Genomic DNA, 72,089 nt, shown 5'->3' with positions numbered 1-72,089 from the left:
GCAGCACATGGAAATTGGTAAAAATTACTCCAAATTACATAATTAAGGAGGCACAGGAATAAACCAAATGTTCTGGGAAGGTTCCATGCACTTTTTGTAGAAGGAAGTCACATTGCTATGCTGATGGAGCTCCTGGAAGGATTCCACAAGTGTGGAACAGAGATCAAATGGATCTGGTAATTTTGGATGCCCAAAAAGTGTCTCACCAAAGGCACAATGGAAAATGAAGTTCAGTGCAAATAAATGTTTATGCACTAAACAAATCATAACTTAAACTTCACTATTGCCCCTTAAAGACAAGATTTTAGGCTCACACTAGGCAATTCCATTTACCCGACTGCCTCATAACTATTAAAAAAGCAAATCAAATGCCAGAATTTGTCAGGTAAGGAGTAAACATCAAAACAATTGCATAACCTATGTGCACCTACCTTCTGAATACTGAATATGGTTTTCATCCCACCATCACAAAATGGATATACCATAGCTGGAAAAGGCACACAAAAAAATAAGGATGAGAAAAATCATGAAACAACTTCTGTAAAAAAATTATCTGAAAAACTAGGACTCTTCACTTAGTGAATGAGAAGGAGGATATGAGCAAAGACTTCGATATACCAAATGATACAGGAAATAAAAGCTTCAAAAGAAGTTTCCAGGTGGTAATATCAAAGTAAATAAAGGAAAGCTATATTTCAAAGAATTGTATGCTTAACGTGGGGGAGAATCATTGTCAGACAGCATTGTGGATGTCAAAATTCACATTGTTAAAAGACATAATTTGGCCAATTCATAGAAAGAAAGTCTTTCATGAGCTGTCAGATGTCAAGACACCCATTGCTAGCTCAGGAAACCACTGAACTACATCTCACTGAAGCCTGAAGAGTGCACCAGGGAAGTGTCACCACAGCTGTCCCATGGGGAGCAGAAGCCACACCACTGACCTGTGTGTATGTGAGGAATGGCTGTGCCCCTCCTGCACATGGGGAGACTCCCATGGGTCTGCATCCACAGTCAGTCCATAAATGTCAGATTGCTTCATTCCTCCATACATGACATCAAGGAATGACGAGGTCTGGGACCTTGTTCTGTCACCAGGCAGGCTGAAATTTGCAATGCAAACATCTTCTTCAGTGGGAACAGCATGGCTTTTTTGCTGCCTTTGGTAGGGCACAGCTCTCCCACCTTTGACTATTTTGTGTTATTGTTCTGTGCATCTCTGCACAGACTTTTTTCCATGGGACTGTGCTGACAGAAACAAAAATGCATTGATTTCACTGACACTTCCCAAGGGAAAGCATGTCCTGAACATCATCATTTTTAGCAGCTTTCTATGTGAAGGGGTGATAAGATGGCTCCCCAGAGAACGTATGCGTGTGTCCCCTCAGTAGCTGTTTTCCCTCCTGCCGAGCAGAACTTGTTGGAATTGCACACACAAACCCAAGGACTTTTTTTACTCCACCCACGCGCTGCCAGGAGGTTTTTCAGACTTTCAACATGCTGTTTCCAGGGTGACCATTGGTCTCAGATTTCAAACACTGCCAGAGCTGCATATCCTCTTGCTATTCTCTCCTCCCTTTGGAAACAGACATCTGCAAGCCCAATTTTGCCATAAGGAGACTCCACACTACAGATACTAGTGGGGCTCTAACAAGCCCATTACCTAATGCCTGGGGGGGTCTCTCTTGGTCTCATATTTTATACACTATGTGCATACCAAGGAGCTAAAAAACACTACCAATACAATGTGCCTTGGGGTAATTGAGTCCTCGGGGTTTCATTTCTTCTCGTCCTCAAAAAACCTTACAAGGGGTTAGATCTCATTCAGGGCATCTGGGTTTTGTGGGGAGGGTCCTTCCAGCGTTAGCAAATGTGTAGTGGTTGCAGCCCTCTTTTGGCTGCTTCCCACACCATTACTATTCAGGGAAGCTAAAGAGACTGCAAAGAGCCTGCAAGGGAAAACTGGCATTCAGTGCGGTTCGGGACCCAACAAATTTTAACCCAAAAAATTTACGGGGGGTCAAGAGGAGAGAAGGGAAACATTCAGGACAAATGAACACAATCATACCACGTGCACTGATGTCCCACTGCCCCTCCAAATGGGGAGCCTGCAGCCCAGGCACAGCATTTCCAGGAAGAGCAAGTCCACAGTGAGTCAGTGCTTCGACCTCCTGCCAAGCACCCCAGAGACTGTACAGCCTCCAGTTCCTGCTGCCCACTGAGAGAGGGGCAGGATCAGCTGTTTGAGCAATCTGTGTCTGTGAAAATGGGACACAATCAAGACCCAAATGGAGCTCTTTTATGAGGTCAGTAAACACAAATCCCCGGTAGCTCATATAACCCTAAACATCAGTGTCCTCAAAAGGTCTACTTCAACCACTTAGTTAAGGACACAAACTCAAGAAGTCCTGCTAATACAAAATACTGTGCTGAATCCCATCCTACAGACTTTGGAGAGAAGAGATAAAAAGCAGCCTTCTTTATGATTCCCTTTTGAACTCACTGCATTATTTCTGGCCTGTACATTAAAACAGATGTCTCATTGATTTCCCAGTCACAAAGAAATCATTCTTTTCTTGTCTTGTGATGGATGTTTCTTCAGATGAACAGCTTCCACTTCAAACAGGATCTTTACCTCATGGAATAACTTTTCCTAAACCGATTTTAAAATATCTATTAGCAAACTAAAACCAGCCTCATTGTATTTCTTAAGCAAAGGGTGAGCAGAAATGTTCTTTTCAAAATTGTACAAAATGTCACTGCCACTTGGCATTCTTGTCCCTTAAAGCACTGATCACGATGGAACATAACAGGTGCCTAATTAAGGAGCATTTACTTGCCCTTATTTTAAATTTCATTATCAACCCTGAAAGAGTAAACCCCAAAAACCTCTATGCTTCACTTCAATCACCTCTCCTTCATAAATGAGGGGAAGTTTAATGCACTTTAAACTTTCTCAAACTACTTTTGTAGAGTTTGCTTATTCTGTAATCTCTGGAAAAACATTAAAGGGAAGGGAAGGAAAGCACAAGAGTATATAAATAACATTTTCTACTTTACAAGTAAAATGCCCTGTGCTGAGGTAAAGGAAAACTGGGGAAATAACTTTGTGATTTACTGGAATTCAAGAAGGGAAATATTTTATATACCATTTGGGGTTTTGGTTTAGAGAGGGGCACAATAAAAGAAAGACTAGCTTGGCCTTTTCCACTTAGTCCTTGGCCACACAAATCCTTTGTCTCACTTGAACTCACTATAAAAGGGGAATAAACCTCTCCCCTGAGCTATTTAGTTAAACAGAGTCTGGTGGTGGGGAAACACTTGATTACAATTTTAACATGGCTCTTTATTTAGCCAGGAGATTAATAATGCCAGCAGATCTTTTTTTTTCTCAAGAGACTACATCAACAATAAAAAAAAGAGAAAAAGAGAAAGTAGTATATCTTACAATGAATGTGGCACGAATAACTCCGTGCACCAATTGATTTCACTGTTTCTACCTGACCAGAGCACACCTGAGCATCTGCTTCTTGAGAATATGGTTGCAGCAGCTGTTTGCCTGTCATGCAGTACTTGAAAGGCCTCATACAAAGGACCGAAAATACACTCACAAAGTCACTACTTTAAATCAGCAACAAGCTTGCAAAAAACTTTCTCATTAGAAGTTTAATTTAGTAGAAGATCCAGGTTTATGATTTAAGAAAAAGGCAAATAAGAGCATTGGAAATGCTAAAACTTAATTTCCAAAAGGCACTCTCTCATGAATTGTTCATCTTCATCATTGTTCATTATTCATTTTTCATTGTTCATCACAGCTATATCTAATGCCTGCTTCTGTGTTTTGGGTAACACTGTGTAATATAAAATAAAGAGTGGTCTTGGGGCCTGGGATTTCACATGGTAAACTCTGGAGTTCCTGCTCCTCTGTGCTATTCTACATTGTACTGGTGACCACTCTCTTTAAATACCTGTATATACAGACCTGCAAAATAGGAACATTACCAAACAGAACAAAAGCATAATTCAAAAGTCAGAACCACAAGTTCTTCGGCCCTGGAAATTTGAAACATCAGAACACATCTCGAAAATTTTCCTAATGAAAAAATTATTCACCTCAAGCATTTTTAAAACTTACAATTTTTTGCAAAGATTCTTTTCAAACAGAAACCATTTTCAAAAAGAAAATGTCAGCCACATAGAGAAAAGAGACGTTTTGTTCCATGACAAATCCTTTAGTAGCAAGGGCAGCACATACCTCTTTCTGTTTTGCTCTGTCTTATCAAAAGGCTTCATGGGTTCTGGTGAAGTAACATAGCCTGTGCCTGCTCTTTATGTAGAATCATAAAATATTCTGAGCTGGAGGGGTCCCACAAGGACCATCAAGTCAGAGTATGGCACTCCAGCTCACGTGTGGATGTAACTAAGGGATACCTACAGCCACAGATCATGATAACAGGGCCACAGGTTGGTATGGCACGTAACACACACAAATGTCCGTGACTGCTTAGGTGCAGAGGCAAGCATGAAAATACCAGGAGACCTGGAGTTCCAGCAACACAGGCTATGTTATCCTTCAAACAACCCCAGCAAACCACCTATTTTAGGCGCTGCAGGAGCATGGGTTATGCTCTCATACAAAAACAAACACATGGGGTGACATCCTCTCCACATGAAAAGAGGAGACTGTAATCTCTGTGGGTGTCAATTTAGCATAATCCCCACAGAAAGGGTTAGCTTGCTTTAGAATACACAGATGTCTTATTTAAGAAGGGCCCATTCATTTCAGACCCAAAATACATAAACATGCCTTGAGTAATAAGGCAAAAAAGGTATTTTTGCTGATGTGTTGTGGTTTAGGATTTCTGAGGAGGTGAAGTATGGAGCTCAGTTGTTGTTTTCGTTTTCTGAGGAGGTTTTATTATTATTAAGTTTTAATTTAGTTTGGCTCAATCTTTATTTTGCAGGTATGTAAATAGAGGGAACCCAGTGCCAATAGCTAGAGCAATAATTCTGGTCAAAATGAAAAACAGAGCTTTAGGCTATAAATGTAAGACAAAAATCAAAGGATTTGAATGAAATCTGACATGGCAACTCATTAAATTCAAGAGTATCCACGACATTTCATTAAATACCAGTTAAGTGCATCTTTAAACAAGATGAATGCAAGTTCAGGAAATGAAACAGTCATTGCCTAAATATTTAATATGCTAGAGACAAAGGAAATGCACCACTGTGTCAGAGGAATCACCCCAGCTAGTCCACAGCCTTATCTTCAAGACTGGCCATTTCAGCATCTCCAGAGGCATTTACCTCCTTTCTAGAACAAACTCTAAAACTGGTCTTAAGATTGACTGACTAAACTGAGAACAGTGTTTCTGAGGAGGCCACATCACTGTGAAGGTATCAGAGCATTTAATTGTTTGTTATCCGATTTCTTAGGCATTTGACTAATAAGTTTGATTCTAAGGGGTTTTTTTATATGCTGAATGCAAAGCTTCCACAACACCACCCAAATACCAATTTTCAGAATCTGAAAAGTGCCATACTGGGTCAGTCAAACTCTCAGGATGCAGTTCCATTTCCAACCACATCTAGGTGATCCAGCGGGAGACACACAAGACCTACAGCAAGTAATTAAGATGATCTTCTCCCATCGCAGAGATCTCCCTTATCTCTGCTTGTTGGCTTTTGTTTGAGATCTCTTTCTGTGGTGATAAGGTAAACCAGAGTTCCAGATGTTTCTTCCAAAACCATGTTACTTTCTAACTTTCTTTGAATTTTATCTGACATTCACTCAAGAAAGTTGAGTCCATCTGACTTTCTTCGCAGTCACACTCATTGAAACAATTTTGTGCTATTACATGGTGCTTTTTTTGTCTGTTATATCATATCTTTTGTCTCTAGATCATATCTTTTGCTTATATCATTAGCAAATAAAGTAACTTCTATCACAAGATATGAATTCAGCTCCCTTTTAGGAAATATTTTGCTACAATATTCTTGGAGTTTGCCAAGGCAGGAAGGGGTATTACTCAAAACACTATGTTTCTCACACCATAACTGTCTAAAGATTTTGTGCAAGCTTTTTACCAAGATGAGAATTAAATTAAATGTATCAACCAACATTCCTTTATCTATTATTTTATTTTATTATGACCCAATTGAAGTTTATTAATGGGCTGCAAAAGCTATGCCGGTTACATTCAAGTATATCGTGGTAGTCTTAATCTTTTATTTCACTTTCAGCGTTCTTTATTAAGCAGTAAGAATCATTCAGTGCAGACGTTGCTATTCTGTAATTACTCATATTGCCTTTTGTCCTTTCAAATTATATGGATCCAACACAGTAAATAAATTAAAGGAGATTAATTAAAGCAATGAGTGTGTTAAAGTAACGAGATCTTTAGATAGTTATCTACTTCCTTAAGTGTATAAAGCTAAGAATCTGTTTCCCTGTGTATGTGTAAATAATTAGAACTTAGAGGAGGGTATAGCTGAGATTCCTCAAAAACAAATGGTCCCATTCCTGGCATTTTGAGAGCTAATATAATGAATGTTGATCTGCACCCCAAGTAGCCCCACTGTTCATCTCACTGCTCAGACATACACTGAATGGCACTTCCAAACAGATTTGCCCAGCACACCGAATTGGGACCCCAGCCTCCAGAGAATGAAAAGTGGCTACTAAGAGGGAAACTTAAGTAGCTGCAACAGCAGTCTGAGTGTGACCATGCTCCCCAGCCCCTCCTGGTTGAACAGGCTACAGGAAATACTTGTTTTACCACAGTTCTCAGGCCATGGCCACACTTTCCTACTGTCAGAGCTTGGTAAGCTGTCTGAGATGTGCATGCAGTCTGCTTCTCAGAGGACTCCAGACTGCTACAGAGATTATTTTTATCAGTGTTATCACAGGCAGTGTATTAAAATCATCAAGTTTCCTCAGCAACGCTTCAAAGTAAAAGAAGGAAGAAAAAGAATTTAAGAATGCTTACCAGCCTGAGAGGAAGATCAAATCTCAAAATTATTATGTTAGAACCAAAGATGTTTTGCTCTGCCAAATTTAAAGGATTAGTTTCCAAAATGTATTGCCTGGGAGCAGTATGACAGCCATTACTCATAGATGAAAAAATATGCCTTATTTCATGAGAAAAATCCATAGTGACCATTAACGAGACATGAGAAGACTGATTTTGTCTGGCTTCTCTGCATTATTCTGCATTATTCTGCATCTGGTTGTGAACTCTAAGTTGTCCACAGATATAAAGCAGCCACAGAGCTCACAGTCAGCACTGAAAAGCCAGTATCTTGGTTGCTCACTTGCCTTGGACCATCATTAGTATTCTCAGCTGACACTTGTCTGCCCCTCCATGCAGCATGTTCTCCGCTTTTTGTGTCTTGACATACCACACACATAACCCAACATGACACATAACCCTGCATGCTCTGCCCTGCTTTAAAAATATTGCAACAGGTGTTAGTCTCCCATGTGTGATAATACCATGGTACCATTTCTAATCTACTACACAAGAGCTGGACCCCTGGGCCATGGCATGGTTCAAAAAGAGAGCCTAATCCTTCCTGGCTTTATCCAGAGGTATGAATAGCACCAACATTTCCCTAAAGCCTCACACTTTGGGGTGAAAAATTCCTCCATCTTCAGATGTTTCTGACAGTCTACTATTCATACTGCTGCCCAACACTCTCCTAGGGGCAACAGGAGATCTCAGCACCATCCAGGAAAAGTAAAACTCCTGGCTAATCGAGAGGGGAAGCTCTGAACAGCCACAGCATAAGTGATATGAAACATAATCCAGGGGACAGGAGAGGGAGTCAGAGCAAAGGGAACTTCTGAGCCTGAGGACTTTTTCAGAGGCCAGTGGAAAAACAATCACATGACTGTGGGAGTTTCTTCCAAAGGGCACGCCATGATGAAATGAGTCCAGTATCCACGAGCTCTTTGATCTGAGCTGTAAAAATAAATTATTTATGTGGTTAGATGGTATCTTTGGGAGTTCTGGTAGTATTGTCTTTAAATTTCCTTTAGCTGTGCATAACAGATGGGCAACATGTTAGTTTTATTTGCAGACAGCCCTCATTCACAGAACAACAGAGGTGGAAAGGGAACTGCCTGTTCAGCTTTGACGTGAAGGACTTCTCTTGGAAAAAGCTCTGCTGAGAGGTTTAGGGGGACTTTTTATTTTTAATTGTTTTTCATTATCAGTTGAACACGGCTCTATTGTTCTCCCCTGGAAAAATCTTAATCAAAGTTTAAACATTAATCAAAAAGGAAATAAAACTAAAATTACCTTTAACTACAGTGAGTTATGCCTTGGCAACCCTACCCTTTTGACCCAGATATCACTTTGATGAACTCAGCCTATTGTTTTGTGTAGTAAAGTGCTGGCTTGCACGAGCTACAGCAGTCTGCAAAGAACTACGATAACTGGTTCATAGATGCCCCTACTTCCAAAGCCTCTGACAGTGCGTAGACAATGTCATATGTTGGTTTAAACCAAAGTACCAAACAAAAACAACACCTAGACAATAACTCCCATTCATTAGACAGAAGTTTAGGAGCGATCTTGGGCCTCATACCATCTTAAGAAGATCAGGAGCCTCAAATTCTCCCAGATTAATGGGAGAAATGTTGCAGGGGTAGTATTTTTTCTTAAAAATAATTGGTTGGTATCTACAATTAGTAGATCTGCCATTAGTTGGTCATAATCAATTAATACCAATAAACCGCTGTTTATACTAACAGTCCTCTCATGTCACTTGTCCTGGCAAGGCAAGTAATAGGTCAAAAGGTCTTCTTCTGGCCTGTGCAAGGAATCAAAAATCCATCCAACAGGCTTTGTGTCAGGTTGTCACACACAGGTCTGTATCAACATCTTCAACTGTGCTCACAAGCAAAGAGCTTACACTCAAAAAATTTCCAATCTGTTTTCCTGTGGCAAACCACTGGACCTGTATGCTTATATCGGGTTTGTACAGCAAGGTTTTGGTGGCCAGGGCTGAGTCCATCAGCAGCAGTGGTAGAGCCTCTGGGATAACGTAGTTAAAAGGGGGGAAGCTGCTACACCTTTAAGCAGCAAATTGCTCCCAGAGAGAGGAGCAAGGATTTATATGTCAGAGCAACAGCTGCTGACACCAAGGTTTGTGAAGAAAGAGGAGCAGGAGGTGCTCCAGGCACTGGTTCCTCTGCAGCCCACAGTGAAGACCACAGTGAAATGGGTTTTCTCCTGGCAGACACTGAGCTCCATGACTGAGCAGACATCCACCTGCAGACCCTGGAGGACCACACACTGGAACAGATAGATGCCTGAAGGAGGCTGTGACTGGTGCTGGAGGAGGTTTCTGTCACCACACTAGTTTTTGTGACCCAACAAGGTTTTGCGACCCCACACTAGAGCAATCTGCTCCTGAAGGATTGCACCCTGTGAGAGACCCACACTTGAGCAGTTTGTGAAGAACTGCAGTCTGTGCAAGAACCTATGAGAATTTGGTGGAGGACTGTCTCCCTTGGAAGGGACCCCACACTGGAGCACGGCAAGATCATAAGGGGTCCTCCACTTGAGCAGGAAAGAGCAGCAGAGACGTGTGATGAACTGACTGCAACCCCCATTCCCCATCTCCCTGTGTTGCTGGGGGAAGAGAGGTAGAGAATTCACAAGTAAAGCTAAGCCTGGATAAAAGGGAGTGGTAGAGGGAAGGTATTTTAGATCTGGGGTTATTTTTTCATCACCTTGCTCTGATTTGTCTATTAATAAATAACTAATTTACCCAAGTCAAGTGTGTTTTGCCCACAGTTTTCATACTGAATGATCACTGAGTGTCTTTATCTTGATCCGTGAGACTTTTGTTACATTTTCTCTCCCCTCTTCATCTGAGGAGGGGAGAGATTGAATGGCTTGGGTGGCATGGAGTGACATCTAGCCGCAGACAACCCACCACAACACTGTAGTCATGGTTTCATGCACAAAGGAGACCTCAGGTTCTGTGAAAACCAGAACAAATTCCCAAATCTGCCATTTTTCTGCACTGGGACTCGACTCATGCCATGTGAATGTTTTGTCATTCTCATCATCTCTGCTTTAGCTTGATATTTTGCACTACACCCACACTGGGTCATGTAGGCAGTAAAATTTTTTAAAAATCTGTCAAAATCTAAATCTACAGCAGTAGGCTGCAATTACTATCAGAAAAGTTACTTTTCTAGTGATATAATTTCAGTGTCATCAGAACTGCCTGAATCAAATATCTCATTGTTTTATTGCATAAACATCCCTCTAGGTCGTATCAGTCTGGATGATCTTGGTCTGTGCCATCAGAGGGTGGAAGGTGGCAGAGGCAGCCAAAGTGCGTCAGCTCTGCAAACCCACTGCTTCCTGCTCCAGGAGCAAACCGAGCTGTGTCCACACGTCACTGCTGGGGAGCCGGCTGCTTCCCAGAAGGAAAAATAGAAAATGTACTGTCTCATTGTGGGGCAGCTCCAGCACACTAAATAGAGCCATATACTATCACTCTATAAGCAAAACCTGCTGCTGAGGGGAAGGAAAGGTTATGTTTGTTTTTGAGGTTTGAAAACTTTTTTTTGCTTTTTTTGCTTTTTTTTTTTTTGTTTTTTTTTTTTCTCTTAACCCAGAGGGATCCAAACCAGAAGTTCCTTCCTGTATGAAAGAGTTAGGCAGAGGACATTTGTGGCCTGATTCTCTTCTCAGCTTAAGTCAGATACATCTCCAGTCAGCTGCCAGAGCTACTTCAGAGTTAAGCCAGGGTGAGGGAGACAAGGATCTGTGCCACATTAATGAAGTCATAGCAGCAGCAGCCGTCCAGAGCAGAGTCAGCATTTTAAAACCAAAATTATGTTGATCTTTCAGCTGGAACACACAAGATTTTGAAGCTCATTCAAGTACTCTGCACCAAAATATTCAATTCCTTTCCAGCATCATTTTATTGCAGTTGATAATATGGGTCTGTAGCCTGTTGAGGCCAAGAAAATTGGTAATGACTTTTCTCTCAGCTTGCCAGTTTTTGACTCAGAGGAAAAAGAATATTAAGTAGAACAATCAACAGCAACAGGTAAGGAGTCCATGTAGGTGCCACAAGGTGTTACATCTTCCAAAGTATCCTGACACTCATTGACAAGAGGGACTGTGGTGATCACAGCCTAGACCACAGCAGTCATTCAGAAATTCCTGCAGTCAGATTTGGGTGACTTGAAAGGTCTAGATTACAAAGGTTTGAACACTGGAAATTATTTTGAATATTTGCCTCAAACAAGAAGAACTACCATCATGTGTCTCAGCTCTTTTTCTTTCAAAAGGCAGTTATCTTCATAGAGCCTAGAAAAGGGAGACTCTTGGAGAATTCTGTCTGTGATAAAAAAACTCCTTTCTTTGAAGGAAGACAAGTGCAACCTCCAAGCTGGATCTGTGTAAGTATTTGAGATACAGCACAAAATCAAAGGTTCTGGTCCCAGTTAATCCAGTACAGGTAGACTCTGATACGGGGTATATGTATGTTTTCAGCGTACAGTGTTCCTTGTCTGCTCAATCTTTGCTTTGGCCTTTGAACCTCATTTGTAATTCCCTACTTAGCTCTTGACCCTTCTTCACAGACTTCTGATTTGACCTTTGTTAATTTTCTTCCTTCTAATCCTGACCTGCTTGTCTTACATTGCTTAAACCTTATCTCATCTGCTATCCCAGAATCTGCTCTGCAGTTTATAGTCCCTAATTTTGTGGTTAAGCTTCTATGGACCTTCTTGACCAGACATTCTGGCATAATGCAGCATATTTCCAAGATTCTGACTGACTGCAATACCTTTATCCCACCTCTAAACCTCATTCCAGTTTGACTTGCACTGGGGTGCCTAATTATCCATACCATTCTGTATGTGCTTTATCTGCCAGGGCAGAGGAACCTGGCAGATTAGCTCTGGAGTCATCCATGAGGACTACCAATATCCAGCCTGCATTCACTGCTAAGCCATCCCATCTCTTCTACATGAGAAATTCCCTCCCTTTTGGGCAGGTTTTTGGCTGAAATCTTTTGCATTTCTTTTTGCATTCCTGTACTTAAGCATGTGAAGGCACTGGATGCCCTGAACTATCAGTAGATATCCTGGATCCACTCTGCACACTCCAAGTTAAATATGTCTTTTTCTGTTTTGTTACAGAAGGCAACAGAGAACATCCTCTGGCAGCAGACAGTGTCAGCCCAAGGCAGTGCTAACCATTCAATATTCAAGCCTCGCGTTACCTACCCTTCCAGTCTTGTCATAACTTCTGTGATACTTTCCTGTGCTACCTTGCCTCTCCTTCCCAGTTCCATCCTGATCTTCATAGACCAACAAGTGTGTTGACCAAGAGAGGATTCCTACAGGTCCCATCCCTTTATTGATCCCATCTTGTGCAGCATATTGTTACTTGTCACACATCTGAATATTCAGCAATATCATGAGGGTATTTCCTTTCATTTTACCTGCACCTCCTGAACAGAAAGTCCTTTTTCTCAGGGTGAACCACTTCTTCTTGAGCAAGAGAAGCCCAGCCCCACTGACAAATGTAGCTCCCCTGTCCACACCCTGGCTGGGTGTGCTGGCTCTTTCCAATGGCATGGGGTGAAGAAGGCAAGATGCTCCTGCCTGCATGCCCAAGCTCTTTGGAAGTGCCCAAGCTGTGGGTGCTACAATGCTCCCAAAGAGCTTAAACTAGAGCTCTGTAAGCTGGGTATGGGACTGGTGGAAAAGTATTGTCCTCTTCCTTACTACCACAACCTGAATTAGCTCAAAGCTACTAAAACAAAATTGGCTATAGTTGCTGTCAGTTAAGTCATGACTTTTCATAATAATTTTCCCACAGCAGGGTATTAAAAACAGGTGAAAAATCATTCTGCCTTATAATAGGAAACCAAATAAGAACAAGACAGCTATTATGCAGAGATTCTTCTCCAGGCTGCACAAAGGCAGATTTTCTTAAAGTCATAGGAAGTTTTACTAAATTATAGATCCTGCACTAGATCCTTTCTTTATTCATCTCCTAAGATTTGTGAAGCAATGTGATCCAGAAAGATGTTGGCTTCTCCAGTAAAGGAAGGTGGGCTGTGTGGATGTTTGTAAATCCAACAGCTAGAATTTTGTCATTTTCCTCCTTACCTACAAAGGATACTCACAGACTGACCTTTTTCTTTCCTTTCTGGAGAAATAATCCCATATGTATGCACAAGTATACTGATGATTTTTTTTTACTTTTTCCTTCTCTTCTGATGGAGTGTCCAAGAAACTAAATAGGTGGAGGTTTAATATTTTAGTACTTCTATAGCCTTATTCTGATATGTTTATTGATCTCTTCCTGGATACCAATGAACTGCCAGCTTCCTCCAGCCAGCTTCTTTGTAACACAAGTAAAGTCTTTCTCATAGGCAGGCTTACTAGCCCTGAAAGAAGGAAAGAAAGAAAAGGGCTTGGATGAGGAGGGTGCCTCAAATCCTTCTCTTGAACTCCTCCTCATATTCACCAGAAACAGGTAGGAACTCAGTATGTGGTGCATATCTCAGGCTATGTTCACTCCTCTCTGTTTTGAGCAAGGACAAGGTGAGCAGTAGGTCAGGGCTTCCACTGAGAAGGGAGGGCTTAGGCAGAACCCTTCTGCACATTGAAATACCCAGAATAAACTGTTCATTGTTCCCAAATACATAAACAAGAGATTCTTCAGCTTTCACCCAAACCCTTACAATTTCAATTCTTCCCTTCACACGTGTATCTGGGAATGCTCTTTGCTAGTATCTAAATGCCCCATTTCTCTGTCCCAGCAGGAAACCTGGGACGTCCATTAAGAGTATCACAGCTTGCCAATACCCTGAAACCCATAACACTGAGTAAAACACCTGGCCTGATGGTTCCTAGGTTAAGTTTTATGCTTTTTCTCACACACACACACATATACCCACACACACGCCATAAACCTGCAGGCAACTACGCACTTTCCTCTGCAAGTGTCTGTCCCCTCTACCTTAAGGGAGGGTTTGATTTCAATGGTTTTCCAAGCTGGGCTGGAATCACAAATCAGGCTTGAACTACTGAGCCACCTCTCTCAAATTCTGGGAGGTAAGTTAGTGAAATTCATGCACAATATCAAATGTCTTAGCCAGGTGGGGATTCGTAATGGCTGGGCCATTACCTTTAGCAGGATTAAGACAGCAAGTCCCTCAAGGCTTGGGCAAAGAAATAGGTACAAAGAACAATAAATACACATCTCTCATGGTGTGATTTTGAGTCCTCGTATATGGGAAATGGTCTGGGGAAAGCCCTTCCTGTACAGTCTGTTGGGTCAGTGGCCAAAGTAGTGCATGGCAGGGGGGTAAATAAAAGCCAGGATCAGTGCAGAAGTTAGAAGGTTAAAATGGATCAAATCCCTAAGAGGCAGAGAAGTGCTTGAACTCTTTCAGGACAAAAGTAGCTAAAGCTTAAAAGAATAAAATAAAATTAAAAGATAATAGGAGATGAAATAAAACAAAACAGAAAAAACAGAGAGACAGCCCAAGGGCACAGAGCTGCCTACACCTTTGCAAGGACTCAGGGAAAGAACCTGTTAAAGTTATTTGACCTGGTGGCTGGCAGTGGTGGGATTTTTGAGTTTTGATACTGGGAAGAGGCAGCTGCAGTAGGAAGGAGGCTGGGCCTCACGACACTGGAGGGAAGAAAGGGCTAATAGGGAAGATCAGGGGGAAAGGGATCTGTCAATCTGAGATTAGGGCACCCATCACAGCTCCAGAAAGTTGCCCCGTGGCAAGTGCCAAAGGACTGGGATGACAATATTTATTGCAGGGTCAAGGGCTGATGGTCTGAGATTGATTTGACAGCAAGATCACATGCTAAAAAGCAGGAGAATTTTACAGTCATGACACTCTCTCACAGGTACAAGACTATTTCAGTTCTCTGGCTTACAACACGCTTTTCCCCAGCATAAGCAGCCCAATGGGTCATCAGTTCACACTGTCAACAGAGAGAATATTTTGTTTGTAGTGCATCCTTGCCCTCCCAGCATCAATCCATAATTTTATTTCATTTTCAGCTTACAGAATTTAATGGCAAAAAGTCAGAGCTGCTGCAGCTACCCTTGCTTCCTGGCAAGAGGAGGAGAGAAGAAAAGATAAAAATACCAGGGAACTGTACAACTGTCAGAAGCAGCCTTTCTGTAGCCAGCAGGAGACAACCATCAGTGAGATGCAATTTGCCACTCCGTGTAGGGAAGCACAGCACATTAAAAATACACATTTTTCCCTGGATTGCTCATCTACTTTGAGTTGTCCTTCTCTCATCATCTTATTGTTCTATTCAAAGATTTAAGGGGATTAGTGACTGCTTTGTGCCGGGTCTGGAATAATGCCAGGAAGACTGAAGGATTCTGAGAACAGCTGTGTCAGATACCCAAATTTCAGGACATTTCTGTGCCCCTGTATGTCCCCAAGACTGTTTTCCAGTCCTAAAAGAGCAGGGTCAAGAAAAAGGTGAACAGATCTGGACCCATCAGCCTAACCTCCCTGGCTTACCAGCACAACAATCGGTTGCTACTTACATTCTTTTAGTACAGGGCACTAAGCGCTAGGTGAACAAAATGCTGTTTACCCAGGGAAAAAAACAGTACAGAAGGTAGTGTATATCACCTCGAGGATGATACCAGGGGCAATATCACCCAGCTGTGACACTTTGATGCAGTTCTGCAGTCTGTGGTTTTCCTTCTAGTCTCACCATTTCAAAATTGCTTCTGTGCACTCCCTTTCCAAGCATCTCATGCAGAGCTGCTCCAAATATGTGACAGTTGCAACATTGCTCACAAAATGAGAGTCAAAAACCATTGGCAAACAATCTTTCTTAGAAAAAAGAAGAAAAAAAGGAAAAAACACTGAAGTACTAATGAACAGGTATTTTAGTTCAAGAAAGCTACTCCTCCAAGAGCAGCAAGCATGGGTAGCTGAGAAAGCACAAGTCAGGCTCAAAACAGCTGTAGTGCCAGCCCAGTTCTCCCCATCTTCCTCCATCCAGCCCATTCCTCTGCCTGCTCTGAACTGAGGCTCTGATGCAGGAGTGCACCGAGCGTATTCATAGCGGCAGGAGTGATGTGGGATTCTGTTCTATGACAAGTGCTGCCTGGTGCCACCAACACACAGAGAGCTGCTTGTCAGACAGAGGCAGGACCCAAGGAGGCAGGAGCTCTTTCCTGACAGGCACACGGGGCCCCCCAGCACAGAGCCACACCTGCCTGGAAGGCTCATCTCTGCCTTTGCTCTCGCTCTCCCGCTGCCAGTGTTTCAGTCCTGCACTTGGGTTTCCTGCAGTGGTCTTGCCCTGACCTTTGACAGGCTCCACACAGTTAATTAAGTTTGTCTGAAGGCGCTTCATTTTTACAGGGGTTTTCATTATGACCATTCCCTTTCTCTCCACCCTGTAGGATACAGCTCCTCAAGGGAAACAAATTCTATCTTCAGCTGAAAGTCCAGAGGGTTTTTTCATTGACCTAAATTAAACTCCAGATTTGCATTGACATCAGAATTTACTCCTAGGACTTTCATGTCCTGCCAAGCTCATAGAAATTGAGAGCAGCATAGTTAAATATCTGCTTCCACTCTTTAATTAAACAATATTTATAGTACAATTGGACATATGTATGTGCATTTTGAGTGAATATTAATGTTTTAAATTATGCAATTAAATTAATCATGAAAATAAATTAGATGCCTGTACTCAGGGAGTCAGCAAAGGCAGGGACAGAAAGGATTTCTCCTCTTTTAGCTGCTTAAGAAAAGAGTGGAAATTATATATGTTAATGCTAGAAGGTGGATCATGAATTAAAATATCACAGGGCCCTCAAAAGAGAATAAAAAGCTAGGTAAGAATGATTAATGTGCTTTTACACAAAGAATGATACTTTTTATATATCTTTGACCTTCTAAGGTCAAAGGGATTATAGGACTGTTTGAAGTTCAGGAGGAGCTGAGCAAGGAAACAAGAGGGCTTTTCATGGGGTGATGAGAAGCTGTGGCTGACATTTCAAGAGCAAAAAGCCTGTTTTTATTAACTCCTTCTTTCTCAGGTCAAAAATGTTTTTGACAGAAGAAAGAAAAACAAGCATGCAAATGTGAAAAAAGTAATCCAATTTCCTCTGCAAGCACACAGACCTCATCTTGAAGTTCAGCAGATCCAGCAGCACCAGCATGACTGACCATGAGGAGGCAGAAAAGAAAGACCCAGGTCACTGAAGACAGGACAGCATGGCATTACTGGAGCTTTAGTTAACCCTGCTCACTGCATTTTTGGAAATTCATTAGGACAGCTGTTCAAATTCTGCAGCAGCCACAGCATATTGTTATCACAGATCTTTCTGTTTAAACTTCCAAAGAGTGTCTTGTACATTTCTGTGCACAGCACAATGGGCAAGTGAACATCAGGGCAGTTATTTGAGCATGCAAATAATGGCAAATAAAACGTGTGCAAACTAGAGAAAGGAGTGCAGCATGAAGTCTCTAGGGTAGATTAGGTTATTTACCCTCAGTGAGTATTTTACATGCTGAAAAACACATTTTGCAAGGGGGCAGTGGAAAGATAGATGAAATTTAATTAGGAATTTTGGCAGTGAGATCTTAGAAAGATGAATAACAGGCCAAAGTGTTTCATTTTATATTTTCAGTATTCTTTCCCTTTTTGATTTTAAAATGGCATTTTTACTTTAATGTTGTCCAATTACTTTGAAAGGGTTTTAAAAAAGAGTTTAAAACCTTACAAAGGAAACTGAATACTCGACTTTCTGTCAAATGAGTTTTTGATCAATCCTAAATTATTTTCGGTGTTATAGTATAATTACAAATTACTTTTTACGTGACTTTTAGCATAAATGTTCATATTTTGTATTCATATGCACTGTATAAAACATAAAGTAAATTATGTGCATCTACTCAGTCAGCCACAGTGGTAAAATGTAGAGTAGATAATTTGCTTTTTTATCTGTTCTGAAATAAACTGAAATTTTGTATTTCAATGCCACAAGAAAGTCTTGATGTTGAGTCCTGGCAAAACAGGACAAGTAGAAATGCAAACAAGTATTGGTAACTTAGGTGTCACCAATAAGAGTCTATTTCAATGTCCTCAATTCAGCCACCCATGTAAAAGTTCAGTGGAGACCTCGTATGGAACACTTGGGTCTGAGCTTGCTTCTCCCTTTCCAATTTTTATCTGCTTTTCCTGACATTTTATAGACAAAATGAAACTTTCTCAGTTTTTCAAAACTACTTTTCTCTTTCTAGCTCTAATAAATAATTGGGAAGAAAAAAGTCTCATTTTTCACTCTCTTTGCTTACCCTCAAGCTATGAACACTAATACTTGACTGCTATTAATGCAGCTTGCTGAATTTAAATAGACTTTGTGAGCGTAAGCTGAGGTTGCCAACAAAAGTTTTTCATCTGCGTAAACAAAGTCACATACACAGATACCATTTTCTACAAAAACAGAGTACATTGGAAAATTACAGCTGGATTGGAAATAGACTGCAAGCTTCCACAATCTTAAGGATGAGTAACTTGATTCAATGCAGAGCAATTGGCTTGGTCTCAGCCTTTTTCCTTGTCTGTATCACGAAAACACAAGAAGGTTCCATGTTCATAAAAATGCTACCACAGAAATGTACAATTCTAGAAAACCTATTCAAGGTTAAACCTGGCCTCTCTCAGCTCATCCTCACATGTAAAATATTTTTAAGTGATTGTTTCCTCTTACTCTTTAATATTCTCTCTGCAGACATCCACATGCTCCAGGCAACTTCAGCAAAGATTATACAGTCAAGGGCTTAGTCCAAGCATACAACTATACCTAGAAGACCCCATAAAATCTACAGTTCAAATTTCTTTGCTGCCTATAGACTACTCTGCTATAACTCTATTTGTGTTGAGAGAAATGCCATGTATAGTCTTGATTTCTAGAGCTTTCTGAAAGGAAAGGTGAATTTCACCTTAAAGGCTTAATTCAGCCCGCTATTTATTCTGGACTTGCGTTGTAAATTCACACATGTTCAAGGACATTTTTTATTTGGTGGGATACCTGCCATGTAATATATGTAGCAAAGGGCAGGCTGGTCAAATTCACCAAATCATTTTGGCTTGAAGAAAAGTTTAAAAAGGCAGACTTGGGAGAGCATTAGTTGTGGTGTGCTTTCAGCTAGTATTATACCAGAGGGAAAACACAGCTGGATGTGAGAAAGCACTGGTTCCCTTCCTCTGCCAGAGGAGATGTAACCAACGGCCCTCACCTCCCAGAAATTCACCCATGATATCAACTCTTCTCATGTTCAGGGCAGGGCATTACCTTGATCTGCCCTGCTATCTTGTTTCACTAGCAATCAATAACTTTAAAAAAACCCTGAACTGCAGGTTTCTCACCTTCCAGCTGAGCATCCTACCCCTTGGGGTAAGGAGCCACATTGACTTCCGCTAGTTGTCTTAGCTCCTAAAAATCTGAAAAACAGGGTAGAAGAGCTTCAGCAGAAGTGACTAAGGGAGCACCACTAAAACCTGATGGTTTGGATGTTTGCTACAGAGATCTGTGTTAAAATTCACTGCTTTGTGCTCCAGGGTCTTGGTAGCATAGGAAAAGTGAGCTGTATATGTCAGGAGTGGTTATAAATGTTATGCCATGCAAAGAAGCTGTGTGTGAACTTGCCCTTTGTCTTTACCACTGCTGCGCTTCAGGAACGGATGGGAGTGAAGATGCCGCCTTCTGGTCTACTTTTTGTTGAATATTTTTTTTAAATCTTCAAGGGAAATAGACACAGGAGGAGGTGTAGGTAGCCTGCAAGTTGGAACAGTCCTCTGGGCTCATTCCTGTTGTCTAATAAATATTTATACAAAGTTGAAAAGTGACAGAACAGTTCTCTGGCACTAAACTAAAGCTGAATGACTCTCCATTTAATTTTCCAGTTTTGTGACTCTATCCCTTCATTTCCTTTGCTTTTCTTGCAAATGCTTGGGAAAATAAATGTTTCATTTGGGGTTGAACAGAAGGTTTCATTCAACACAAAATATAATTTGGGGAATTTTCATTTTTCTTCAGGAAGAAAAAAATATTTAAAAGTCTAGATTTATTTTAATCCAAACCAAAATCTTGGGGTTTGTTTGTTTGTTTGTGTTTTCTGTTTGGTTGGTTTGGTTTGGTTTGGTTTGGTTTGGTTTGGTTTGGGTTTTTTTACCTCACCAATGGAGGAAAACAAAATCAATTCTTCACAGAGCCTCAGTGACACATTCAATCAATTCCATTAGGTCTCATTTCCTTGGCCTCTTTAAGAACTCCAAACTACAAAAGAAATTGCTGCAACTGGAAAAGGTGTACTAAGCATGTTTAAGTAGAAGACAATATGATTATTATAAGATAAGGGAAAAGAACGGGAAGGGAAGGGAAGGGAAGGGAAGGGAAGGGAAGGGAAGGGAAGGGAAGGGAAGGGAAGGGAAGGGAAGGGAAGGGAAGGGAAGGGAAGGGAAGGGAAGGGAAGGGAAGGGAAGGGAAGGGAAGGGAAGGGAAGGGAAGGGAAGGGAAGGGAAGGGAAGGGAAGGGAAGGGAAGGGAAGGGAAGGGAAGGGAAGGGAAGGGAAGGGAAGGGAAGGGAAGGGAAGGGAAGGGAAGGGAAGGAAGGGAAGGGAAGGGAAGGGAGGGGAAGGGAAGGGAAGGGAAGGGAAGGGAAGGGAAGGGAAGGGAAGGGAAGGGAAGGGAAGGGAAGGGAAGGGAAGGGAAGGGAAGGGAAGGGAAGGGAAGGGAAGGGAAGGGAAGGGAAGGGAAGGAAGGGAAGGGAAGGGAAGGGAAGGGAAGGGAAGGGAAGGGAAGGGAAGGGAAGGGAAGGGAAGGGAAGGGAAGGGAAGGGAAGGGAAGGGAAGGGAAGGGAAGGGAAGGGAAGGGAAGGGAAGGGAAGGGAAGGGAAGGGAAGGGAAGGGAAGGGAAGGGAAGGGAAGGGAAGGGAAGGGAAGGGAAGGGAAGGGAAGGGAAGGGAAGGGAAGGGAGAAATGTTTGCATTCTCTTCTGATACTGCTTGCAACAAGGTAAGTCCCATTGACAGCTACAGTTATTCTGACTTTGAGAAATGTGAGAAGCAAGCAGGCAATGGGAAATTTGCATCTGTTGTTTTGTAGCATTTCTGAAAAGAATTTAAAAGAAAAAACAGCCCAAACTCCTACACTTCAAGACTCCTCTGCACGCAAAACCAGGTGAGCCTACGCCAATTCTTTCCAGTGTGTGTGTGTTGAGACTTGGCTGATGCTGCATTCCACAAATAATTCCTCTTCTCTATGCCTGCAAGACATTTTGGTGTAGGAATTAGAACACAATCCAACATTTCAATTAAAATAATTATTCAAAATGAGCAAACCCTGAGATACTTCTATTGTTTCTCACTTAAGAGCTGACATTTAAACTTTCAGAGATATGGAGAGAAACTTTGTTTAAAGATAAATGCAATTCTAAGGAAATCCTGCATCTCACTTGCTTTTCCTAAAGATTACAAAAGCCCCTCTAAGTCCTCCTTGTGAGAGGACATTGTCAATATGTACACATAAGGATCTTACTGCACATTCAGGAAAAAGTTCCTAATAAAATATAAATAACAGCACCACAAATATTGGGCAGGATAGCACATAAAATTATTCTATTGCTTGCACAGAACAACTTGCTATCTCCGTTTCTAATGCTTTAATATTAATTGAGCATGTCACCAGCCTTTTTACATGCTTAACTTTAGTTTCTCTCTTAATACATAGGAAAACAAAGGAAAATATGAGAGGCAATTTTACTTTCTCTTTATTCAGACTAAGAAAAAACAGGGTTCATGAGAACAGCACATATAAACAAATAGCCTTTTTTTTAATTACAAATAGCTCTTAAGTCTCATTTCTTATGCAAGATCACTCTCACACAGAATCTGGTCTGGTGCAAGACTGTGATTTCTAAACTCTACTAGATGTTGTGTGTATATGCATGATAGCTTTGCTGAGGCAAGTTCTATTCTTTGACTCTAAATGTCTCCCCTGTGGCTCAACCCTTTCCTGTTGCTTTCATGAAAATGAGAAATAGTCCTTGATCACAGAGTTCCCAGGTTTTTCCTCACACTGACAAAGGAGATTGTTGTTAGCCTGCTGGCAAGTGTTTTGAACCATACCAAAGAAACAGGATTCAAGTGAATATTCTCATGCATCGGAAAGAGGTTTGTTAATCCTCACTAGAAGCATTCTGGACACAGAGATGGGAACATGCAGGAGAGGCCAAGGACAGCAGTGCACTTAAACACAGATCTTTGGGCACTTACTCAACTTTTCCCTCTCGTGACCTCACTTCCCAGGGCACTTCCAGGCTCCTGACCCCACTTCTGATTGCCATCCCTACTCCTGCAATCAACTTCCCATCAAGCCACCTCTTAAGTACCATGGCCTCTTGTTTGTAACCCGGTGTTCTAAGAGTCTGGTAAAGAGGTAACTCCCTTGTGATTCCCTCAGCACAGATGCTGCCAGCAAACCACAGAGATCTCAGGCTGCCTTTACTCACACCAGGACTAGAGGCATTTACACCCAAGTTTTTGTCTAGGAGAATAATTTTCTTGCCATTATGTACTCCTGTCCTTTAAACTATAGAAATAAGAAGTTTAATGCCTCAAAATACAAGGAGGCCAAGATATCTCACCCTGGCCAGCCTGGGTACCCAGCCTGTGATCTCTCAGGATCAAAGGCACATTTCCACTGACCAGCCAGACCTCCATGGAGGAGTGCAGCCACAAAGATGTGAAACCACACCTTGCCATGACTCTTTCACAATCACTTCACCCACAATTTGCAGTGTTTCTTGTGTTACAAATAGAGGGAAAAGGAAACTAAGCCATCCTGGTAAACCTCCATTTTAATCCTTCCTCATAAAACAGTGCCTCAGCTCCTGGCTGTGTCTGTTCATCTCTGGCTTTCTCCCATTTTACCATTGAAGTCTGAGAGTTTTCAATCACATAAACTTCCCAGAGGTGGTCTTTAAAGGAAAATATGCATCTAATCACAGAAGAAATACAGACCCAGGTCATGATTTAGGACTGAAACTGATGCCTAATCAGCCTCACACATGCTCTCCTCTTCTTGGTATCTCCTCTTCTGAACGGCCCAGAATCCCACTATGTTTCATTTGTCAGACTGCAGATGTCACTGTAGATTGGTAGAATCCCACAAGGATCCACGTTCAGTTCTCCATGGAAGATCCACACGGGCCAGCTTAAGGTACATGCATGCAGGTCCACTAGAGCAACAGAAGGGAAAATCTAGCCTACAAAATGTTTTTCTTTCAATAACAAATATTTTCTTACAGTGTGTTGGTATATTTGCCACACATTAAAAATGCCATCTCTGACTGCAGTAACCATGCAGGGAATCTTGGACTCAACTGAAAATTTCAGATACCTGTTCGTAGTAATGCCACATGGCTCCCTCTCCCTGACCCTGTTTATCTGAACACGGGGTTTTTGTGAACACAGAAGAGATCTTCACACCTATCCACAAAATCACAGGAGCATGGATAGATTTTTTTTTCCCCCTTTAATGAACATGCCTGCCAGAATGCAAGCCAGGAAATACCAGCTTCCATAGGCACTGCCGCTGTGGGTGGCTCGAGGCCGGTGCACCCACCCCTCTGGGGGAACAGATGCTGCCACTGATTCACTTTGCAAGCATGTGAGTCAAAGTCTGCATCTGTGACAACTTACAGTAAAGAATTGTGAGCAGCTGCAGAGCAAAAAGCACACAGTGAAAAGTCAGTCAAGATGTAAGGCAAGATACTGCATCAATGCTGAAGACTGACAAATGGAATCCATTTGATTCAAGCTGCAGCAAATCTACCTGAGAAGAAGAAAGAAAGAGGAGAGGGGCAGCAATTCACTGCATGCCCCGTGTATGATCCACAGTGACTGCTCTCTGGTGCCTTACATACCTCCTTTGACACTAGAAAAAGCTGGAAGGAGTCTGTAAGATACCACAGGACTCCTAACAAACTTCTGATCTGAGTGCTGCCATCCCTCCCTGACCAGTGAACCACTCAGAGGGTCTGGCTGAAGCACCTGGCCATTTGCAGCCACAGAAAGATCTAGGACATTCTTCATTGCAATTAAAATGCTGATTCAAGTCTGCTGGTCAGATTCCACTTCTGCCATTTACTTCCTCTTTGATACAATATTGGTGCAGTATCAAAACTAGGGGAAGTGTCTTCTAATTGGTAAACTGTGTCTACCTCACACCACAGGCTAGTGCAGCTCAGCTCACACCAGTGTGTGTTGAAATTGAAGTTTATGTGTCACTTGTTGTCTGCAAATCAGGTTGAATTGTCTACATGAAAAGTATTGCCTACATAAAGAAAACTACTTCTGTGCCCAGACAGGAAAGTGAATACTGGGGCAAAGGGAAAAAAAAGTGTGCAAATATTTGTTCAACTTTCTAAACAAATGTTTCCCAGCTGCTTTTTCCTCCTTTATGTTTGCTTTTTCTGGATATTTATGATATTGGGTTTTACTAGCTCAAATGGTTGTACAAGGCAGAAATGCACAAAGTTGCATATTGAGAAAAAACAGATTTTAAATGAGTTTTTTCCCCCTAACTTGGTGATCAGCAGGATTATATTACTGCACAGCTCAATCACAAAAGAGAAACAATTCCACAAGTCTTAAGTAAATTAAGGCTGTGATGTGAGAACTTTCTCAAACTTACAGGTAACATTGGTACACCAAAAGATACTTATCTTTATACTCTTCAAACAACTTATAATGATAATTAACCTAATTTAGTCAAAGTCAGGGGTTTCACCAGTCAGAACACTTTTCTAACTAGTTACCAAGACTATAATTATGCAAAGGGAAGCAATATCTTCAAAATTATGTTCTTTATGAAAGTTTTGTCTTCCAAACCCATGTGGTTCAGGGACTTCTTAAATTTAAAAAGAGTGATTTGACTACATGAATAGTTTCTACTTCTTCTTTGGGTAGGATTTTCCCTACTGCATATGCTACTTGTAGCAGCTTAGAGCTACATGCTGAGCAGATATTTTTCAATGTTTTCTTGAGTTGCTGTAACACAGGACTGTCTACAGTGTACAGAGCACTTCTGTACATTTGCACTATATTTTTCCATTGTTTTTATAACTAATACTGCATTTACAAATTGCATTTAGCCATACTGAACTTCATTTGCTATGAGTAGTTAATTTATCTAGATTTCTTAAGCTTCACCAAATTATTCCCAGTTTTTGTCTTCCTATCTACATCTTTCATCTTGACTAGTCTAAATTATTTGGGGGCCATCTGCTGACTTACTGCCTCTGGGCTCACCGTCCTTTCCAAGTTATTATTGTATACATGAAACATTGGCCATAATACAGAAACTTGTCAGACCCTGCTCTTAGGATTTTGTAATAATGAAAACTGATCAGTGATAGAAATTGATTCCTTCCTGCTTTTTCAGCAATAACAACAACAGTGACTACTTAATTTTTTAATAGCTGCTGTCAAAGGTCTTTCAAAGTCTAAATAAATTTTATTAGCTCATTTTAATTTATCCACTGACCACTTCATTGACATTGTCAAAGAAGCCCAAGGATTTTCCCAGCACAACCTCTACTGCAAACACTCATTGTGATCTTCTAGATTAATTTTATTTCAGTAGTTCAAAGCCTTTTGCAAGGCTTGAATGTTAGGTTCCTGGCCTGAAACTTTCTGAATCGTCTCTAAAACACTATAATATTTCTTTGCAAAATAAGGAAAGACAAATAAAGAAAACTTTCAAATAAAACCTTTTGAAAAAAAATGTGAAAGGAAGATTTTGGTGAATTTCCCTAGAAGAGCTTATTTTCATTCTGGATTTTAAAAAAAAAATCATCCTGTCCATCTTGAAATTAACCTTTTTTATTATTTTTTTATTGCTATGGTTTGGCCAGGTTGGTCTAGTCTAGCTCTCCAGACTGATATAAAATTATGATCTCTAAGATAATTATCCCTCTAGAGTACAATCCTTCATGTGGATATTGTCATATATATATAGAGGTTTTGTAGCGATAAGTCATCAGTAAGGAAAATAAAACAGTGGGGTTTTTAAAGAAAATACTGAAAAGTTGTTATTATGCCACTGCATTATTTCTCATGTGACTGCACCTTGAACACTCAGTGCAGTTTTGTTCCTCTGACGCCAAAAAGGATATATTTGAACTGGGGAAGGTTCAGGAAAAGGTCACAAGGATGATCAAAGGTGTGGATCAGCTTCCCCACCAGGAGTAGCTAAACAGAATAGAATGGAAATTAAATGATGGAGTCGGGTAGGACAGAGGTCCATAAATCACACAAGTGTGTCACGGGGAGCAAACTGGGCACAACAGGAGCCCTGCACCCTCAGGGCAGGAACCGGGGCACAGCATGAAGAGAGGAGGTAGCAGGTGGAAAACAAAGGAAAGGCAGAGGCTCTTCACACAACGTGTTATTAAACTCTGCAGCGCTTTGCCTCAGGATGCTGTGGATAACAGCAGTTTCAGAAAACAGGCAGACAAATTCACAGAACAAAGGTTTGCAGGGGGCTGCTGCATTTTACAGATGCAGCTTCCAGCTCAGGGGAATTTGACCCCCAAATTGCTGGCTGGCAAGAGAGTACACCGTGCAAGTACTTCTCACTAAGCCCTTTTCTTATTTTACCTGGCCATCCACAGCTCACCAACGCCAGAGAGAGGACCCTAGGTTAGATGGATGTCTGGTCTGACCAGCACTGCCATTCCTGTTTTCTCCTGTTTTCTACCTCTGATGCTGAAAACCTCTTCTAGTGACAGATTTTTGTTGGCATCTAAACCATCTCATATCCAAGTTACCTGCCAGCCCTCTTCTCATGAGAACAAGAGCTTGCTTTCAGAACCCTGCTTGCAACATTTCAGCCACATTTCTGTGGCTTCTTTGCCACAGAAGAGGACCTTTCTGGAGACAAATCTTCTCTGGAGTCATCTCAGGAACATCCCAGCAACTGACAAGGAAACACAACTGTATTGATGCCAAGGAGAACTGCACAAATTGTGTGACAAACAGACTTTGGCATTTATTTTGCAAAGTACAGAAGGTGTAAAGAAAATGGATAAATTAATCCACAGAGCACCTGATGCCCCATGCTTTGGGCACTTAATCAGCATGACTTGTCAGAGAGGAATGACCAAGAGATAGGTTGGTCTGAACCCAACCTGTAAATTTAAAGCCAAAGCAAAATATTTAATCTTTAAAAACAAAACCAAAATCAAACAAAACAACAAAACCAAACCAAAACCCCAAGTAAACAACACAGAAAACTGAAACAAGCGAGCAAACAAACAGAAAACAACATAAAATAATCCTGCTTTAATGATATACATTATAAATGCCTATATGGTATTTCAGTAGCTACACTGGATTATCTTGTCCCCCAAGACAAGCCATTAAAAAATTTATTTCAGAGAAAGCTTGAGATATTATGGAGGAAACAGGTAAATATATTTGATTGTCAATATGAAGTAGGGTATTTTCAAGCTTGTCCAACTGTGATTAAAAATTCAGGGCTTGTGAACATTTTGTCTTGTTTACTTGCAGGCAACATTCCACTATTTGTTAAAAAAAGATGCTTTTACATTTATTTATACACACTGAAAGCAAAAACACCAATGCTGCACCAACAGAACATCCAACAAAAATCTTGGTTGCTAAATTTGACAGGGTCAAGCTAAAAATCCTCTGGGCTTACTTAATAAATATTCAGCCTTAAAAGGGTCAGTAACACTTATCCTGGACTCATTCCAAATGTCAACTTTTCAGAAGGCTCTCAAAATAGCCCTTTAATACTAGTGAGACATCTTGCACTAAAAATTAGCTCTGCTTGGAAAAGTATGGGGAAACGTGGCCTGCTTGACATGAAGAACTAATTTTTATGTGTTTCATTTCTGCAACTGTCACCAAAGCACTGTATAATTCAATCAACGTGATGCCAGGCATTTTTTCAATTAACAAGGGTTTTCTTAAAAAAAAAAAGTGATTTTTGTAAACATAGAGTTTTGATGTTTGTGCTTTTTAAACAATTCCAACTGATTCTTTTCTTTATTGCTTTTTAAAAGCTTTGACATTTGCTACTTCAAAAGCACAAGAAAAGTCCTGATCTCCTCTTAGTTATCTTTATGTAGGTTTTTCTTTTCACTGAAAAGAAAAAGGTCATTAAAAAAAAAGATAAAAAATACAATCAATATTTTTACCTTTCTATACTCAACTCTGGAAAACTGATGAGACAAAAAAGGCGTCAAACAAAAATTGTGTAAAATGTAACTGACATGATGCACTCTAAGTCCATTTCAGCTGGAACTTGCTGCACTCCAGGACTCAGGGTGTGCAGCATTCCTCTTCTTTCTTCCCAAGGACTATATGTCCCTTGGGATACCACCCAATCCTTGTCCAATCCTTCTTACCACTCCACTGGTGTGGGCATGATCTGCTCACCCTAAAAGTGGCTGGGCTTATTTTTTGGGCAGATCAGCTCCCTGGTCAGGAACACCAGGTAACCAGAGAGCTGCATGTGCTGGCCAGAAGAAACAACTGCACTCCCAGATGAAAACAAGCACCCAAAACCAGAAAATCCTGCTCAGTTCTCTTAGGACCTGTTTGTTAAATTACAGACCCCATCTCCAGAAAGGCTGGACTGAACTTGTCAGCTCCCACCATGAGGGCAGGATAGTCCTGATCCCAGAGGTGCCAGAGGCCACAGAGGAGGAACAGACAGCCCCAGGAAGGTGCCCTGAGGGGACAGCCTGTATCCTACCAAGCAGCACAACTCTGCCCTTTCCATATATGCTGGCCACTCCATAACCCAAAATCCCTACTAACAAAAGCAAATCCATGCTTTCATGAGAGCACAGCTGCTGCTGGCCTTGCTAAATGCTACGTGTGCATGTGCTGCATGCCCAAGTACGTGCTGTGTCAGAAATGGTTATGCAAGAAATTGATGAAATGATGCACAATGTTAGGAGCTTCCAGGAGAGAAACAGCAATGTTTATAAATGTATAAGATGAGATTTCATCAGAAACAAACTATGTGGATATGGGATCTTGCTTCATTCTGCATTAAAAGCACGTGTGCCTCACTGTTGGATCCAATACACTTAACAAAGACAGGCAACAGACCTCACTCAAAATTAATTTAGCTGCCTGGTCTACAGAGTATGTGTATGAAAATTTATGGTGTGCCTCATCTTTTCCTGAATGTACATGATATGGTTTACCTACTCCTTAAGGTTATTACAAGAACACTTTAATCTGATTGAATTTAATTCAGTGCTTCATTGCCACTTACCTACAGCTCTAACGGTGAAATGGATACATCTTTTTATTCCAAGTAGCAGAGTTGTTCACACAGAACCACATCCTCCAGACACAGGTATAGACAATTCATATAAATATTAGATTATTCAGGAACATAACAACAATGCAAGCATGTAGCCTAGACTTTGTATGTGGTGCCTGGTCTGTAGATTAGTATTTGTTGGACAGTAATACTTACTATTCATTGGTTCTATTTTTGAGTTCTTATTCTTTATTAGCCTGACTTATTTTGCACAGTGGCCCACCATTTCATAGAATAATTTGTCTTTTCTGAAAGACAAATTATTCAAACGTGTTGAATTCTTTTTCTTTGTTTCTTTTTAGTATTGTATCGCTATTTTTTTAAATTTCAAATAAAAGCATGACTGGAATAAGACAGTTAAATTACGTGGATACTAATAAGCAGCCTTTAAAGACATAGCCAGTTGCCTAACCAAAACACAAAGCATATGGGAAAGAAGGGGGCCTAAAACTGAAAACCAGCAATTCTGTGCTTTGATTGTTTAGGCTATATGGTTGAGGGAACATGAGAATAGAGATAGGAGGACAAGCATCGGAAGCCTAGTGCAATTATTTGGATGCATAGTGATGTTAAAAGACCCCCACCTGCATGTGTGGACCAATATGGTATGCATTTAGACCTCTGCTCTTCTAAAAGCTTCTATTCGTGTTTATTTCCTCTATATCTGTACATCTAAAAGATCCAGGACCTGGTCCAACATAATTGCATCCACAGTCTTGTGTGAAAGACTGAGCATCCTTACTCCTAGAATCACAGGAGATCACTAAGAGCTCGGAGATGCTTATAAATCATGATCTTTCCAAGGCCCTGAGGTAGCAACAAACCATGCAAAAGGAGCTGTGTGAAGTGGGAATAGCTGCAAGAGCCCCTCCACCTCACTGAGCCTATTAGCAAAAGGGAAATGCACACAGCATTGACACCCAGCCTGCTCCACACTGAAATGCTCACACAACTGGATCACTCCTGCTTCCCAGTTTGTGCATTTTACTGAGGGACAATTATAGCTGGAAAACTGTTACATTTTTCACAACTGCAATTTGCTATTTTTCTGCTTTCATTTCTACTCAGGCAGATAAAGTAAAAATCTTTCCTTTTTGGAGCCCGCATTTCTTTGCTCTGACACAGATTGTGGTATGTTGACGAAAAGACAACAGTTTTCTTTGTCCTTGCCCTGCTCCCAGAGCAAGCATTCAAATCTGATTTATCTTATCTGAGGGGAATACAGAAAGGACTGAGAAATTATGGTGCAATATGAAATGATCTGATTTCCAGAGGAGAAGCAGGCCTCCACCCGCTGTGCTGTTCCATCGCTGCTGAGCAGTACATGAGGCAGCCAATCTGTATCAACAGCAGTAAGAAAGCATGGCAATTACAATGTGTTTTTCCCTGGTAGATCATAAAGGGATTGTCCCAGAAGGGTAAACATATCCTCTCCTTATCAGGAAACAGAACTGAACAGAATCTGGAATCATTTCAGTCTGAGAAGCAAGGATGTCTTGCAGACAAAACACTGCTGAGCATCCCAGAAAGCTAGGTACCAAGACCTGACTATATGACCTGAAACAAATAATGTAGATTTTTTTTTAAATGCTCACTAATTTTAATTCCTCAGATGGGAGTCACATTTTTCTGTAGGCCTAATAAATATTTCTTAAAGATGCTTGATTGTATAAGAAGGGCTATGATCCCCAGGTCCCCTGCTTTATCCCCAGGCCTCTTCAGTAGCTTCACAGGCAGGATTTTGTGGTAAGGCAAAATTTTTCTCTTGCATTTCACAGGCAAGTGAAAAATATGTGGTGAAAAAATATAATTTCTTGTTTAAATAATTGAAAAACATACTTCACCTTAAAGTAGGGAGCTGACTAAAGCAGCTCAGAAAATTAGAAGCCAGTGAAAACAACAGAATACCATAGAGAAAGATACATAGAGAAACTTAACTGCAATTCAGAAGCCTTTGCTTAAGTTCAACAGCTCTTTTAGTTTCAGTTTCTGAATGTATGTGATAGGATTATTTGAGTTGAAAAATTATGAAAACTTATGTGGGTTAATTTTCATTGAATGCAGATCCATCCTGCAAAAAATTTCTTACAATGCCAGGGCCTTTCCAAACAGATGTTTTATTTTACTTTTACAAAACCAAGCTGTTTAATCTTGTGACACAATCTACAGTTCAGACATAAAAGGATTTGGCATAGATACATATATATATATGTGTGTGTGTGTGTTTGTATGTGTATATATATATCTGAGTAGACCTTAAGGTACACCTTAAGTATTTTAACACTAATATTCACATGCAGCAGAGAAATAGTAACAGGAGAATGTACAGTGTAGTTTGTATGATAAACTGTACCCCATTCTACCTAGCGTTTCTTCAGCTGCAGCGATTTATTAAGTGTCCTTTACCAGCAGATAAAAATTTCTTTACAAACACCTTATAAAACTTCTCTTGTTAACAGATCTCTCTAAGTGTTAAATGCCAGCATATCACAGAGGTGCCACTCCCTCTATCATTATAATAAAATATTTTTTTGTCTCTGGATGTTTTGAATTATCTTTGCTGTGTCCAAGTGTCTGAGGCTGTTTAGGCAAGTAGTGGTTCTTTCAACTCCAGCAGCAAGTGACTGCACTATAAAATAAAGCCCTTCTGTTAAGCAAGAGGTCAGGTTAGACCACGGGTCCCTTGGTGCTACCATCACAGAGAGAAAAAGGAGCCTGAGTACCTACAACATAAATTCAAGGTATGAAAAGAGAGGACGTGCAAAAGCAAAGGACTCCATTCTTAAAGTCCATGTTGCACTGATGCAATACAGGAAAATTTCCTTGACACTTGGACTATGGAAATGTGCCTATTCCCACTCTCATTCATACCTTCTTGTAGGCAAGATGCAAAGACTCCAAAACATTAAAACTTCAGATTTTGAAAATGAACGCTTAAAGCCACTTCAGACCCAAAACAGATCTGCCAGCATCAAGGAGGCATAAAAGTGGGTTAAAGAAACCCAGTTGTTCACTTAACATAAAGGATTACAATGTTGGCATTGTTTTCTAAAACTAACATTTGCAGAGAATTTTTTGTTCCATGTCAAATGTGACAAATTTTAAATGCAGCCCATCACAACTCATGCTCAAGCTTGGACTGTTGCCACTTTTTCTGCTACAGAAGTAATGCTTTTAACTCTCATATGCACACATAAGCACCAATACAACAACAGAGAAAGCTGAGGACAGGGCCTCCTTTCTGTTGCAAACAAGCACACCAAGAATATTTCCCTGCTGTTCTACCATATTAGACACCACCAAAAAATTATAGAACAGCCTCAGGAAACATCTCCTCCTTTCCTTTTTGTGGGAATGAATCTCCTTCTCTGCTTGCAAATTATTTTAGAAGCATTTAATTTGTAGATATTTAAATTTTTCATGAGTACACCTTTCAAAGTGAGATTCTGATAAGTTTTGCAAGAAATAAGTATGCCTATGAGATTTACGATTAAGGCACGGCCCACAGAAATAAAATGAGATAACCAGCATAATGCTAGTTCATGGCTGAGCTAGTACTGGAACTTGAGAGTCCTGCTCCTGAGTTCTCTGATGTTAGGTTGTGTGGATTTGAAAAGATAGACATCTTGGACTCCCAGAGGAAAGTGCTCCAGAAAAAATCAATCACTGTCAGAAGTGGGTGAGATTCCACTGAAGTCATGCCAAGGGTGAGTTGAGCAATTCATCTTCAAAGAGGTTCATTGCATCTTATCTCCAGGAAGATATTAATGATATTAATGGCACATTTATGCAATGTAAGTTTCAACATGCAAATTATTAAGAGGTTTCTTCTAGTTGTTTGCACTTGTTTTCAGACAGAACTATGAAGGGTTTGTCACTAGCCCTACAACCTACCCCACTTCTGTTGAAATCAGAGGCAAAACTCCCACTGACTGCAGCAGAAAATTCCTGAACTGTATGAACTTGGACAAAACCCAGAACAACCTGGTACTTGGTGGTAGAGGTTTGCTGCGAAATTGAAAAAAATAACAAGCAAAAGGATAAATATTGTCATCATCAAAGAATCATGGAATCACAGAGTGGGTAAGGTTGAAAGGGAGCACAGTGGGTAATCTGTGTTGGCAAAATGTAGGCTAATTGCCATCCTTTATTTAAGGACTGCCTTGCATCTTTGCTCCTGGGATATGAGCTACCCTGCTTATCACACTAGGAACCATTCCCAGTGCTTATATCTAGGGCTTTTTGCCAGTGAAGAAGGAATGCACAGCTCTTCAGAGCACACTTCTATACTGTTAACATGCCCAAAACCAAGCATAAGCATGTCAAATAAGGCTTGGGAAGTTCATAAATAGCTACAGACTCATGTCAGACAGTAACAAAATGAGTAACAACAGTTTGGTAATAGCTGACCATGAAAGAAAGCGTGTAAGCAAACTCACTTCTTTTGAGGTCTTGGTTTCCCAATCTTAATGTTCAAGTGAGTGAGAGCTTGAGAGTAGTGGAGCACATTGCAGAGGGCCCTTTATATCCAACCATCTGTACTCCTCTTCCCCTCCTCCCATATTCCTTGGAGGTGTTAGCCCATAGGAATGTGGACCCTGTGGCATTGCTAGAAACCAGTAGCCATGTTACTGTCTATATTCATAATGTACAATTATAAAAAAGGCAGTAGCTAGAGCAAGACATGTTGTTTCACACTTTGTAAGTGAACTGTCAGCTCCCATTCACTGCTTTGTGTCTCTCTGTGTCCCCTATGGAAGAATGAAAATCCACAAGACCTATAGGGATATGAACTTCTTCCTTCCAAACAATTCCATTCATCAGAGGCAGCTTGCTCCCATTTCACACACAACAATGCTCAGAAGAAAATTCTACTCCCAGGACATGCATCAATGCAGACTCACCAACCAGCTGCTCACTTTGACCACATCAGCTTCCTCCAGATCTGGGAGAGACCAAAGTGAAAGCAGCAGCAGCAGCTGTCTGCCCCTAGATTCACAATGGAGGTAACCTCTGTAAAAGTCTCCTTTAAAAATATCTCAGGGAGTTTATCACTTGCATGACGAGCAGAGAAGAGGCCTTCATGTCAGACAATTACTACCAAATGTACTTTTTCTTCCCGTAATGCGATGGGAAACAGTTCAGTAATTAAAGAGCGGGCTGAAGGGGATATTTTTAGTAACTTGATAGCTTTACAATCACTGAATTATCTGCCAGGAGTAAGGCACACACACGTGTGGTTATAATTGGAGTAGCTGCGATTATTCCAATGGGAAAAATAGTTCCACAGGTCACCTGCACATGGGGTGTTTATTTGTGCACACATGTGTCCAACACAGAAACAGCAGTGCAAGGGTCAGCACACCTTGGCTATCTACTCCATGGTCCACATCTTCGCTTTCTGTTTCCCTCCTGGAGCATCCCACACACACAGCCCCTTACCACACGAGGCAATGCAGGTGTGAGTATGTCCCTTTTGCCAGGTGTGAGTATGTCCCTTTTGCCAGGTGTGAGTATGTCCCTTTTGCCAAGTGTAACCTCCACAGGTCCATGATTCCTGCTGGTGCAGAAAGCAGTGCAAAGGAAAGGGGCTGAAAGGAGGGTGGGGAAAGGGGTGCTGGACTAGGACCACAAACAGTGGATGGAATAGAGATAAAGGGCTTCTGTCCTGCTGTTATTCCTCCCATTGCAGGAAGAAAAAAGACTTCTGTGTGCTGTTTGCCACAAGGTAATTGCAACTTTGTCCAAACATAAAAGCCAGGAGAGGAGGGAGGAGGTATAACCAGGGCAGTGATTGTCCCCCTGTACTCAGCACTGGTGAGGCTACAGCTCAAGTCCTGAGTCTGGTTCCAGGCCCTTCAATACAAGAAACACATTGAGGTGCTGGTGCACATCCAGAGAAGATGGTGAAGGGTCTGGAGAGCAAGTCCCACAAGAAGCTGCTGAGAGAGCTGGGATTCTTGAGCCAGAAGAAGACAAGGCTCAGGGAAGACCACATCTCTCTCTACAATTATCTGAAAGGAAGATGTAGCCAGGTGAGGATAAGTCTCTCCTCCCAGGCAACCAGTGACAGGGTGAGAAGACATACACAGCCTCATCCTGCACCAGGGAAGCTTCAGGTTGGACATCAGGAAGACCTTTCTCATGGGGAGTTGTTAAGCATTGGAATGGGGGGTGGTGGAGTCATTATCCCTGGAAGTATTCAAGGAACAACTGGACATGACATTCCATGCCATGGTCTAATTGACAAGGTAGTGATGGGTCAAAAGCTGGACTTGATGTTCTCAGAGGTCTTTTCCAACATAATTATTTATGTGATTTTGTGATCCTCTGGACATAGACCATGAAACTTGGCACAGTTGCCTGTAACAGGCAGACACAAAAGGGGACAGAGCAGCCCTCTGCTACTCTGAGCAGTTACTCGCTCGCTGTTTTCTAGACCCTAAATAGCATCAGCCACAGAAAACACAGAACTGTCTTTCAAAACCCTGGCTGTTATCTTCCTACTTCTTGTACCAAGCACAGACACATGAGAGGAAAGAAAGCCAGAATTCATCCCATCCTTTCCTTTCCTTTCCTTTCCTTTCCTTTCCTTTCCTTTCCTTTCCTTTCCTTTCCTTTCCTTTCCTTTCCTTTCCTTTCCTTTCCTTTCCTTTCCTTTCCTTTCCTTTCCTTTCCTTTCCTTTCCTTTCCTTTCCTTTCCTTTCCTTTCCTTTCCTTTCCTTTCCTTTCCTTTCCTTTCCTTTCCTTTCCTTTCCTTTCCTTTCCTTTCCTTTCCTTTCCTTTCCTTTCCTTTCCTTTCCTTTCCTTTCCTTTCCTTTCCTTTCCTTTCCTTTCCTTTCCTTTCCTTTCCTTTCCTTTCCTTTCCTTTCCTTTCCTTTCCTTTCCTTTCCTTTCCTTTCCTTTCCTTTCCTTTCCTTTCCTTTCCTTTCCTTTCCTTTCCTTTCCTTTCCTTTCCTTTCCTTTCCTTTCCTTTCTTTCCTTTCCTTTCCTTTCCTTTCCTTTCCTTTCCTTTCCTTTCCTTTCCTTTCCTTTCCTTTCCTTTCCTTTCCTTTCCTTTCCTTTCCTTTCCTTTCCTTTCCTTTCCTTTCCTTTCCTTTCCTTTCCTTTCCTTTCCTTTCCTTTCCTTTCCTTTCCTTTCCTTTCCGCACCTTTCCTTTCCTTTCCTTTCCTTTCCTTTCCTTTCCTTTCCTTTCCTTTCCTTTCCTTTCCTTTCCTTTCCTTTCCTTTCCTTTCCTTTCCTTTCCTTTCCTTTCCTTTCCTTTCCTTTCCTTTCCTTTCCTTTCCTTTCCTTTCCTTTCCTTTCCTTTCCTTTCCTTTCCTTTCCTTTCCTTTCCTTTCCTTTCCTTTCCTTTCCTTTCCTTTCCTTTCCTTTCCTTTCCTTTCCTTTCCTTTCCTTTCCCTTTCCTTTCCTTTCCTTTCCTTTCCTTTCCTTTCCTTTCCTTTCCTTTCCTTTCCTTTCCTTTCCTTTCCTTTCCTTTCCTTTCCTTTCCTTTCCTTTCCTTTCCTTTCCTTTCCTTTCCTTTCCTTTCCTTTCCTTTCCTTTCCTTTCCTTTCCTTTCCTTTCCTTTCCTTCTTCCCGCACCTTCCCTTCCCGCACCTTCCCTTCCCGCACCTTCCCTTCCCGCACCTTCCCTTCCCTTTTTTTTTTCTTTTTTCCTTTTTTTCCTTTTTCCTTTCTCTTCTTCTCCTTTTATTACCTAAAACTGTAATTTAGCCACTGCTCTGAGGAACTTGGTGAGTCTCTCCAAGAAGATGCTGGTAACATTTTCTTAGCAGATAAAGAGTTTTTTTACAGAATCTGTCAGCTTTTAGGTAACCTATAGAACACCTTACAGCTGCAGACAGAATTGTCTGGGAAGGCTGCAGTTTAATTCAGGCAGTCAGCAAGCTGGCTGGCTGCATATGGACTTGAAGCACATACATATGGATAATGCACTATCCAGATGTTTCAAAGACTTTATGCATATAGAAAATAGCCATATTTTATACATATCTATATATACATATACATACTGTATATGTACATACATCACCCATACAAATATATGTATATAACACATATTTTACATTGCTAAATAGACGGAAATGATGGAAGGAATTCAAAACTTGCTACAGTTGACTGGGAATATCCTGAGACAATGTATATACAGGCTGTCCTCTATAGGTTATGGAGGCTCCCACCTTGGAGATATTCAAAAGCCATCTGGACACAGTCTTGGGCAACTGGCTCAGGGTGTCCCTGGTTGAGCAGAGAAACTGGACTACATGAACAGCAGAGATCCTTTCCATCCTCAACCATTCTGTGATATTTCTTATTGAAAGCCATATCAACACCATTCTCTCTGTGTGTGAGCTCCCACCTTAAGTAAGAGTTCTTACCACAAAGAAGTACAAACATTCCTTTTAGTTCATGATGTTATTCACAGATTACTTTTTCCCACTGTTAGGGAAACTGAGGCCCTGAGGAACCAAGTGGCTTGCATTGGCTTTGCACATCAAACCAGAGGCTTGCCCCTGGTCTCTGTTCCACATCAGCTGCCAAGACTGGAAATCATAAATCTCCAGCACTTCTTGCTGCTTACTTCTTTTCCTCCTCCTTAGTTGCAAACTACTTGGGAAAACAAATGTTTCTACATTTCTTTGGAGTTAACTGTTCCCTTGGTGGTCATGCTGACACCTTCAGTATGTCCTTGCTGAAAGTGACAGCTAGCCCCCTTCAGGAAGGACCTCTGATAAAACACACTTGTGCTTGAATATATGATTGGTTTTGTGAGTCTAAAATTCAGTGAATGCTTTGAACAAAAGTCAGTTTTGTAAGGAACAAAGAAAAAAATGCCTGCAGCATGGGTGTGTTTGAGATATCCGCAGAACACCAAGACTGTCAGACTTGCAATGCAAGATCAAGATTGAAAGTGGCTGCTGTAACATCACACTGAGAAATAACTAACCTTGGCACAAGAATGAGACTGGATACAAGCCGACAAAAGGGCTGCTACAAAAACCCAGGGGCACTGTAAAACAGGGTCATGATTTCAATTTCTGATTGGCCATTTGTGTATCTAAGGCACACTGCAAGAGACCCATCACCAAATACAAACTGAACAAAACCATGAAAGAAAATTTCCCACCTGTTTCCTCAAGGCAACACTCAAGTTCCACCCAGTCCAGCTGGCCACTTGGCTCAGATGTGGTCAGAAGGACAGGAGGGCTTCCTCCTCCCCTTGCTAGGGAACAGCTCTATTTTTAACAGAACTGCCTGGAACAGGTTCCGTTTCCTACTCTTTGTCCATCCCTGCTGCAAAAGTTTGCCAAGTGAAATGAAGACCATGGGCAGTGCTCTGTAAGGGATGAAAATCACATATCCCAAAGGATGTTATTAACCTGGAGAAGCATTGGCCCCAAAAGGGCGACAAGAAGAATAAAAACTAGGAAAGTAGCTCCCAGGTGCATTAGATGCTACTTGAGACTTTTAAATACGAGCCTGTCGGATCATATTACTCCATTTTTCAGTTTGGAAATGAAATCTGTTTCTCTAGATAGTTTATAAATAATTGCCAGAACTTCCATTTTCTCTATGAAATTAATCAAAATCAAAGTTCATTTTCAGTCTGACAAAATATAAGCAGTAATGAACAACACTCTATGTGCATTTAAATTTTTCCAGAAGTTTTCCTTTGTCTTCAGCAATCAAATTCATTATTTCTCTGACCCATTGCATGGCTCTTCAGAGCAATGAAGATATAAGAAGAGCATTTTTTGTCCACATTGCAACAGATTTTCAAACTGCTGGTTTAGCTGTTTGAGGTCGTTTTCTTTTTCTTAAGTCACAACATCACAAAGCCTGTGTAAACAACAGGAGGTTTAAACAACATTTATGAAGATATTTTTACCACACTCATTTTCATGGTATTTGAGTGCCATGAATGGATGGCAATGCTGCAGAGGGTTAGGATGGATACTGGGTGAAGAAATACCTTTGACCCCTGTTTGCTGTGATTCCAGATGCATGTCACTAACATACGAGCACTGGCTCTTCCAGCTGGTGTTTCCAACAGCCTCACCCAAGGCCTGATCCATCCCTCGCTCTGGTCAATGGCAAGACACCAGCCAAGCTCACTGGGAGCTGGACCTGGCCCTCAAGCTCTGGTTGCAGCAACAGCACCATGAAATTCGTGGTTGTAGTAAAGTAATTCTATGCAGAGAAGTTCCTCTTTGCCTCTGAATAGTCAAATCAAAACCACATTTTGAATGCCAGAAGCGAGTGGGGAAACAAGGAGTGAGTGTATTTTATGAAAAGCCATTGGCTATGTGTGAGCTCTTTACATCTTTCTCTGATTTTTTTTTTGTCTTGGATGGCCCAAGCTCTGCAGGATCTACTTTTACATCATTTTATACCTTTATTTCCAACTACTTCTTAAACCATTCTAGAAAACCTAAAAAAAACCCTTATTCAGATAACCAGCCTCATTTTTGTGAAACCATCAAGTCTATTCTAGCAGATGGGCTCTGTGTTTTTATGTGGATGCACATCTCTTTGTGTATCTGAAGAAAAAGAGAAAAGAGCCTATCAACAATGGCCACAATAACTTCATTTTACTATGCTTATATGCATACTATACTTTACTATACTATACTTTCTATGTTTGTTTCCAGGTAACAGAACTTCAACATGTGCATTGTGTCTTAGATGACTAAAATAAATTCATTTCCAAAACACACTTATCAGAGGAGTTATCTACCTAAGCAAGGAAGAGCAATAAAGGATAGACCTCTGTGGTAATCTGCTCCACCTCAGAGCCTTAGTTTCCAGGACAGCCTTACCACAGGTAACATGCTTGACAAAACTAAACCCAGACTCAGCATCCCTTAAAACAATCATAAAATTCCACTGGCTTTAGTAGCTGCACTGAAGATCAAATCTATGGTAAGGGAAGGTCAGTTAGTCTGCACAATTTGGGAGACAAACATTCAGGAAATATTGACAGAGGTTCTTTCAATTACTCTGTTAACAAAGAATAAGAAAAAAAAATCATCAGCTTAAACACTTTATTCTAAATACTTAAAACCAATAGAGGAAGTAATGGATAAACCCCATTTCTGATATACCACATAAACTATGGCATTTTCAGTTCAGATTGAAAGAAGAAACAAACCAATTAGCATTTCTTTTATATCATTAAACAGGTTAATTTCTTTCTCAAGTCGCTGAAGTCAAAATAAGAAGCACATAGTGAATATTTCTCTGTATCAAACAGGTTCCAGGCTCATCTTGTGGATTCTAATTCAAGCTGGACATGTAGAAAAACTTCTCTCTACTTATTTTGATTAATTTGCCAAGGGCGATTCACAGAAATCTGACAGACGCTTGATTCTTTGTGAATTAGTCACTCCCCTCCTTCCTAATAAATCTTTACGTCCCTTCTTTTTAAAAACATAATATAGCCATTAGCTGTGCTGCCCCATCCTATTCTTCTCCACAACATAAAGTGTCCCACACACTCACTGCCTCCATTCTTTCCCATCCTCTCCCTCTTTTAAGTATCTTTCGCCACCAGATTGGCATTGGCAGCCAGCCAGCCAGTCGGCACTTTACCTAGACAAGCGCTATGCTGATATGCCTAGATCTTTGAAGTGTCACACAACAAGTCCAACAAGTCAGTTTTCCTCCTATTTTAATACTTTTTGCAGAGGGCTTCAGCCACAAAGTACATTTCCCATCACGTTTGGGGTTTGGTTTGTTTCAAAACTGCTCCTTTCTGTGCAAACTTCTGCTGACTTCCTTTTTGAAGTGTGCCAAGCTCTATGGTATTTTTGAGAATATGCATGAGACATGCCTTTGTGAATGATATTACATTATACCTAAATTAGGTATACACCCCAGGAACTCCAGTTCAGAAAGTCATGGTTGGATTGGTTAATGCCATTTTTAATGAGTACTGATGTGACATGCTGCCTAGATCAAAGTGCAGAGAACTGCTATTTGTCACTGCTTCCCATTACAGCACATTTTTAAGAGGGACAGGGCAATGAAACAAGTAGGACTAGGTATATTTAAAGAAAAAGAACATGCATCAGGATGATAAAACACACAGCCTTAAAATGACAACAATTTTAGGGAAAAAAAACACAAGAAAAAAAACAAAGTTTGTGGGGTTTTTTGCCAGTTCTGCCATATCTGAACCCACTGGATTTTGATTTCATTTTATTTCATTACCGTATCTGAAGCTGCACTGATAGTAAATCACAAACAGAGTCTAATTTAAAAAGTTGCCCAGTGAAGCAGCAAAGGCACTGCTCTTTCCTCTTATGAAAAGCTTTTTGTGACGCTGCCATGGGGGACTGTCACTTCCCAGAAACCATGACCTTCAGGGATAACTGCCTTTTGTAAGAAATAATTTTTTTCAAGCAATTCTCAGCCTCATCTTTCTGCAAATTATGATGTTGCTTGATCTGGGGATGGAAAAACAGGTGGTGCCTATAAGAAGCCTCTCCTTTTGGATGTTGCTGCTTTTATACAATTATATTCAAAACTCCTAGTCCTTCATCACCACTCACAGTGACAGCGGCCTGCCTTTTATATTCAGGTAAACAGCAGCAGTTACAATAGGAGACTTCCCACATGCCGTATTACCCATGTGCTTGCCAAACACACGAGACTCTTCAGGTTGGCTTCTTCCACCAGGCTGGATGCCTAAGTAATAACCTGGTCAACCAAAAACGGAATTCTTTCTTTCAATCTGCTTTCCCACACACATCACCTTTCCCCTCTCCCTCTAACACCCATTTGCACATCCTGCATGAGGTTACTGATAACCCCAACAGGGACTTCCCTTAGGAGAGGTAACCAGCACATGCAGCAGAAGCACATCACAGGTCCTCAAGATTCAGAAATGAAGATGCTTGTACTGTACTTTGAGTGGATATTGTTGTTCTCCTTGCTCACTGTACCTGACTCACTTACTGAACCTGCAGATAAAGAAAAACTACTTGGGTGTCTCTGCTATTGCAGGATTGTTACAAGTGGCAAAATCAGAATTTTGATCTGGATACACAACACTTTTTCCAAATGCACTGCGCCTACAGCGTGAATCACCTCCCTTCACACGCTTGCCTGACAAACACCTCTGTGGCAACTACAGGAGAAGACAATGAGCAACCAGCGTGGGGTAAAGGCATTTTTACAGCCTTGCCCGGTGTTACGTGATCGTGTTCATAGACACCTGTTTCTTGGAGGACGCTGCTTTTCTCTGTGCATGTCTATCCAGGTCATTGAGAGGATATCTGAGCACTACAGGCTTGTACAGACCACCACCAAGTGCTCCGGAAATCATCTTTTCCGGCTGGAAAGACATTTGTGCGAAGCTGCAGGCGTAACCCTGGGAATCCAAGGCACCGGAGCACTGACTCTGACTCACCACTTACTTGCTTCTGTCTCAGTTTCCTCCCAATATAAGTGAGGAAAATCAAGTTTATTATTCCCTCTCAAGGGACTTGGAAGGAATCAACATTGTTTGTATTTCTCTTTAAGCATGCAGCATGTAAACACTTTAGCTTAGTTAAGCTGTTCATAACACAGTTTTGTTGATTTTCTCAACATTTCCTCCAATTTGTTACACATTCTTTGCCATGAGGCCCTACAGCTGAGCCCACAAGACCAAACATGAACTGGAAAACATGATGTCTCTGTCCAGAGGACATCAGAAATCAAAAATCCCGTGATTAAACTCAGGCACGAGTCACTCACAAGTACGTGAAGTCTACACATGTTTGCATGACCAGCACTTAAGACTAGAGAAAAAAACAAAACGAACCAATAACAGACATGGGGGAATGCGTGCAGGACAGTGCAGCACCAAAGGCATCCTTGACACGCATTTTTAGCTTATAAAATGCCGGATTTACACGGAAAGCAGTAACCACACAGAGGTGTTTTTTTTCAAAGAGAGGCCGCACACCAACTTTCTTTCTCTTCAGCTTACGGTCGCGACGGCAAAGTCCCCCTTCGCTCCCCCAGGGAAGAGATATTCCGGCTCTGGGAGCCGCAGGCCAGCCGGCACCTCCCTGCCCACAGCCGCGGGAGGACGGACCAGCCTCGCAGCCTGTCCCGGGGGATCTCCAGCGCCCCACGTGCACATCCCGGCCGGGGCCCGATGGGCATATGCCCCGAGATGCCCGGTGCCCGCACATTGCGGTGCCCGCTCCATCCCGCTCCCGCCCCGCGGAACCTCCGGGCAGGTCCCGAGCGCCCCTTCCCCCGCCGCGCCAGCGCTGTCCGGCCCTGCCGCCAGCCCAGCGGCGGGGCCGCCCCCTCCCCGCCCCGGGAGGAGCCCCCACCTCCCGACCACTCCTCCTCCTCCTGCTGGAAGGGGAAATATGAAGCGGAGCCGTCTCCGCGCTGTGCGGAGACGAGCGGGGACGCGGCAGCGGCGGCGCGGGCATCCTCGGTCACCGAGCGGCGGCGGCCGAGCCGGAGCCCTGCCGGGTCGGCGGCGTGCGGGGAGGGAGCCTTGAGGAGCGGCGGCGGCGCCGGCCCGGGAGGGTGCCGCTGGTCCCCGGAGGGTGCCGCTGGTCCCCGGAGGGTGCCGCTGGCCCCCGGGCCGCCAGCCGCCTGCCCCCCAGCGCCGGGCCGTGGGCTGCCCGCGGCGGCGCTGAGGCGCGGGCGGCGCGGCGGGAGTGGCGGCGGCCGGAGCGCAGGAGCGGGCAAGGAGCGCTGCGAGCCGGGGAGATGTCCGCCCCGTACGGCAGCCTCATGCGGTACCTGTTCCCAGCCCTGCTGCTGCACGGTGAGTGCGGGGTGCCCCGAGAAGCGGCTGGGGTGCAGGGGGCCCCAGCGGGTCCCTGGCGGGGGCAGAGGGGCGCGGGTGGGTGCGCTCCCCCGTCGTGGCCGCGGGCACTGGGTGCCGCCCGCCCGGGGCAGAGGTCTGGCAGAGAATGGGAAGCGGGCAGCCCCCGCTGGCTCTGCCTGACCCCCGTGTTAGCGGCACCCCTGAGCAGCACGCCGGCTGGGTAAAACCACGCCGAAAGCGCCCCGCTCCCAAGTGCGTGTCGGCGGCTTGTGCTGCAGCCTGGGACTGCTTGGATGGAGCAGTTGGTTCGGGCACCTCACACAAAGTTTCTTTACTCACCTCCGGGCAGGAGCTGGCGCTGCCGAACTCCGGCGCGTTTGGTCGAGACACCCTGCGGGGCCCGCGTTCCTCCTCTTATCGGGAAAAGTTTTTTTGCCGTGGAGGTGTTATCTGGGAAGCCTTCGGTAGCAAAGAGTGCCAGCACCGGATCTTGTGCCCAACTAAAATTGTTTTGCTGCAGAGCACAAAAATTCTGGGTGTTATTACACACAGTCCTGCTTTGACAGCCTCTCAGTTTAACCCTGGACTGACATCCCTCTGAAATGCCACAGTAGGCAAAATTTTAGTGAGAAAAGTTAGCGTACTTAAACTTGAAAGTTCAGCTTGTAAATTCAATTTAGGTCCTTAAACAGATAACCCATCTTTCCAGAAAGCCGGTGTTCTTCAAGAGAAACTTCTGAAAATGAGGCAGTTTAATGAGCTGCTTAGGTATGTCTAACATTTGGCAGCCAGATTTGAAAAATCTGGGTATGATATCCTTCTGAAAGTGTGACTCAAGCTACTCGGTTACAGCATCATTTTGAAGAGTGTTCCTAATTCTCAAGTCCTTTGTAGCATCCTTCAGAAGAGAAATTTAACAAATTTCTTAGGACCCCAAGCTTAGTCGTAAAAAGAGGATTTTTTTTTAACTGTTAAAATGCAAGTGACCTGCATGGATTCAGTGGGAGATCTGTTAGCTGGGGTTAAGGATTTCAAAGCTATTCCTAGGGTTGATTTTGTGGAGCAGGGTTTGTCTCTCTCTGTTTGTACAAGTGCTAAGCACACACTATGGTATTTAATAAATAATAAAGAGAATGGGCTTCTGATAGTATATTTTGTTTAGAGAAAGAAAGAGGCTCTGATCCCCAGGAGGGGGTTTTATAGTCTTCTCACAGCTCAGCTATGAGATCCAGAGAGCATAGAAACATGTTTAGCTGAGCCAGACCTGACAGGACGCCAGAGGTGTTCTTTAGACTCTGTGATCTGAGATGTAAAAGTTGAAATGGGAGACTTGAAGTTAGAGGGTAAAGAGAGGAGGTATAATTGCAGGGTTGGACTCCCTGGCTCATCTGCTTGGAATTACAGAGCAGAGCTGAATGCTGGCTGGAGCAGGAAACAAATCAGGGCTAGTGATCAGATCAAAACAGCAGCTGCCAAAAGAGGATGATGAAGGAAAGTCAGCTATTTCTTCCAGCTGCAGTTATATTTCACCAAATAACATAAACCTAAGTTCTTGTAGAAAGATTCAACTCACTGCCTTGTATATGAAGATGAACACCTTGGTAATGTAGCAGTTAACAGTTTGGATCAGAGTTTCAAGAGTTTGGAAACTACTGCCCTCTTACAAACTTGAAAATTATATCAGTGTCATATAATGCACTGAAACATATCCCATGGAAATGTGTTTACCCTGTTGGCTTTCACTTGGTCTAAAGCTTTTCTGTCCATGCCATAAAGTCAGTAGAAGCATCCTTTGATCAGCAGCTATCCCGAATTGCTAATGTGTAAGAATAACCATCAATCCCAGGGGATTGCAGTGTTAAGCCTCTTTGTGCATGCAGTGTTTTCTTTCTGGATTTCTATTGCATATGGCAATTTAAGGGTTAAAAGTGAGTAAGTGTGTGTGGGTGGTTGAGGATTTTTAGGGCTTAAAGCTTTGTGACACAAGTTAAAATATCCTGTAAGGCTAAAGCTTCTGCTTTCATTACATTAAGAAATGCCTACTTTAATGTCACTGAGCTGAAATTTGGAAAAACTAGTCTTCATTAATCAAAATAAAACCTGTACATGTACAGTGTCACAAAGAAAAAAAAAAAAAATTGCAGCTGGAAGTTGTCCATTATCACTGTTTTCTTTGCTTAGACAAAAAGCCACAGAAGTTTCAGATGTCAAACACTAAGGTCATTCAACTCCAAAAAACCTGAATAATAAGATCTACGTTCAAGTGGATTCAAAACAAATTTGGCTAATTTCTTTTGTAAAAATAACCTTTTTTTTTTTTATAAATATAGATGCTAAAAAAAACCTTCAGTGTATTGCTGATTATGCTACTGTTAGAGTAATGAGTTAGAAATTTGAAAACAATTAGTCGATAACATCATGGAAGTGGTGCTAATAAAGATGATGAGAACAAGACTGATAGGCTTTTCAGAGCAAAACTGTTTATGCTTTGAAAAGTTCTCTGGCAATGTTGCTTAAATTAGTTAAATAGTAATGTTTTATTTCAAAACTTTTTCAGGAAAATAATAAAAAGACCATAAAAAGCCATAAAAAGAACCTATATTGTGCTCTGTGCTAGACACATATGTGATCTGTTTCCTCAGTTAAATAAAGCATTTCAAAATCTGGAAGTCAATAAAAAGATGGGAAGACACACTGCTTAGTGTAAGATTTGGAGAATGTGCAGGGACAGTTGGAAGATGGACTAAGTTTTATTCACAATTTTGTCAGCATGAATTCCATTTCACTCGCTTTTGTAGCTTGACTGTGGGCTAGCACAGTGGTAAGATGTTGATGTCATCAACAGAAAGGGCAATGTTTTTTGTGCTCTGTAGGGTGTCTCTAGAAGGTAGGCTGGCACACAAGTAGCCCAAAAGTAGCCTCAGCCACACTGGAGGCAAATACCTTCAGCTATTCAAGGCAAGGGTAGTATTTCATTAGTGAGGTGATTATTTAGGGCTGATGTAGGGTAGGATTATATGTAGTGAGTTTGTTTAGCACTGTCTTCAGCTGCACACAAGTCCCAGGGGTGTTGGGGGCAGTTCTGCATGAATAAACCCCAGTGCCAAGGTGTGGGTACAGGATGGAGCAGATGTCTCTGGCAGAGAGCAGGTGTTTCTTGCAAAGAGGGCAGGACCAAACCATCATTGATACTGAACTGCACTGACATCCCAGTGCTGCACCCATTCCTCTCAGGGGCAGAGTTCCCACTGCCCTGAAGGAAGATGGGCTTTAACCATTCAGGGTTTCATAAAGAAGCCCTTACTCTGGGCAGTGCCATTTCACCTTGCACAGGTAGCAGCAGCCATCCCAATTAAGAACTTCAGCTAAGCAGAGGTTGTGGGTTGTGCAACTGCTTGGCACTTGTTTCTCTGACCTCTTCCAGGACAGGGCATTGTGTAAGGACCAAGCTGCAGGGTAACAGGGGACCTCCATGCTGGGCCTGTCAGCTTTGAGGAGGTTACTTTTTAGCTGTCCCATGTAAACATACTTTGGATCCCTCCTCAGGATCTTCTGCGCTCTTAAGCATTAATTCTGCCTCTCTTCGAAAGCTGCACTTGGAAACTCTGTGTGCACAAGAGAGGCAACAGATACATGTGAAAGGAAGTCATTGTCCTGTCTGCTTCTCTGGCCATAAAACCCAGCTTTCCTTTCCCAACCCTTTTGTTTGTAGTAGCTAATTTAGGCCCCAGTCTTGTGAGGACCCTTTGAAGTTTGAAGTGCAGGGAAAACACTGGTAAACACAGCTCGTGGCTTGGTAACAGGACATTATATTCTCCATGGCAATTATGTAAGCTTGCACTGGAACTAAAAGCCTGTCATAGGTATTATCTGACACTATCCCACATCAAGAAAGAGCATAATCCAAATGTCTATTTGTTTAATTGTGCAGGGCAACTGCCCAGATAAGGAGAGCTATAAAGTTAATCCAGCCAATTATTCTTTATCTGTTGTAAGGTTTTTCCAGTTTCAAACAAGTTCTAACTTGAAAAGAGATTGCTGCAGGAGTAAAGCATGAACGTTAATTTGTTTCTGTCAGAGATGAAGCCATTGCTTATTTTGAACTTACACTATCACTTGAGGTTGTTTTACTTCATAATAAAATTTTGTTCTTCTGTATTTACATCACTAGAAATTAAAAAAAAAAAAAAAAAAAAAAGTTAAGTGGTTCCTGCTGAGCAATTCCAGTCTAAATCCAGGTTTGAATCCTTTGAGGTAACATCTCTTCCCCCATCTAGCAAAGGATGAACCTGCTGAACACCTGGTAGCTTTGAGACTGGTTTGAAGCACCACACTTGGACATGTTCGAAGCCGTGGTTTAGATTCTGGTAGAGACATTCATTAAACTGATAAAATCTAAACAGTTTAAGATAATTTGCCTTACACTTTAGCAGTCTGGCATAGTTGTGAGCAGAATTTGGCCTGGATGTTGAGGCACAAATTAAATTAAAACTATCCGTGTTCAAGCACAACTCTACTTATTATCTTTGTTGCAGTTGTACAGCATTTGCATGCTATTTTTCAGAAAACCAAAACATTCATTCTAGCAGCTTGCAGTTTTTTGCAGAAATGTTGGCAGAGGGCTTTGTCATAACCATTTTTGAAACACGTTTGGGTAACGGGCTGCCAACAGATTGCCCTTTTAAGATTTGTATTTTACTCGCAGCTATGTGCAGAAATCTTTGAAGAACTTGAAAGTAACCTATCTTCCCTTAACAATTATTTTTATCTTGAATGGTTGTTCCCACATCAGATACAGGTTTATAGGTGAACATGAGAGCCTGAAGCCCTCTGTCTGGTGTGGTGCGTGCTCCTATCCACGTCTTTCTGGCATGGCAGCTGTACAGGCCTCCACTTTCCCACTCAGATGGATGTTGGGTCCTGCCCCTGTAAAGTGTGATCTGGGATCACAATCCCTCAAAGATCTGTGTGATCTCTGAGGGTCTGGGCAGGGATCCTCAGTGAGCTGTAGCACCTCTTATGCTGTATTCAATTAGTTTCATGCTAAAGCTGTGTCACTTCTAGGGCTTGGTTTTGAAAGGGAAGCTGGATATCAGCTCATCATAAAATGCTTTTGTTTTGCTACCTGGTATTTCAGGCAGGTTCTGGAATTTTCCTTTTTAGACTTGTTCCTCTGAAAACAAATGCTGTAGGGTGGGGGATATAATCTTAATGATCTCTGGTTGTGGTGTAGCTAAAGTGAGAACCAACCAGAGGCTTCACAAAATTATTGTTATAGATCTCATGCAAAGATTTTTTTGTTTGTTTGTTTGAAATCTGTCACACTTTTGAGTTGTAACATAGAGGGTGGATTTTGGTTTTATATTTTTTAGCCAGTGGGTAAGATACCTTCATAACACACAAAAATTCAAGTAGTCAGTCAAAGAGAGAGTGTGAAATATTCTCATTCATAATTGAGTCTGAGATACTCAATTATGGAGATACTGAAACCTACCATCTGTCAGTGCTGTAGAGAATAGCAGACTTGGATCTCTCTGAATGAAAGTAATGGCTCCAACTATGTTGCAACTGCATCTACTCTCCAAAGTGGGCTTCTAAAGAGTCATGAAATTCTTTTCCCAGTTTTGTGAATGCATGTTTTAACCTTGAGCCTTTCCAACAGTGTCTCATTTAACATGGCCAAATGGATCTTTTAAAATAAGTGACATCATCCCTGCAGTTCCTCAGTTTTGCAGAACACCTCGTGTGCGCTGCCAAGGGTGGAGCAGGGGGGCACTGCACTGCCTCTGAGCACCTGCTGTGAAGAAAAACACAGAAGATGGTGTTTGATTTACTGGTCTGTGTGGGAAGCATATCACTGGTCTCAGTGTTTGACCTGCAGATGGTACAAAGGGAAGTTACATCTCATTTGTACGGCAGTTGTATCTACAAAAGTGTTGAAATGACTTCTTTGTAAGGAAGAAGTTTGCACTAAATTAAGTATTTCCTTGCTTCAGCAAGGCAAACATAGGCAAAGTCCCATTTCTGTCTCTTTATTTTATACTGTATTTCTTATTCTGATACCCTGGTCCTTTGATGTTGTTTAGCATTATTGAGAGCAGCCCCAAGGAGAAAGACTTGGAGGTGTTGGTTGATGAGAAGCTCAACACGGCCCAGTAATGTGCACTCAGAGGACAGAAATCCAAACATCCCAGGCTGCATCCAAAGCAGAGTGGGCAGCAGCACAAGTCCCTCTGCTCTGCTCTGCTCTGCTCTGCTCTGCTCTGCTCTGCTCTGCTCTGCTCTGCTCTGGTGACATCCCACTTAGAGTACTGTGTCCAATTCTGTGGTCCCCAGCATAAGAAGCATGTGGACATGCTGGAGCAAATCCAAAGGAGGCCATGAAGATGCTCAGAGGGGTGGAGCAGCTCTCCTATGGCACAGGCTGAGAGAACTGGGGTTGTTCAGCCTGCAGAAGAGAAGGCTCTGGGGGAAGACCTTAGAGCACCTTCCAGTACCTAAAGAGATCCTGCAAGAGAGCTGGAGAGGGATTTTTTACAAAGGCACGTAGTGACAGGACAAGGGGAGCAGCTTTAAAGGGAAAGAGGGCAGGTTTAGATTAGATCTGAATCAAATCCTTTCTTTAGGAAGAAAGTCTTTACTGTGAGGCAGTGGAACAAGTTGCCTAGGAAAGCTGTGGATGCCTCATCCCTGGAAGTGTTCAAGGCCAGGCTGGATGGGGCCTTGACCAGTCTGGTCCTGTTGAAGGTGTCCCTTCTGCCCATGGTCAGGGGGAAGTGGAACTGGGTAATTTTTAAGGTCTCTTCCAACCCAAACCACTCTATGCGTGTGTGTGTTTCTCTCCCTGTGTCTCTGCAGCCTTCATTATGTTCTTGTGTCTCTCTTGATTACCTGAATTTGTTCTTGCCTTCACTTATCACAGTTGAATGGATAGAGTCCCAAACAAATACCCTCTTTCCTCTAGGGCTGTTGATGCAAATCTCCCTTCCATTCCCTTGTTGCAGTTTATCATTTGCAAGTTGCAGACAGAACTACATTCATGTGACATGGACATCAGAAATACAATTGGTTTTGAGCTGTATCAAAGAAAAGACACTATATAATATTGCATAAAGTTTGACTCCTTTTCAAAAACTCCTTCTTTTCATTATTTCCTTCAGGGAATAATTGGGAATGTCTTGATGTGGTTACTGCGTTTTCTTCTTTGATATGTGCACATACAAGATGGTGTCCTCCCACAAAAGAATTTTTGCTTGAAGAAATTAAATCCCCAAGTATATCTAAATGAATAAATCATTTCTAAATGCATCTGTATTCATGAGTCATATGACATGAACTAGGCAAAATACGACTGCATGAAAGCAAGTGGTACAATAAATATGCCTTGGAAAATAGCCAGTTGAAAAATTTCAAAACCTTGTTGTGATGGCAAATTTCAAATGTTTAGCAACTTCAAAAGGAAATGCAAATTTTCAAAGCCTTTTTTCAGTGTGATATAATTTGTCTGCAGAAGGCACCCTGTTGAAAGTTAGCACTGGTGGCTACAACCTCTGCCACGTACCTTGCTTGGACATGAAGCACAGACCCAGCCTAGTCAATCCTGCCTCTCCAAGGATGTAGTCTGCTCAAGCAGAGCATCACCCTGTCATGGCTATACAATTTCTGGCTGTAGAATGGGCGTTGTTTGGTGCTAGCATGAGTGACTGTGCTCAACAAATGTAGAAATACCTGAGAATTTTCTGACTTCCAGAAAGGAAGAAATATTGAACCCCTGAAAATCAGGCTTCAGTAAGGGCATCTCAGGCACTGTGCTCAAATATCAAAGTATCTCTAGTATTTATTACCCTATAGAAAGCAAGGCCATAAATTCTCATTCACATTGAAGAATTGTTTGTAACCTGCAACATAACAAAGCTATCAGATTTTCCAGAAAAGGTTTTGTGAGGTTGTATTCATTAATCTCATTAAACCCTGGTGTTGTTTCAAATGGTTTTGTTCAATGTTGCTCAATGTTTAGGTTAAGGTATTTATTGTATTCTTTCTGATCATTTTTTACCCTGTCTCTTGGACAAGTCTTTGCTTCTGTTTAGCTGAGGAATTGCTGTTTTTAAATGGTTGACATATATTTATTAATTTTAGCAATGCCAGGTGTTCAGCAGTTCCCAGGTGTTATCCGAGTTTCTTCCAGAAGATCTAAGACCTAGCCAATATAATGAATCACCTTTTTTCCTTTTTTCTTTTTTCTTTTTTTTTCTTTTTTCTTTTTTTCCTTTTTTCTTTTTTTTATTTTTTTTCTTTTTTCTTTTTTCTTTTTTTCTTTTTTTTTAATAGGAAATGGGAAAGGCTTAAAAAAAGTATCTACCTAATACCAGGCACATGCCCAAATGTCAGATGGGGCCTGGGGCGTAAAGCATAGGATCCTGTCCTGGGTGATTCTCACTGATGATCCCAAACAGCCCCATTTCTTATCCAGGTCAGCTGAGAAGGCAGCAGAAAATATGGGGATGAATCCTAGACCTGCTCTGGAAGCACATTACAGTGAGACATCCCTTTCCTGAGATGGCTGCCCCAACTTCCCAGGCACTCAAACAACCCCTTCACCCCACCCTTTATCCATTTTGTAGCCCTCTGGTGCTCAAATTCCTTCTGGCAATGTAATACACTTTCCAACACGTTATGTAAGGTTTATGTTTGTCACCTTTTAACCTCTAGATGTGGGGTTTTCTTTTGATCCATGTTTTCCAACAAATCTAAGAGCAGGCTGTGTCTAAAAGAGTAAAGATGCATTTCTTTTGAAGCTATGTATTCATTTTGTTCAATTAATATTGTGTAGAGAGCATGCTGGTGGATTTTGTGTGTATACATTACTAGAAACCAAAATTACTGTGTGCTGGAGATAAAATTAGCTTTTGAAATTCCTTTTCCCCTTTAAAATAAAAATAGAAGGATCTGCCTTTAATTGACCACCTCAGTCATCACAGAGGCTTCCTGTGTGCAGAGGCTTTGCTTTTAATATCTGTTTTCCCTTGACTTTAAAGAGTAGTCTTTATTTGCAAGTTTATTATAGAAGCGTTCAAATTAGAGGTGGGCTGAAACCACAGTGTTTGTGTCTGGATCTGGATGCAACTTTCTGAAAGTTTGAAAGTCTAGGTTTTTGATTGTCCTGACCAGAGATTACAGAGGTGTCTATAAAGTTCAGTTTCAGAGCCACATCTCCTGGGTGTGGAAACATAACACTTCAGTTGGAGCTCTTTTCCCCAGTTTATTTCATAAATTTATGTGGTGGATTATTAGCGGTGTGACAGAAAGGAAGAGCTTCCCATTTTTTTTATTTATTTTTTATTTATTTTTTTTCAGATGAGAAAATAAATGTAAGCAGTCTTTGCCCAGACATATAACAATATGAATAAGTGTTGTTCAACACAAGATGGTCATCACACTCAGCAGGGTCTCATGATATAATTTACACTTTCTGTCGCAGGGCTGGGAGAAGGTTCTGCTCTTCTTCACCCGGACAGCAGGTCCCACCCTCGGTCCTTGGAGAAGAGTGCCTGGAGGGCTTTCAAGGAGTCACAGTGCCATCATATGCTGAAACACCTTCACAATGGAGCCCGGATCACTGTACAGATGCCTCCCAATATTGAGGGCCACTGGGTCTCTACTGGGTAAGGAAAGATAAAACAAGATGCTTGGGATGGGGAAGAGAAGATGGTAAAGAAGCAGAGAGGGAAGGATGAATATTCCCACTTTCAACAGCAGAAATATTTTAATATGGTGATGCTCTAAATTCCAAATGCTCTCTATATGTTTATAACAGCATTATGTACATTAAAATAGCATGCCATAAAGCTGTCTTGATGAATCAATTTATTTTCTGGATTTTAAACAGCATGCTGTGAACATCTTTAAATCTCCCTGAATAGGAAGGAGCCTACCAAGCTGCCAAAATGGATGCTTGTTCAATCATAACATTGCACTGTATTTGTCTCCACGCATTAAATCCACTGAATGGGTCCTTGTTTTCAGATCATGTGTCTAGCACAGGTTTTATCAGCAAAAGAAATTAAGAAGCTGTATTTCACTAGTCCTGTTACTCTTTATACCTGATGACTGGTATTTCAGAAAGCTCTTTTGCTTTCTGTGTCTCAGCAGGCAATATTCACATGCTCATTGGAGGTGACTTGTAGTGGGAAAGACTGGGTTTATTTAACAGGAGTATATTTCAGGATGAGAGGAAATGGTCTCAAGTTACACCAGGGGAGGTTTAGATTAGATATTAAGAAAGATTTCTTCACTCTAAGAGTGGTCAGGCATTGGAATAGGCTGCCCAGGGAAGTGGTGGAGTTAACATCTCTGGAAGTGTTCAAAAGGCATGTGGATGTGGCACTTGGGATGTGGTTTAGTGGTGAACATTGTGGTGCTCAGTTAACGGCTGGACTCAATGGTCTTAGAGGGCTTTTCCAGCCTTAACAATTCTACAGTTCTGTTTATATTAAGCAGTGCAGAGGTGACAAGGGGAACAAGTTTGAAGGCACAGAAGGGCTCCCTACAGGAAGTGAAATTTAAGTGCCATTTACATTTTCAGAAAAAAAAAAGGGGGGGGGGAGAGAACCCACAAAACCTGAATATTGTATGGTCCATATTCAAGCCAAATAGAAGTTTTAAATTAACAGAAATTTGCATTAACTGCCACCCCTGTTGAATGTTTGAGTGGAAAAGCTCAGGACATGATCCTGCATATCCAGAGCAGACCAGAGATCATGGAGTTACACAGAGAAGCTTCTAGAGCAGCTTATAAGCCAGTTCTTTGTGCTGTTCCCTGGATGTATGGAGTTTCACTTTCTGATGTTATCGGTCATTCTGCTAAATCTACCGTGCAAAAGAGAGCAATAGATGTTTAATAAGCTGCTAGTATTTTCAGTGAAGACTTGAGTCACATGGTGGTCCCTAGACAAAAGGCAAAAGCAAAACACGATTCAAAGTGTACTTAAGCCTATGAGATAAAGCCTTTAGATACGATCACCATGAAGCAGTGTATTAATAGCAGCAGAGGGAATTGTTGGATAATCAGCAGGCCACAGATGCCTTGTTCCTATTTACTCCCATTCCTGCTGAAGGGGTATTAGCACCCAGATGTCTCTGTGAGCCCAAGGGGGTCTTGTTGCCTGTCATATACATGATGTGCCACTTTGTTGAGATTTTGTTTCCACTTTCTTTCCTCCCCACAGCTGTGAAGTCAGAGCAGGCCCAGAGTTCATCACAAGATCTTACAGGTTCTACCACAACAGCACATTCAAGGCCTATCAGTTCTATTACGGTGGCAATCGCTGCACAAACCCCATCTACACCTTAGTCATACGTGGCAAAATTCGTCTCCGACAGGCGTCCTGGATCATCCGGGGGGGCACTGAGGCCGACTATCAGCTCCGCAACATACAGATCATATGCCACAACGAAGCAGTAGCCAAAAAATTAAGTGAGTTGGTGAACCAGACGTGTCCTGGATTTATCCCAGAAGATAGTCCCTGGGAGCAGGATGTGAGCTATGATTTGCTGAGAGAGGAGAACGGCTGTGAATGCACCAAAGCTCTGAATTTTGCCATGCACGAGCTCCAGCTGATCCGTGTGGAGAAGCAGTACCTGCACCACAACTTAGACCACCTCGTGGAGGAACTATTCCTTGGAGACATTCACACTGATGCTACTCAGAGGAGGTACTATCGGCCCTCTAGTTACCAACCTCCTCTTCAAAATGCCAAGGTACGTGGTGGGGGGGGTTTGCATATATCCTCTCTATAAGATACTGGTGACAAAGCCCAAATCATCTAAAATGTAGAGGTGCTTCTAATACAGGGGGTTGATTATAGCTTTAATTAACAGAGGATAACTCACTTTGTGAGAACAGTAACTTTGCTGTGGTTTATGTGACTGCAAATATGCAAATAAAGTAATCTCGTGAAGTAAACTCAACAAAGGCCACTCTGAAGATGGAATCATAGACTTGTAGGCAGAAGTGGGAGTGGATGGCTGGGACCATGGCCAGCTCTAGACTAGCAGCTGAGAGGAAGGTTTCATACAGCACTGAGGTAGCAGAGGAGGAACAATCATCAGTAGATACTTCTATAGCTGTGAGGGGGGCAGGAAGAGAGGAAATGGAATATGAATATCAGCATATGGAAGTTGGGTGATCCATAACCTGGAGAGGAGACAAGGAAATTGGAAGGTAAACACATGGACGGGGCAGCATGAAGGGAAAAAACTGATGGATCCAGACTTAGGCACACACATTAATGAAATGAAAAACAGGTGAATTTTAAATCGGGCCCTAATTCCATTTGATAATTCAGTTTTCAAAGGGACCCCAAAGTGCCCTCAGCTTCATCGGGAACAGATCCAACCCATAGGAAGGTAAATAAAACTCAACAGGAAGCACAGGCAGTGATGGCCTGTAGCAGGAAGGCTGCCATAGGTCTTTCCCAGTGACATTTCAAAGGCAGGCAGCAATTGGAACCACATTGCCAGGTGCTGCTGCCGTCGGTGTGCTCCAGCTGGGCATTGCCACAGCACCTCTTCCAGAAAATTACCACCATTTTTAATCATCTCATCACAAATGGTTCAAAAATCAGTTGCAGCTTATCAGCAATAGCAGGAAATGCAACAGGAGAAGGGACAGTTTTGATGAAAAAGCCTTGGCTTTCCCTTCCATTCAAAACCATCTGTTCTGGGTTGTTTCTGTCTCCTGTGAAAAAAAATATTTTAGTAGGTTAGGTCCTTATGTGATCTGCCTTTAATTGCTTTGTAGCCTGGCCTAGGGATCATTTTAATCCACAGTAGACTGTTTTGCTGTATGAAAACTGCAGTTATTTCTGTCATTCTTACGCTGTCTTCAAGTGACCAAGGACAGATTTGAGTTTTCTTTTTAAACTTACCTTCCCAAAATAGTGAGTTGCAGCAGATGTACCACAGCACAATCCTCTGCAAAATTTTGATTGTCTTTAATTGATTCAAACAACCACATCAACCTTCACTTTACTGATCTGGGAGTGAGGGTTCTTTGCTAAATCTCTTCCTTGCACGTATCTTTAGATAGAAGTTATCAGACACCAGCTATATTGTATCTTTTCTAGAAAATATTGTAGATCTTTTTCCGACCGCTTGAAACAGAGACAAAATCTTGATTTAAATCTCTGTAGCTGAGTATTATTTCTGGTCTAATCTAGGTGTTTTATTCTGGCCTGATATGTGAGATAGTAACATTGTTACCTTGTAGTAACCAAGTTACCATGTAGTAATTTCATTACAGTCAGAGCAGTCAGATGTATTTTCAGCCAGCTTTAGAAAATTAAGATTGTTGTCCAGGCCTGCTGTAATTTTAAGGTAATGATTTTCCTGCCTGTCTGTTCTGCTACTGTAGCATCCCTTTTTCTCTCTAAAATATAGTGGCTCTAAAATAGAATGTTCAAATTTAAGGGGCCAAATTTTGCATATATGTCTCATGTTTCTTGAGACAGGTCAGCTAAGAGAAGCTGGGCCTGCTGATACTAGGCTTTCAGCATGATAGTAAACAGCAATACCCCTAAAAAATTAACCTTTGTTTTAGCTGCTGTGAAAGATTCCAGGATGTGGGTTTGTTGGTTTGTACCTAAGCATGAAGATCCCTATACCAACAGGTTCTCAACAGACTCTCTGACCTAGTGTTTGCCAAATGTAGGAAGAATAGTAACAGAAGTGCTTTTTTCTTTTTTTTCTTGAAGTCCAGGCAAACATACCGTTGAAAGGTTATAACCCTTCCTTTTGGAACTCTTTTCCTTTTTTAATTGTTGCTCCACTGGGACCCAGCTGAAAATGAGTTTAAATGCTAAATTGAGTTTAAAACTACAAGTCACAGGCTCCTCTGGAAACTGGACACCATGAATAAATAGAAACGTTAAATCAGCTTGTTTTTTTAAGGTTTCTACAGTCATACCAAGAGGTTGTGAAGGCCAGGAAATTGCTTCTGAAGTGAATCAGGTGTATTGTGTGGAATCTTTCATTTAAGGCTTTCTTCATTTCCTTTTTATTTATTTATATTTTAGACTCATAAAGGCCTGCCTAAAATAAGTTGAGAGGATTCACATTTTGAGTTAAATTTATAGTTAAGCCTCTATATAGAAGAAAGTTCCACCCAGCCCAAGAGTTTACACAGCCTGTAAGTTGGATGTGGTAGCCACATTCATTACTTATGTGGTTGAAATGAATGGTAATTAAAAGCAAATGATTGCTGGATATGTCAGGAATGCCAAAGCCACATGATCAGAACTTTAAACAAACAGAATTGGACCTTATCCAAATTCCTGCAGCGATTTCACCACGGGATGGTAAATCAAAAGGGCTGTCCAAAAACCAGACAGCTTTATGCTGAGCTACAAATCTGAATAAATTCACAGATTACCATATCTCAAGTGTTCATATAAAATCAGGGAGCTTTTAAAAACATATAATATGTCATCTCTTAAGGCTTTACAAATTCTCTTAGATAAGAACATACCTTAAACAAATTCCTCATGTAAAATACATGGACGTTCTTGAGTGTAGATGATGAATGGGTCACAATATAGGTTTATCTTGTCTGTTTTCTAACCTGGCTGAAGATACTAGTTAGGACTGGCTGATGAATGGACATGAACATTCTTTCTGTCTTTCTTTGATGTCTCTTGATGTTGCAAGTTTATCAAGTGACTCAAGCTATCACACAAGGGGCTTCTTCAGCCAGCATGAGAGAGCACATGGGTGGGAAGGGCAAGATGGGGGAACTGCTTGGCCATCATCACATATATTACACAAAATGTTCCCAATTAGGACAACACCAAGGAGGCTGCCTTGATTGGTTGTAATATCACAAAAGTATACAGGGATTTGTAGCATGAAGGAAGGCTTGAATGCAATATTCTTTCTCTGTGCAGGACAGAAAATTTCTTCAGAAGTGTCTGCTCTCAACTACAGAAAATGCAGTACTGGGAGACTTACTTCACATGTAATTGCCTCAGCAATATTGCTTTGTAAACAAAGAACTCCTTGTGCTGTTTTCTCATGTGACAGAGTAACGGGAAATATCAGAGCAGGACTGTGATGACCGGTCATTCTGGTTAGATCATTACTTAAGAATAAGGCTGACATGGTCTGGAACATCACAAGAAACCTAAAAATTGCTAGGATAACCTTCACTCTGTCCTGCTCAATCAGTTGCTGGACACACTCTTTCACTGAGATGTTTTTCCTTTAAAATGTGACTCTAATGAATCAATTCTCTATTACAACTTTATTTATCTCTGGGACCTACCTGACTTCCAGCAGCACCTGGAATTTGCAGTTGATACAGATTCAGTGTGTGGAGGTTGGTGATTGTGCTTTCCTTTAGCCAAGAAAGAGCAAAGTGTGCCAAGTTTTCTGTGCTTTTCAAAAAGTAGAGTCTTCATCTCTTTGAAACACAGTGACTTCATCTCTAGGGGAATGCTATGTACTTGTGAAGCTCCCAGGGAAATGCAATTGTAAGTTAATAAATAGATGTTAAACATGTGAAGCGCCTCAGAGAACTATGCAAAACTCAACCAAAAAGTAAAATTTTGGCAGACAGAACTCCTTTGTTTGCCTGAGTAGTGCCACTAACTTCTACATTAAGGCAACACTTAAAGGGTGCCTTTTGTCCATTATTACTTGAAAAGGGCTCTTGACTAGGAAAATTATGAGGGGAAGCAAAGTAGGAATATTCAGAAGAGTGCTCAAATGGGTTAATTCCAGGTTTATGAACAATAACAGTGTGTGTGGTGCCCTATGGAGATGAGGAAGCAAGCAGCTTTTGGCTGAGGTTGGCCTTTGCCGTGCTCGGCAGCGCTGTCGGCCGTGGCCCTGCGCCTTTGAAGCTTCCACATCTGCACTTACCACTGTCTGCTCTGCAGCTGCAGTAAAGCCTGTCCCAGCTCAAAATGCAGGAATCAAAATTAACTATTTAGCCGAGTGAAATAAACCCCAGGCCTTCAGGTCAACTCAGTATGTGTATCTAAACTACTGACACCTTCCTTACGGTTGGCGTCTAAGCACAGTGGCTTCATCTTTTGTAAAAGGGCAGGGAAGACTCAGTGGTAATATTGCATGGTTTAGAAGGCAGTATAGGATGCTTTTTAAAGGCATAATAAATACATAAGGCAGGTTTATTTGGGAATACTTTATTCTTGAAAATGAACATTCAAGCTCTCCCTTCAGGTTTTCCAGAAATTATTTTTGTTAATACTTCATAAAACAGTAATGTCACCATAATTTAGTATCATTTTAATGGCACAGATGACATGCAAGCACATTCATCTGTGAAGTCTGGTTTTCTCTTTGTTCTTTTCTTTTGCCCAGGCTAAAGTCATTTATACCAGAAAAGAACAACCAGAAGACTTTTGCATTTCATGTTGGTTTTGTTTATTTCAGTTTTATGCAGGGTTGTGCAACAGAATCAACATCATAGATCAGACAGTTGTGTAATAGTCGTGCCTTGAGATTCCTCCACTATCTTTCCCTTCATAAGAGCAGTTAATAAAAACCATTCCTCAATATCTTAGAATATATGGTACGCATTTACAGATAAATCTGAGCATATCTCCACCCTTCTTCCTGCTGCAGCACCTCTGTTCCCCACCAAAAGAAATATCCATCTGACAACTCTGCAAAGGAGTTACTGCTCTCTCCAGCATTTTACTTGCCTCAAGATTTTTAATTAAAGTTTTAAATCTTCGTTTTGCTTCATTCCATTTGGCAGGCTGAGTTATAACTGTGTCAGCCGTGCTTGTCAACTCCCCAGAGCCAGGCTAATGCACATTAGTCAGCTCAGCTTCATATGAGGTCATGCAAAGCCTGCAAATTATCACTTTTGTACTGGAGAGGACTTTTGGTCATTTTTTAAAGTGTTGTCTTGGTCTGCAGTTACCTACAGTGGTGGAGGAGCGAGCCTGATACTATCCTGAGCAATTCATAAACATGTCCTTCCTGTGGACTTGGCTCCTTGGCAATGTGGAGCAAAGCCATCCAACTTTTTTTTGTTGAGCTGGAAGCATTTCCTTGAATTGATGTTCTCCCAAGAATTTCCATTTATACTCATCCTGGGAGCGCTAGTTACTAACACTAACACCTGGTACTGTGTTTCCTTGCGTGGTGAGGTTTAAAACATTCTGACCAGGCATGACTCATTCCAGTCCCACCTAGTGCTGCCCATGACATGTGGTATTTGGGAAGTGTGCAAGACCATAGCTGAGTGTGGCTTTTCTCTCCCCTCTTCTTCAGGACTTCCCCTCACGGTAATACATATGTAATGTAAATGCATTCACATGGCAGGGGTTTCCTATGCCAGCTTTTGTGGCTGTTGGCCCCTACAACATCCCGGGATACTGGTTAGATCTGTACTGCACACCCAGTTCAAGCCTGAGCCCGTGCTTGAGGAATTCTGATGCCTGGTCCTTCGTCTCACATCTCCCTGCAACAAGGATATGCTGGGTACAACATGACAGACCCAGTCACATGCTCTGTGATGTCAGATGTCAGCCAATGTCAGATAATTAGTCCTAGACAGCCATAGAATTCCACGGAACTTAAGAGAAAATTAAATTGTGCTGGGAGGGTTTATGTTTCCAACTATCCATAGCAATTGGAAAAAGATGAAGGAACCTCATCCTTGTTTGCTTTTTTTTTATTAGAATCCCCCTTGTTTGGCTTCCAGTGCTCTCTGGCCTTACTACCATGTCAGCTGAAACAGCAGGAGAGAGTGATAAGAAAAAAATATTAGTGGAAATTTTCAGATCCTAAGCTATTTTCTCCCCAGCTACAAAAACTGAGTTTTCAGCCAGAGATTCAGGCTTGTTTTGGCACACATGGCATTGTGGATTAGTTCAGAAAATGCCTTTAAAGAAACACCTGGAAGGATGAGGAATGGTGACACTATGGCTTTGGCATTGCAAAACTGCGAAGAGCCGCCCATCATGATAAGGGATCTTCCAGCTATTTCAGAGCCCAGTCCTCCCAGCAAGGTCCCACTATTAAAAATATTGCACTGTGCACATAAGATAATCAGAACATAGAACCCATGTTCATCCTGTCCTCTGCTTATTTTATTGCTTTTTAGTTTATGTCATGCCCTAGTGAGCTTTTTATTAGAGAGTTCTTGATAATGTTTGGACTCAAACATCCTCTGTCTCTGTTCCTTATTTTCTTTGAATGCCTGTTTTTAGAAAATAACCTTCCTCTGAAACACATGGAAAGGGATTTGCAAAGCCTCAGATAGCGTAATTAAGATCCAAGAGCAGCTGACCTAAAAAAGCAAGAGTGAAATATACAGTCAATTGTTAAACATAAATTACTCCGTAATTAAGTCAAATTGCCTCATAACAGAACTAGCTTTTTCCCTTGCCCATTACTTGGGCAACAATCATACTGAGACAAGTTTATACGTGGCATATTCTTCCACTAAGAAGTTTATAATGTGAAAAATAGTATCACAGCAAAAAAGGTTTATGTGGGCATCGATTCAAATGCTGGTCCCAGGAAAGCGATGCATTCAGAGGACATCCATGTGAGGGGCCAGAGCCAGCTGGTGTCTCACCACCAAAGGGATGCTTCTGCTTCCTCTCTCACCACCCCAGCTTTTCCCTGCTGCACTCACTCTTCAATGCAAAAAGTGCCTGGTTCCCTCAGCCCTTCTTTTGGGCACACCTTAGCAGCCCAACTGGCCAGACCTTCCCAGCTGGTGCAAAGCCTTTAGAATTAGAAGGGCTGCACAGAGTTACAGTACAGGACCACAGCGGTCAAAGAGCTAGGTGAACTACAGACAAGTAACAGAGAGTTAACAAGGACCTTCCTAGAGTTTGCCAAAGGAGTCACTTCTGCTCGCAGTGTAATGGTGGCCAGTGGTGACCAAAAAAGAAAACAGGCTGAGTTGTTGTTTGGTTTTCTTTTTGAACAAGGGTGACAGAAATCACATGTTCCCAGATTAAATTAGCTTGGTTCACAGATTGTTTTTGGAGGACAGATTCCTGGGAGAAAAATGTGAATATGAACCGAACCAATCTACTGCTCTGCCAGGGTGTCCTCTGGGACATGATAGAAGCTTTGAAATTCACTTCAGCAGAGAAGGGACTGTAGCAGAAGTTCTCTCCTACTATTGACAGATTCAGCTCATATAAGCTATGTTTAGTTTTATAGCACTGTCTTTTTATCGCTTTCTGGCTTCACTTTATGTGAGTGGGGCAATCCCAGCCATGAAGTTACTGTCATCAGTGCCCTTAATGTGTCAGGGAACAGTGCAGCCAGTCTGCCCCATGGCAGGACAGAAACGTGTGGTTAAAAGGCACTGGCATCTTAATCTCTGGGGAGAAGAAGCATTATTTCTATTAAAATTGAAAGATACTTTTTGAATATATCTGCACTAACTTGACCAGTTGCAGTTAAATTACTCAATTAAATGTTTGTATTTCATTAAGGTACTAATGGACCTTGCACCTGCTTGTAGAATTTAGCTGAAAAAAACCCCATATCTTAAAATCTGGTAACAAGCTCCACAGGGAAAGTACTACATCCACTTTAAGAACATGTTGGCATGTGGTCTCCAGAAGACTATGTGTTTTGGGGTGGAAAGACTCTGAGGAGGTCACCAAGTCCAACCTTCTTCATCCTCAGAGCAGGGCTATCAGCCAGCACTGGTCCGGAACAACCAACACAGATATCTTGTGCCTTCATCTCTCAATGACACTCCTCGATCCTTCCTGGAGAGAAGGGGATGCACTGGGGGGTTACTCACATCCTCCACATTCAAGCTATGAAGTGTTTTCCTGAGATGCATCGAGTTGAGAGCTAAAACTCAACATGCAGCCATCTGGGAGATTTACAGAAATACTTTTTCTTTCCAGCCCTCTTTTCTGAGGCCTCTGTGAGCACCCTCCATAACATAAATGCTCATATTCACTGCTCTTACTTTAAAGTCCACATGAGCTGCTATGAAGTCAGCATTTCTCCACTCACTGCCTTCAGCTCCGGCTCACTTTAGGGGTGACATTCACACAATCTTCATTAGTGCCCTGAATTCCTCCAATAAAACGACCATAGGTAGCTTCAGAGAATCAACGTACAACACCCACAATATATTTATTTTATACATATTAAAGAGGGTTTATATTTACCCCATCCCAGGCCAGATAGTCATCCAAAGTCTTTTCACCAATAGTGAAATCAATTAAACGGCTGCTGTAGTCTATGTCCCTGGGATGTAGAGTAATGGTCTATGTGCAAAGTAACTATAAATGGTGTTGCTCAGGAGGTGGAAGCCTCAGCCTGAAATTTCCTCCACTCCTGCCACAGACTTGGAGCCTGCAGATGCTTCCCAGGACACCCCAGGTAGTCACATTTGGGGCTGGGGTACTTGGCTGCTTGAGGCTGCTGCATGGCCCACAGTGGTGAGCCACCCTGGACCACTGATCCTGCTGGAGAGGGCCATAAAGCTCATAAAGTTCAAAAAGCACTGGTTACTGTTCTCCCAAGGTGCCATCCAAAACAAAAGAAGTCCTTATGACACACATATTTATCTACAGTACTTAAAGAAAGACAGATGAATAAGGCTTCAACAAATATATTGATTTCTGACACAAGCGTTGCAAAATCCCTATCATAGTAAATTACCATCTGCCAGCTTCTTGTATGATCTGAAGGATAAAGTCAGCCTTTTCTAGATCCTGAACTAAAATGTTGATTTCAGATAAATGCAGACAAGGGAATTAAAGTCTTACATGCTCCTCTGCTGTGCAATGTTACACACAAAACCAAATGGTGCCACTAATAAGATCAGAAATGATGATGCATTCCTTAAAATCTGGAGCTGGCGTCACTTCAGCAAGAAGTGGCTGGCCTGATGAATTGCCCTGTATCCCAGGTGATGCCTACTTAGCGTTTCTGTGCTTTGTTTCAGAACCACGACCGCACGTGCATCGCGTGCAGAATCATCTACCGCTCGGACGAGCACCACCCACCCATCCTGCCCCCCAAGGCAGACCTGACCATCGGGCTGCACGGAGAGTGGGTGAGCCAGCGCTGTGAGGTGCGGCCAGAGGTGCTCTTCCTGACTCGGCACTTCATCTTCCACGACAACAACAACACTTGGGAGGGCCACTACTACCACTACTCTGACCCCATCTGCAAACACCCCACCTTCACCATCTATGCCAAGGGACGCTACAGCCGGGGAGTCCACTCGTCCAAAGTCATGGGTGGCACGGAGTTTGTGTTCAAAGGTAAAGCAGCTTGATACAATGGGGGGGGAGGTAGTTATGGACCAAAGCAGTTTGCTCATAATGACTTGACTGCTGATGATTTCAATCTGTGATTTTCAGGAGTTCATCGTTTCTTGGGAAGTTTGCAGGCATTGTGTGAGTGCCCAGCCAAACTATATATACAGCTATATACACTATATACAGCTACTGTATATACAGCTGCATGGCATTTCACACTGCTGAAGCAATATTCATTTGAGGCAGAGGTCTTTAAGTACACACAAGAAAGTAAGATTTCACATTACTTAGTGATTGTGAAGTCCAGTGGCCAAATGTCAAGCCTCTAAAGAGAAGTGGTTAGATCTGTGTCCTAGGGCTCCTTCAGTAGACAGAGAAAAAAGCATCTTCAGAAGGCATTTCAGATCTGAAGCAATATAAATAATTTTCTGTGGAAGACAGATGCAGCAGCATACATCTTTTCATGTGCTCCCAAGGGGCCCTCAAGCAATAAGAGTGTCCCTAAAGACAGCTCTGATTAAAGATGCCAGAGCGAAGACAAGATGTATCCAACCCAAACTCATTGAGTACTTTGGAAAGCAGCTCTCGGTGGTGACACCACCCATGGCTGAGAAGCTTTCCTGCACAAACAGCCCCATGGCACCCTACTTAAAAAGAGCTCAGGGGCCTGAACCACTCACACAAACAAACATCTCCAAAACACAACATCCCACCATGGCACCAGCCCCAGCGGAGCCTCTGGTAGCCTCAAGCTCTCTGTAGGCTCGTCTCCTTATTTCAATTACATTAGAAGCATAAAGTATCTTGCATGGGTCTAATTTAGGAAAGCATCCAACTAGAAATAATTTACTAATCTGAGATTTTTGTAGGAGGTGGGAGATACCCTTGCCTGTCAGAACTTTGGCTCTTTCAAGCTGCATGTGCATCATGTCCCAGCTCAGCTCCTGGCATGAAATCCAGTTTCTGGTTGCATTTCTGGTTTATGTTGTGCCAACTTACCTTACAGATCAAGGTCACTAATTCGGCTTAGGTAAAACTTTCAGGTTCAATTTCTATAAATTACCTTTTACACCAGCTAGAGAAAATAATGTGAACTGTAGAGCCATCAAGTCAAATGGCTGTTTATAAAAGCTCAGGAAAAGCTCCCAACAAATCTTACTATAAAATGATCTGCAAGAGAATTTGGGAATTTGGTATGTTGGGAGGCATGAGAGATGGTTATTTGCTTCTGTATTGGTCAGCACCAATCTGTTCAGATCCCATTTTCTTGATATCAAGTGTCAAACACAGACCAGGAAAAATCTCAGTTCAGCTTCTGCAGGCTCATTCATTTTGGTTTTTCCTAACTTTTTTAACTTGGCTGGAAAATTAAACTTTATATGCCTTAAACTCCTTTGAAATACAAGCAGGTTAGAATTAAAGAAGCTGCAGCGGTTCTACATTTGATACTGCAACCTGTAGCTAGTGTTTAGAGATGAGAAAAAACATCTTTCCGTAGGTCATCTATATTTTATAATTCATGCAAAAAAGGACAGGCAATAAAGGATGATTGTGCAACTGTGGTATTTTCCAAATTTCCCAATGGGAACTAATTATTTTATTAGGTTTACAGAGTAGCTAGCAAATGTTAAGAAATGAAGAAAAATATGTGATAAATGCACCACTTACAAATTAAGGCAGATGGTAATAAAACATGAGTAAAGTTTTATTGTTTCCTCTTTTCCCTATCTCCTAGTATAACCAGCTAGGCTTTATCTGTAAAGGATTGTCTGGAATTTATGAAAAGCTCTGCTTAATCTCTGGCTAAGATATGTGGCCATCAGGTTTTCTTCAACTGATTTGGAGGGGGGTCTGTGCAAGAAGCAGTTTTTGCACAGATAAAGACATAAAATGATGCTCATAGATTTGCTGGGCACACCTGTAATGTGAAAAAATTAATTTAAGAAGGAACAAGGGGTGACAATTTTGATTTAACAGGTGTGCCCCAATCTTCATCTTTGCTTTGCTTTGTTTCTGTTTTTGTCCCTCTGCTAACAGTTCCCCCCTTCCTCTCTCACAGTGAATCACATGAAGGTCACTCCCATGGATATATCCACAGCCTCGCTGCTCAACGTCTTCAATGGGAATGAGTGTGGAGCACAGGGATCCTGGCAGGTTGGGGTTCAGCAGGATGTCACCCATACGAACGGCTGCATCGCACTCGGCATCCGCCTACCTCACACCGAGTATGAAATCTTCAAGATGGAGCAGGATGCCCGGGGCAGGTACCTGCTGTACAATGGACAGAGACCGAGCGACGGCTCCAGCCCTGACCGACCCGAGAAAAGAGCCACTTCCTACCAGATGCCTTTAATTCAGTGTGCCTCATCAGTACCCAGATCCGAAGAGTCACCAGAGGAGAATAAAATCAGGCTGTATAGCAGCAGGGCTCCGGAAAAATATCCCAGCACCCCAGCTCTTGCTTTGTTGTTTATTTGTACTGTGTCATATTGGGACATTCTCAGCTAGAAGCAAGGAAAACTTACTTTTCATGACTACAAAGCCAGGATTCCACCAGACTGGGGGTTGTTTTTCTTCAGACAGAAAAGGACATTTATTTTCTTGATGCACTTGAATGCCTGAGAACTGTTGTTCTTTTCCTTACTTCCCTCTTCCTCCTCGAATCCCGAACGGCACTCGTTTGATGTTTGTGCTTTGAACTTCATCCAGTCTGATCCCTGGCCTGACACGACTGCACAAAAGTAATTGCACTTTAGGACTGCAGACTTCTGGGGGGAGGGAGGGGGTCTCCTTTTATTATTTTTTTTTTTATTTTTTTTTAAACTGCTAGGATGAACTTTATGATCCTGCTTCAGTCATCTCTGCCATCTCACTGTTGTGGTACTCTTATCCCAAACACTCAGTTTCTCATCAGAATTTAGCTCTGGGGAAGGGCTCGGTGTTGTGCCAGTACTGTAATAGCAGCTTCCCCCTCTGACTTCACAGCTCTGATGTAGATATGTATATAAGGAGGAAATCCACAAAGATTTATCTTGCCATTATCTAGCGGCTCATAATACAGAAAGAATCAGCAAATCAACAGCCCTCTGTTCAAAAAGTGCTAAATGATTGATACCCCTAATTAAAATTAAAAAAATACTCCAAGTAATTTAAGATATTTTTACAATCATTAAGTTGTAAAAATAACCAGTGGCTTAGGATTTTTACATTCAATTAACTTAGCTGTGTAATTGCTTTGAGGCCTCCCTTTGTATCTAGTAAGTAGTTACAACTAAGCCCCCTCAAAGCCAGCCAGCAGCAGCAGTTTTCCTGTCAATGCACAGAGTTCAGGTAAGCTGCAGGAAAGACTTCTCTTCCCATATTCCTGAGGCCTTACATACTCCACGTGCAGTACTTGGATCAGCTGGGTGGGCAGAGTAAAGCAAGTGGGATCTAATGTGTTCTGCAGCCCTATTTAGCAGCATCTTTTTAGTCATGTGATCTCATGTAAGAACAGGGAAAAGGGTAACAGCAGCAAGCAGACCGTGGTCCCTGGTAGAGCAAGAAAGCAGCAGGAAACACACTCTTAGATGGAGGAATACCAGCCCAGTCTTACAGAGGGAGGAGCAAGAGATGCACTAATGCAACCACATTCTTTCTTTTCTCCTTGCTGAACTGTCCCAATGCATGCCACAGTTTCATAGATCTTAAATTAGCACTGGTTTGGGAAGACACTGCTGGGAAGGTGGATAGACACAGCCTACAGAGAGCATTTGTCAACTAGAGCCTACCCTGGAAATTCTCAGGTTTCCCTCAGTGGTGAATACATCCTTTTGTGCACTGATGCAAATCAGAGCAGACTCTGGAAGCAGCAGGGGAGATGTTTAAGGCCAGCAAGGAGTTAGAAGTTCATACATGAACAATGCTCCCCTGCTTTAATGGAGAGTGAACTGAAAGAATATCTTCATCTTGCGTTTGGGCTGTGGCTTTTACTGATGTACGTGATTTAGCTTGCAGGAGGAGCAGGAACATCTGTGAGAAACATAAGGATTAAAGTTGTAGCATTTCTTCACAGTATAAGCTAGCTACCCAGCCCAGTACTGTGTCGGAAAAAGAACCTTTAATGTATTATTTTCATCATCCTAGGAAAAGTATGTTTTGAATGAACATCTTTCAACTTTACACAGTGAGTCTTCATACTGGCTTCTATAGCAAAAGCATTCCTTGAAAACATGGATGTGAATTTCCCCAGAGCTGGAACAAATCAGTTCACCTAGTTTTGAGACAGCAGGAAGACAGAGAGAAGGAGCAGTATCACAGATAGACACGCTGCTGAGTCAGACTGCATCTTTAATGTTTTTTCCTCAGACAAATGAAAAGTCATAGAAAACTGTTACTTAAGAGTCAGGAATGGAGCTCAGATTGGCTCAGTAGTCATCAGAGAAAGTGTTTATCCATCCACCTGATGTCAGATCCCCTTTCAGCCTGTTGGAAGGATCTGAAAGCCAGCTCACTGTGGTGAATTGAGCCCTATGAGCAACAGCTGTTCTTGATGGCTTTCTGCTCCATGCAGTCAAACCTACTTGAAGAGCCAGCTCTGGATCAGTTGCTGGTGGGAGGCACAGTTTTAACTAGTGGGTCCAGAAGGAGACAGGATTCCTCTGTGACAGAGTAGTTACAAACCAGCATGGAGTTTGGTTTTCTCTAGGTTGAGTTTTGTAGTCAGCAGGGTGACACCAGCATATCTCTAACTGGGTTACTGAGCTGTTACAGTCAAACAAGTCCCCTAAGTACCTGCTGCATTTCTGACTGATATTTGAGATCTAGTGGCAGGAGTGAATTCATACCAGTTTTTATTTAAAAGGATGAGTATAGTATGGAATTCCTTAGATCACACAATACAAGCTGCTTTCACCACCATCACCCATTCATTCCCATGTGGTCCTATCTCTGAAAAAATATCTATGGTTTGAAGCTGTCAGACTATGTCACTTGCCAATGCAAGTGCCACACACAGCTTGATCCCAGCTGAAATCTGCACATGCTTGTGATGCAGGATGAAAGCAAAGACCAAAGGAACTGTTCCACAGCACAATTTTCTATATTCATTGGGGCAATCATCTACAGTTTATTAGTGCCTTGTGGCTCCTCTGTAAATTGTCTAATGTTAAAAATGTTGCAACAGTTTCAAGAGAAAGATCTGTCTAGTTGTAACCTCTGAAAATGCATTCATGTCTCAGCTGTTTTGAATCACAGACTTGCAAAGGTCTAGGTTTTCCAAGGTTTATGGTTAGACTACATGAAAATGTGGCTCACTGTACAAATTGTACAATAGATGTTCTTTTTTTTCCTGTTATTTAAAGACACTTAAAAAGGAAGTATTTTTAAAAGGTCTTCACAATGCATTACATGAAATCTGACTGGGGATTTCTGTAGTTTATTTGTAGTGTTGACCAGAAACATAATTTTATGATCTGGGTTCTTAGCATTTGCTACACCAGCTTCCCTCCACGTGCCTATATATTTTTAATTTTTCTGTTAGCCAATACAAGTCAAGTTGAACAAAGCTGTAAGTCTTCAGAGTGCATAGTTTATGTGCTAGCCTGTATTTTCTGTGAGGCTTCTCCTTGCTTGCAGGCACAGAACGAGGAGCTAAGCTTACCCCCTCTTTTGGTTTCATCACTCACTAAATTAACTGCTGCACAGCACCACATACATATGTGACACAATATATTCCATTCATTTTATTTCTCCAGCCTGACTTCATGTGATGGCAGTCCTGTCTGCTAAAGAAGTTAAGCTGCAAGTGGTTTAGCAGTGGAAGACCTGCAAACTGGGTGATTTATCCCTTGCTGAAATGCAGAAGGTTTAAAAAAAATGAATCCATTAACATTGGTACCTTCAGCTGCTGCAAATGTTGCCAAGGCAGGTGAAAGCTTTTCCCTCAGTAATATCCTACTCAAGGATCCACCTGACAGAAGAAATGGCAACCTTAAGAAATTCTTAGGCAAATAGTTTTTAAGATGCTCTATTCAAGAAATAGGACAAAAGGGATCAGAAGAGTCAAAACAAGTGTTCTTGCTCTGTTTCTATACATTTTACATATTGTGCCTGCTGTCCTGGGGTAGAATGTCATTTCTATGAACAGAAGTCTGTATTTTAGGATATAATGTCAGTCTTGCTTGAGTCGGAGTGTGCTTGCCTAAAGTGCAGGATTTTAAAAGAAAAAAAAATCTCTTTATTTTTGTAAGGTTATAGAAGATATTTTTCTTCTCAACTATGTTCCAGATTAAACTGCTGGGGAAGTTTAAGCACTTGTTAAACTATTGATTGAAATAAAAAAAAAAAGCTTAAGTGTAAAATTAAGGACTTCTTTGCCTCCTCTACGTGTTAGTTTTGTGTTCTGTTGACTTTCTAAGTGTAAAAAAAAATGTTAGGTGTCTTGGAAAGAAACAGGCAAAAACCTGACTGTTGAGTAACTTGTGCACAGAAAAGCTTATTTTTTTACTACATACACAAGAAAACATTTTTTGTTTCCAAACATATCTGTCACTAGGAACAGTTCTGATGGATGCAGATATGGGATTTGGGGTTCACAGCA

The 72,089-nt window shown here is 41.8% G+C and overlaps 1 protein-coding gene across 1 annotated transcript; it reads left to right on the top strand.

The window, feature by feature from the left end:
* The first annotated feature begins 44,130 nt into the window (after window positions 1-44,130).
* APCDD1 (APC down-regulated 1) lies at window positions 44,131-71,854 on the top strand. Its single transcript, XM_005517261.3, has 5 exons — window positions 44,131-44,219; window positions 53,704-53,887; window positions 55,451-55,982; window positions 65,191-65,512; window positions 67,569-71,854. Exons 1-5 carry the CDS (start codon window positions 44,162-44,164, stop codon window positions 68,015-68,017), a joined length of 1,545 nt encoding a protein of 514 aa, XP_005517318.1. The 5' UTR covers window positions 44,131-44,161; the 3' UTR covers window positions 68,018-71,854.
* Window positions 71,855-72,089: the final 235 nt, after the last annotated feature.

The sequence above is a fragment of the Pseudopodoces humilis genome, chromosome 1 (assembly GCF_049639895.1).
Source record: "Pseudopodoces humilis isolate 2021_Gansu_Grassland_sample_001 chromosome 1, ASM4963989v1, whole genome shotgun sequence".
Classification (NCBI taxonomy): Eukaryota; Metazoa; Chordata; class Aves; order Passeriformes; family Paridae; genus Pseudopodoces; species Pseudopodoces humilis.
This window is presented reverse-complemented; position numbering and strand designations above follow the sequence as displayed.

Coding starts and splice junctions, on each gene's coding strand:
- APCDD1 (XM_005517261.3), top strand. CDS start 44,162: ATGTCCGCCCCGTACGGCAGCCTCATGCGGTACCTGTTCCCAGCCCTG. Junction 53,888..55,450: donor GGCCACTGGGTCTCTACTGG/GTAAGGAAAGAT, acceptor TCCTCCCCACAG/CTGTGAAGTCAGAGCAGGCC. Junction 65,513..67,568: donor CACGGAGTTTGTGTTCAAAG/GTAAAGCAGCTT, acceptor CCTCTCTCACAG/TGAATCACATGAAGGTCACT.